Here is a 69,692-nt window from a genome sequence, read left to right as displayed (position 1 = left end):
GTAGAGAGGTCTCTTTGAATCTTTGAATGAGTACTGATCTGCACATGCACAGAATGAAACTCTGTAAGGTCAAGAAAGAACCACTGGAAAGTAGCAGACCAAAGGAGCCCACACAGAGAGGAGAAGAGTTCATGTTCTCATTACCCAGAGTGGTGACACCTCACAATACATGAGATATTGGATAGGGTCCTTGGAAGGGTCACATTTTTGTAGTGGCACTATTGGGCCAACCATAACAAAGCTTAAAATTAAGCCCTGAGGGGCGCCTGGGTGGCTCAGTCGGTTGAGTGTCCGACTTCCACTCAGGTCACGATCTCGCGGTCCGTGGGTTCGAGCCCCGCGTCGGGCTCTGGGCTGATGGCTCGGAGCCTGGAGCCTGCTTCCGATTCTGTGTCTCCCTCTCTCTCTGCCCCTCCCCCGTTCATGCTCTGTCTCTCTCTGTCTCAAAAATAAATAAATGTTAAAAATAAATAAATAAATAAATAAATAAATAAATTCCCTGAAAATCTATGGTTTAAAAAAAAAAAAAAAAACTAAGCCCTGAAAGGATCAGAAGGATCCCCAGTAACTTAACTGTGTGCCAGAACAAAATCCAATACTCTATAAAAGAATCCACCCAAATCCAGCATTCAACAACAGAAAACACATAATGTCCATGTGCCAGTTTATTGCTTCTTGGCTCTAAATGCACCCTTCTTTGCCCCACTTTGTGACACTGGAGCTGGGAATTGAATACTTGGTGCTATGTGAAACTTCGTCTTTAAAGGTGCTGAGGCAAGTGGGGAGGTTTCACTGCAAGATCATTGCTGCAGAAGAAGTTTCTCTTCCTGGCCCTGGTGTATTTTATCTCCACACATGTCAGTGTTGTTTAGGAGACCTAGTGGCACTCATTCTCCAAGTTGTCCAAACACCTAACAGATGACTTCCTGAACCAGCACTGGCCCACTGGCACCCTGGCATATTGGCTACCTGACAGGTAGACCCTACAGACCACCTAGGACCTATCTGCATCCTCTAATGGATGTCTCAGCCATCAGGTAAGTTGTTGCAATGGAAGTCTGTGGCCCAACCCTCTGGCAAGTTTCTTCTCCACTGGCAAGGCTGTGTGTTCATATGGCAGCCACACCCTCTCCAACAAGGTCTGCATTGAAGGGGGCAGGGGTGGAGTTGTCTCTTTCAAGCTCTTAATTCCTTCCTGTCTAATTTCCCTCAGCCCTAGAGGAAGAACGGCTTCCTGTATTTGTTATTCCTGTATTCCTTAGAGGTCTCCTGTAACCCTTATAGTAATTAACCACATCTGACTTGTTAATAATTACTTATATTCAATTGACCCTGTTCAAATTACTGATGAGATTTCTGTCTTTGCCTGGCCCTTGGCTGATATATCCAGCATCCAATCAAAAGTTACTCAGCATACAAAAAAAAAGCTAGCATTGAGTAAATAGGACTCATAACCAGGAGAAAAAGAAATTAGTTAATAAAAAGAGACCCAGCAGTGGCTGAGAGGATAGAATTAGACATCAAGGGTTTTAAAACATTTTAAATCTTATACAAATGTTCAAAGACGTAAAGGAAAACATGAATACAATGAGGATATAAAATAGAATTTATAAAATAAAAGGACCCAAGGGCCACATATAAAGATGAAAAATACAAATGTGAAATGCAAAAAATATGCTGGATGGGATTACCAATAGAGTAGATACTGCAGGAAACAAGATTAGATAGCTTGAGAATATAGCATTAGAAACTATCCAAAGAGAGGCACAGAGAGGAAAAAGGCTAGGGGAAAAAAATGAACAAATATCAGTCATCCATGGGGCAATGTCAGGGTGGCTTGCATATGTATTATCAGAGTCTCAGAAAGGAGAGGAAAGAAAAAAATTTTTTTGAAGAAACAAAAGGCTGAAACCTTTCCAGGTTTGATGAAGATTATATACCCACAAATCAAGAAGCTCCATGAACCCCAAGCAGAATAAAGAAAAACATACCAAAGCACATCATGATCAAAGTTGCTGAAAACCAGTGATAAAGAGAAAGTCTTAAAGGAAGCAGCCAGAGAAAAGAGATATTATGTGCAAAGGAGAAAAAAATTAAGAATTATGGAAGACTTCTCACAGAAACAATACAAAGCAGGAGACAATGAGTCAAACTCTTTGAGGGACGCCTGGGTGGCTCAGTCAGTTAAGCATTAGACTCTTGATTTCGGCTCAGGTCATGATGTCACAGTCTGTGATTGAGCCCTGCATCATGGAGCTGAGCGTGGAGCCCACTTAAGATTCTCTCCCCCTGCACTCTCTGCCCCTCCCCCATGCACACAGACGCTCTCTATCAAAATAAATAACTAAACATTTTTTCAAGATCTTGGAATTGGTGAAATGAAAACTACCCACTTGGAATTCTAAAGCCGATGCAAATTATCTTTCAAAAATGAAGGCAAAAATACTTTCAGACAAAATCTGGGAGAATTTCCCATTAGCCTCCAGTGCAAAGAAAAAAGAGTGTTAAATAAAAAGGTCTTCAGGCTGAAAGAAAATGATACCACGTGGAAATTTGGATTTGTACAAGGGGATGAAGAATGTTCAACAATGAAGAGAAGCAGACCACTGGTACATTCAACATGAATGACTCTCAAGTGTCACCTAAGTGAAAGAAGCCAGTCGCAAAAGGCTGCATACTGTATGATTCCATTTACATAAAATCCTAGAAAAGGTAAAAAAAAACTGTAATGACAGCAATCAGTTCAATGGTTACCAAGGGCTGGGAACAGAGGGAGTAAACTGGCTACAAGAGGGCACAAGGGAACTTTTGGGTCGATGGAGAAGTTTGGGATATTGTGATTGTGGTTGCCTAACTACACATTTGTCAAAACTTCTCAAGCGGTACTTAAAATGAGTGAAGTTTATTGTTGTAAATGATAACCTAATAAAGTGGATTATTTACATCAATACAGAAAACCGTATGTAATGCTTTCGTTTTAAAAAACGCATCACAGGGGCGCCTGGGTGGCTCAGTCGGTTGCGGCTCAGGTCATGATCTCGCGGTCCATGAGTTTGAGCCCCCCCATCGGGCTCTGTGCTGACGGCTCAGAGCCTGGAGCCTGCTTCGGATTCTGTATCTCCCTCTCTCTCTGACCCTCCCCCATTCATGCTCTGTCTCTCTCTGTCTCAAAAATAAATAAACGTTAAAAAAAAATTTTTTTTTAAAACATGCATCACAACAACCACAGAGAAGTTAAAAAGAGGGCCAATGGAATTAAAGCGTATTAAGGGATTAAGTGTGTTTTTCAAGAAAAGAGTAAAGATATTGATGAACTTCAGATTTGGATAAACTGAGAAAAAAATTTGTTATTTCTAAGTTACCACTGAAAGAATAGAAACAGATATGTATTTTTCTACTCAGAGGAGGGGAAGAGATAAAATAGATAAAAAAAAATATATATATATATATATACTGAATCAAAAGTAGGGGTAAAAAACCCCCACACATAATGGGTGAGACAAACAGGAAGCGTGAAATAAGCTGGTAGCTATAAATTCAAACATATCAGCAACTGCAAGACATGTATATGAGCCAAAAGTTGGAATCGTAGATTAAACAAATTCTAACCAAAGAAGTCATGCGTTGCTCTATTGACATCAGACAAAATGGACTTCAAAGCAAAAGCATTGCCTGGTAAACAGGAACACTTCATAATGATAAAAGGTTCAGATCACCAGAAATGCATAACAATTTGAGAATTGTAAACATCTAAAGATGCAATCTAAAAATCATAAAGAAAGAAAAATGACAGAACTTATGTGGAAATAGATAAACCCACAATCATAGGGTAAAATCATTAACCTTTCTCAGTAATCACTAGAATAAACAGATTTTTTTTTTTTTTTTTTAGTCGAGAAAGATATTTGGCCAATATGTTTAACTTGACTGGATGGACATATGTAATCCACATTGTCAATTACTGCAGAAGCCACGTTCTTTTTGATTATTGTGCTTAGGCTATAGCTGGGACACTGAGGCTCAGGGTAAATTTCTGATTTGTCCAGCAAGATGCAGTGCAACAAGATCTCAAGTTGAGTCTCCTGTCCCTGAATCCTTAATTTTCTGCTTTTCCTGGATGGTTCTAAATGTCTCCTGCTCACCCCCCCCCCCCGCCCCGCCCCCCATGCAAGGGCTTTGTCCGGCTTCCCAAAGCCAGCTCAAGGCCAGGGTGACATTGCTGAAGGCTGAGGTGTTACCAAGGAAGGAAGAAAGCAGGAAGCAATGCCTTAAGAAGGTATTGTTGCCTGCGGCTGTGATACTATCGTTTGCCAGAGGAGGAAGCCTTCAACAGCTGGGTGTGGTTGTCAGGCTGTTCCCAGACCCCCTCCAGGAAGCTTGAATATTCAGGTTTAAGAAAACGCTATATCCTTTATCACTGGCGACAGTGGGCTTCCCTGGGCCTTCCAGAGAAAGAAAATATTCTGGGTCCCCATGCTAATAATGGCCCTTTGTGAATGGAAAAAGAGCATGGATGCAGAGACCTTAAACGGGGCAGAAAGGCCAAGTCCATCTGACCTAGAGGTGGTGGCTGAGCAGCTGGCTTGGGGTCATCCCCAGGAAGCCATTTTCCCAGGAATTTAGATGATCTTGGGAATACAGCCCAAGATGGTGGGGCAACTCACCCAACTTCTCCTCCTGAGGGTCATTCCTCCAAGGGTGCCCAGAGTCTTCTGGTACCGCCCTGTGGGTAGGCCAGTTGTCCCTGTGCTTAGCAGCCATTCTGTGGGCATTTCTGGTTATCCCTCACTTCTTTCCCTGGCATCAGCCCTCAGTTCCAGGCCTTGGCTGGTAAGAGGACAGCTTTGGCTCCCAAGACATGTTATTAAAGTGTAACTTTGTGCATTGGTTGGTAGCAGTTCAAATTAAAAGATCTTACCAAAAAAATAAATTTGCCCAACAAGTGTTCAATGAGCAGCTATTGTATTCCAGGCACCTTGCTGGGAACTGTGGGCAAAATGGTAATGATCGTGATGATGATGATGGTGACGATCGTGAAGACTAGATGCCTTAACGGCCAGCATTTCTTGGGCACTCCCATTTCTTGGGCACTCCCTGTATATCAAAGCACGAGGCTGCAGTCTGCACTTGAATGCATTACCTTATGCAATCTCCCCAATAGTCCTGTGAGGCAGGTATTGCAATGATTATCTCTGTATAGATAAGGATGTGAGGCAGGTATTGCAATGATTATCTCTGTATAGATAAGGACACGGAGGCTCAGAAGGTTAAGCGATGTGCGTAAGGTCACACAGCACGTAGGGGCAAAGATGGGACTGGAACCTAGAACCACGCTTTTTATCACCATGGTCCCCAAGGTGAGTACCACCCAACAGCAAATACAAGTCACCAGCAGGTGGCAATTCCCGGATGCAAACAGTGACAGTAGAGGCGGAGACAGGCAGGTTGGCAGAACTGAAGTTTCGATGGAGCGTTTTGGGGCTCTGTGAAGCCTTGCTAGTTGTCTGCGTGTGCCCCGAGCAGGCAGACTGCAGGCCCCCACCCCAGCTGGGTCCTCAACTTGGGCATTAGTTCCCCAGTCTTACCTACACGTACACATGAAGCCCAGTCTGCCCCAGTGGCCGCTCAGCCCACAGCTTCAGCCAGACTCCCTGATGGGTCCCAACCTTGGCCACCTGCCCATGAGGCTTTGATTCCAACCTCTTTTCCAGCCCACAGGAAACAGAAATGTGTGTGCATTCCCAATATGTCTGTGAACGTGCTTCCTCCACATCTTTCCCTTCCCGACAAGGGAAGTCATTCAGCAGGGAGAAATTCTTCCCCAGGGAGGGGACGAGCCAGGAAGGGCAGGTTTCTCCTAGACAGTTCCCTCTGGGATGATAAGTGGAGCCCAGGGTGCTCCCAAGAGCACCTGCTGTTGGCGAGAAGAGAAACGAGTGAGCAGGTGGGAACACCCAAACAGAGGCGAGCCGTGATGAAAAGAATCAACGAGGCAAGTCCCCTAGAGCCACAGGGAAGTGGGGGCCCTGAGCATGGGGACGAGACCAGGAAGTAACTCCTTAGGACCAAAGCCATCAAAGCGCTACGCGCAGAAGAGGTGGGGCAGGGCCAGTCCTGCCTACGTGGTGCTCTGACCACCCTTTCCCGGGTAGGAAAGCGTGCCTCTGCGTCGGTAGGAAACAGCGCTGTAGAGATCAGTCTAGTAGGAAGGGAAGCACACTTTGTAAAGTGTAAACTTCTGTGCACGTGTTTGTTCACTGTTCTTCTCCTTAGGAGCCATTTACCTTGGAAATTGTAACAGGTGGCCAGGCAGGTGAGGCACCCCAACAAAGAAACAGGAAAGTCAATGTCCAGTTAGAAAGAATTGCTGACCAGGGTTGGGGCCCGGGGGGGGTGGTGGGGGGAGGGAGAAAGGTTGGACGTGGACTCCTGGAACAAAACTCGGCTCAACCTCCCCCCCGCAACCCCACCATAACTTCTCTCCACCTGCCACGCAGATCCCTCGGAGGCCCTGCTCAATGCTTCATGAAGAACCCGGGGCAAGCAAGTTAAGTGGGGAGCACCTGTCTCGTTCATTCTTTTATTCACTCAACCAGTGTTTATTCGACACCTGTTATGTGCCAGGTTGCGTCGTAAAAGGCGTGATTACAACTGTGGCAAACACCGCACAGGAGAAGCACAGAGCGCCGTGAGGGCTAGAATCAGGATAGACAAACATGAGATATATAGTCAGTTACATACCGGCCTCTACTCCAGACAGCAGAACTGATCCGGTCAAACCAAGCAAGGGCCGGTCACTAAGCTGAGATGCAAAGGATGGGTGGGCATTAATTAGGAAAACAGGGGACCAGGAGTGACCCAGGCGTAAGGAGAGGTCTGTGCAAACGTCACAGTGAGACAGAGATCAGCGTTCACTCTTATTGCATAGAGAGTCCCTCCAAAACTTAGTGGCTTAACAACGACCACTTTTTTTTTGCTTTTTAACCCACCGTCTTGTGGGTCAGAAATCCGGGCTGAGTTCAGCCAGATGGTTCCGATGATCCAGGTCATCGAGTGGCTGATCTTGGCGAAGACTGTCTCGTGCAGCTGAGTCAGCGGCCAAGCCGCTGAGGAACTGACAGGCCTTGCCCGGGAAGCTGTGGTTCTTCCCTCCGTGGTCTGCGCTCCCCAGCGAGCTATGCTGGGCCTTCCTTCGCGTGCAGCGAAAGGCTCCCACCGGGCAGCCAAAACGGACAGATACGTTCCATGTCTCTGTTCCCATCACGCTTGCTATCATTGTCTCATTGGCCAAAGCGAGGCACGTGGCTAAGCCCAGAGTCGGGTGTGAACAAATTAGGGGCTATAACCGCAACCATCTACCTCAGTGTGTTCAAGGAATTGAAAGAAAGAGGAAGAGCGGAGAGTGAAGGAGGGCATGGGCGGGGGGGGGGGGGGGGGGGGGGGGTGCGGAGGTGAAGCTGGGGTGGGGGAGCCAGGACCCGCAGAACCTCCCGGAGCCCTGGAGGAGTTTGGTCTTTTCCCTAAAAGCAGGCGAGCCCTCTGTTTCCTGATTCTCTGTCGTGTGTATTTGGTCATCATAAATAAATCCCCCGAAGCCTGAACTGCCCTGGGTGAACTAGTAAAATGGATTTTCCAAGCCTGAGAAGCTGAGGACAGGATGTGGAGCGCCGTCTACTCCCCCACATCTCCGCCCGCAGCCCACACTGCGGTAAATGCCTCATCCCATCTCACCTCTGGGCCTTTGCACCTGCTTCTCCCTCGGCTGGAAATGATCTTCTCACACCCCGAGTTGGGCCGGTGCCTGCCTCTCCAAGACTCGCTTCAGGTAACACCACCTCAAAGAAACCCTCCTTGACTTCCCTAAGTCCCCAAGACCCAATACACATCAAATGACACCCTAAGGCCTAGGGAATAAGCCTGTCACTTAGTACAGTGGCCTGGTGGTTTCTAGGACCAAGTGTGTATGGGGCCCAGGCCTGCCTGTGGGGCACACGCCTGGGGGCACAATGCTTTACCAATTCTGGAGCCATCTTTTTATGTGTGTGCCCCCCACTAGCCTGTCTTTCTTGAAGGAATACCCACAACCCCAGGGCCCGTACACAGAAGAGTCAGAAATACTCGAATGAATGAGTGATTCTGTCACCAAGCAGGACTTTCCTCTAAAGCCCCGGTCAGCATTATGAAAGTCTTGTCACAGCAGTTGAGGGGAAAGGTTCTCCAACGAGGCCAGCAGCTCTGGTGTCTTCCAGTTCCTCCAGGAAACCACCCTTCCAGAAGAGAGAAACCTCCCAGCTCTAGGACAATCCAAGGCAGGGCGGTGGGAAAGTAAAGGGAAGTGACCTCCTTGGGAGAAAAGTGCCACAGCACCATTTACTGTGAAGAACCGGCCGGCCATGGCCTCCATTGGAGCAGGCCTTCCCCGGGTGCTAGAACAGCTGGCCGGGGGCCCTGAGGGAGGTACTGATCACCAGAGCACTGATGCCCGGAAGCCAATTCATAGGTTGGCTCACTCACCACAGATTGGAGAAGCAGAGCCTGTGAACCAGGGGCTGAAAAGAGGGCCTCAAAAGCTCCAGGCCCCGCCCACCAGTGCTGACAGACTTTTCCAAACTAGCCTACTGTTCGTGGAGCCTGAGAGTGTAAATCACGCTGCCTCCCTTTTGCAGGGAGGAAACTTGAAGCCCAGGGAGATAAGCCTTTGACTCATCGGCCCCTTTCAGACGTCACAGCCGCCCAGAGAGCTGACTACCCTTCCCAGCCTCCCTCGTGGCTACAGGCGGCCATGCCGACCAAGCTCTAGCCAATGAGACGTGAGGCGAAGTGATGTCTATGACTTTGGGGGTTTGCTCCCAAATGGCAGAGCTGTGGCCTCCTTTCTTGTTCTTCTCCTTCCGAGGCCTAGCGAGCCATCTTGGACAACACAGCCGAGGGCAACACCTCGGAAAAATGGAGAAGCAACAACATGGAAAGAGCCTGGGCCCCTCATATCTGGGCGCACGGCCTGGGGCCACCCTATCAGCCCTGAGCGGCTTACACTGCACACACTGTTAATAACAAAACAGCCCGTCTCGCTGAGGCTACTATTACCTAAGCTATTTGCTACAGCCACTGAATCCATATCCTCCTGACCCACCACATAGCCCAGGAGTGAGTTTCCTCAGGAAGCCCAGGACCACTGGGACTGCCTAACCCCAGGGGCTCTCATTGTCCCAGGACAACAGAGCTGTGACCTCCACCCCAGGGCCCAGCTGTTTTCTTGAAGTAAGAGCTGGGGAAGTTGCTCGGAGGAAGCTGCTAGATTGCCAAGGATAGGAAGAAAAATAAACACAGCTGATATTCCACCAGCATAGACACCGGCGCACCTGCACGACTTGTTAAAACGCTGAAATTCTTCCAGGCCAGCTGATAAGCAGCCCCGGCCCTGAGCCACCCCACCCCTGGAAGGGTCCCCTTCCCCGGCTATTCCAGGCCCCAGACCCAGAAGCTAAAGGGGCAACGCCCGGCCCGGAAAGGGGTCGCCAGGACCTCATCCTGACCCCTGGACATCGATTCGGCAAGCCCTACTGCTTGTTAAATGGTTTGAACCTGACCCCTGGCCACCAGGTGCCTGGTCTGAACTGACTGAATGGAAATGAACCACTGAGGTCAGCACTGAGGGTGACGAGGGTGGCAGGAGATCTGAAAGGCGGACACTGGCCGCTGAGTCCCCTCCTCCACCTCCCTGTGTCCCTCTCTGCCTCTCCTCCCCCAAACCAGAAACACTTGGCCCACCAAGGCCTGCCCTTGCCGATTCAGAATGTGCCACAATCACACCCAGATATTATTGCACACTTTTATTTACAGAAAACACAGATAAAGCATTTCAATGTTCATTTAGCAAACTGATCCACTCTTTTTTTTTTTCTTTTTGGCACAAAGAAATATCACTGATGGACCCCAAGATCAATCCGAAACCCCTAAGATTTATCAGCCGTCACTGGTCCAGGGGCAGCCACGAGACTCAGACAGACAGACAGACAGCATCGCCACAGACTGGAAAATAATAAACAAGGTCCACATTCACCTCACAGTAAAAACCTGCTCACCGACAGGCAAGGGCGGGCAGGAGGGGGCAGTTTCTCTGCTCCAAGGGGGGCAGCGGGCATTGGGGGCAGGCAGCAGGGTGGGGAGGGATTAGACACCATTCATAAGTTAGAGAGAGGTGGCCTTTTTTGTTTTTAACCTCTTACCTTGTGGAAGTAAGACAGGTCAAAAACTACCATACCCTGACCACTCGTCCGTTGGAGAAGCTTCCGAAGTTCTGTGGTTTGGGGCACGTATCTCTCCTCGTGGGCGCCCGTGTGTGTGTGTGTGTGTGTGTGTGTGTGTGTGTGCGCGCGCGCACGCGCGCGCGCATGTGAATGTGTGAGTGTGGTGCTTGTAAACATTGTCACCATCCACGCAGAGACCCAGCATCCGTGTGTCTGAATGGGGCGGGGTGGGGGCTCACCCCACTTCACGTCCCCTCTGCCCCAGTGATTCCTGTCCAAGACATAGTGCAAATTTCAGAGACGAAAAGGGGGCAGAAGGAAGTGGAGGGTGGGCAGGGGACAGGAAGGACAGACACAAAGGCAGGGTGGGGGCAGGAGGGGGAAATAAGGCAACAGTTAGAAACGGTCCATTTTATCAAAACCGACACCACGTGCCCCTCACCCCCACCCACGGCGCCCTCGTCACGAGAAAGGGCGGAAGTCCCGCTCCTCCACCAGACTGACGGAGGGGTTCTTGAGCTCCTCCTCCGACGTGGCCATCTTGTAGCCCAGCTGCGCCAGCACCCGCTGGCAGGCGTTCTGGGCAAAGGCCACGATGTCGTAGGAGAGGCGGAAGCGCCACTTCTCGGCCGTGGCCGCCGAGTTTCGCACGGTGCCGTATTTGTGCTTGCCCAAGGTGGGGTCGCCCCGCGTGTTGTTCTGGATCCAGCGGGCCACGTGGCTGTCCAAGGGGATCCCCAGGAAGCCGTAGATCTCCTCGGTCTTCTTCATGGGGTTCCTGGCCAGGTCCTCGTAGCGCACCAACATGTACTTGCCCTTGAGCCACGCGGGCCGCGTGAGGCCGGTGGACACGGAGTTGGAGAAGTCCTCGCACACCGTGGTCAGCTGCGTCACGTCCAGGTTGTAGGGCTTCCTCCCGGTGCCGTACCAGAGGCGCCAGAGCCGGTACGTGTCGCGGAAGGTCTCGCTGCGGGAGGCCAGAATGCCACGCGGGTCCCGGACCAGCTGGATGACCTTGAGGTTCAACCGGGGGTCCTCAACCAGGGCCCGAAGGTCATTGACCTCGGGCACCCGCACGGTCTTGATGGCCACGTGGCTGCGCTCCCGACAGGCCTCGGCGGCCACCGTCAAGTTCAGCACGCCGCACTTGCGCACGCAGTCCCCCTCCTCCAGCACCAGGTCGGCGGAGCCCGGCGGGTCGCACACGGGGCGAGAGCACAGCACCCTGCTGGCCCCGCGGCGGAAGATCCTGTCGGTGGTGTGGTTGACGGGCGGCGGCTTGATGTAGTTCTCCAGGAAGTAGAGGTCACAGTCATAGAGGCTCCTCAGGAGGTCGCGGCTGGCGCCCAGCATGACCCGCCGGTCCGCGGGGCTCTTGCCCTGGGTAAAGCGGGGGATGAGCGTGTTCTGCACGTGGTAGAGGGGCTCGAACAGGTAGAAGACGTCCAGGTGCTGGTTGAAGAGCTGGCCCACGAAGGAGGAGCCGCTGCGCGTGGTGGCCAGAATGAGGATGTGGGTCTTGCGGGAGAGGTTGTAGGCAAAGGTGGGGCCCTCCTCGCACAGCCGCTCGGCCAGCCCTGCCTCTGCCAGCCCCGGGCAGGTGTGGAAGGACTTGGCGGTGAAGGTGCGGATGGCCGTGTACTGGATGGCGATTGAGGCCAGGGCAAGGAGGAGGACAGCCTTCCAGGAACATTGCATGGCTGGGCACCTTCATGGGGCTGCTTCTCCACCATGCGGGGTCTGCGGGCAAAGGTGGGCAGCCCTCAGGAAGCAGCCAGGCGTGGGTGCCTCGCTGGGCCCCGGCCGGCGCCCTTAGAAGGGCTGGCCTCCTGGGGGGGCCCTGGGACCTGCCTGATTCCCTCTGCCCCGTGCTCACACACACACCTAAGGGCTGAGCAGCTTCCAGGCTAGACTTTCCAAACTCTGGGGACTCCTGGGAGTTTCTGGGCACTGAACAAACGGACTCCCCACACCCCTGGGGTTTAACCTACAGAATGCTGCAGGGGACTCCCGCCGGGACCCTTGAGTTCCTTAGTGGGGCTCCGCGGTGCCAGAAGCTGACTTCCCCGGCTCACACACTCAGGAGCCCACCAGTCCCTGCCTCCAGCCATTCCCCTGCCACTGCCTGTCACCCCTGCCAGCATCTCCTGGGCCCGCCTGCATCTTCCACCCCCCGTGAGCAGGCACCTGGTCCCCCCACGTGGGCATCTTTCCTCCAGCCCCTGCCCACCCCTAGTATCCACTCACCTCTGCCCCCTGGGCCCAGGAAAGGGGGACAAATGTGTCAAGCCCACCTCCCCAACTTACAGATGTAGGTGACTGGTTTACTCTAGCTGAGGACTCCTGGGATCCCCCGGGTTAGGAGAGCCAACTGGCCCAGAACAGGACAGTTCCAGGGCTGCTGAATAGCATCCCTTACCCAGACCCCAGCACACTCCAGGTTTGTTTCTGGCCACAGGGGCAAGGGAGGGGTCCGGGCAGAGGGCAGATGACCCCCACTGACAGCAGAGTGAACCGGCTCTTCCGGGCCCCCCATCCCAGCCAATCCTCAAGGGCCTCCGCCATTAGGCTCTCAGCCCTTCTGTCCACAGGGGGAGCGCAGAGGCCCCACTGTGACCCAGCAATGGCCCCAGAGAACCAGGCAGGACAGAGAGGAGAGGAAGGGGTGGAACAGAAGGGACACCTGAAGGAATGAGAAAGTGGGTGGGGTGGGGACAGGAGAGCAGGGAAAATGAAGGGGGTGTCACAGGTCTGGAGTGAGGTGCCAGCCTGAGCATCTGGAAGTCCCCCCCAAGAGAGGCTGGCTCAGCTCCCAGGCCCTGGGGGAGGGCTGGGGCTGCTCCAAGAGCGAATGCAGGGAGGGCTCCACCACTCACCAAAGAGGGGCTGCTCCGAGCTAGGGAGTCCACAGCTGCCGGGGCTCCTGGCCTAGCCGGCGGTCCCAGCCTGTGCAGATGCCCTGTGGCCAGCAGACTGCAGAGAGAGAGAGGTAGGGGAGGGGTTCTGAGGGGGGAGGGGTTGATCTGTCAGCACCGCCCTTCCCACCCCTTCTGTCCTGTGTCCTGTGCCCCCACAGACTACCTTCCAAGGCCATGGGACAAGGGCCCTGGCTGCTCTCCCAGATCACTGACTCAGGCCTCCAAATATCCTAGAGCCATCTTTTATCTCCTAGATCTGGCCCTGAGTCCTGGGCCCTCCACCCACCTCCCCACCCCCTAGCCATCCTCTCCTAGCAAGTCACTGTCCTTCAAACCACGACCCGATGGGCAGGCCTCCATCACCAGCTGACCAAGAGCTGGTGCCCCACATGGGGAACCACCCCAGGGAGGACCCCCAAACTCATCACCCAAGGCAGCTGCAAAGAAATCCACTGGCCACAAATACCCCGAGGCCTAGCTAGCTCTGTTCAGCTCTGGTGGCCAGACTGACCCACCAGACAGATGCCCGGCACCCGAGAATGGAACGGCGACAGAGTCAAAGCTGTCCCAGAGAATTAGGCCGGAGCACAGCCCTGGCTGGTTCTGCATTTTATTTATTTATTTATTTTTTAATTTATTTTCTGAAGGAGAGAGAGAGAGAGAGAGAGAGAGCATGAGCGGGGGAGGAGCAGAGAGAGAGAGGGAGACACAGAATCTGAAGCAGGCTCCAGGCTCTGAGCTATCAGCACAGAGCCCGATGTGGGGCTCGAACTCACGAACCGTGAGATCACGACCTGAGCCGAAGTCGGACGCTTAACCGACAGAGCCAGCCAGGCGCCCCTGATTCTGCATTTTCAATCGACAGAACCACCTGACCCTTCAAAATCTGACTCGTTCAGTGACTCCCCAAGAGAGGTTTAGAGAAGTCAACAGGGCCGCCGGGGGGCTCACCTCAGACCTCCCGGTGGAAATGGCAGCTCTGTCTAGACAGCCCAGACGCCGAGGGCCGCACGGAAGGGACAGCCGGGGAGGGAGGTTCTTCTTCCAGCCACAGCAGAGAGGAGAGCGGCTACCTACAACTCAAAGCAGAAGTGGACCAGGGAGCATCCCTGACCTTGACGCTGCTCGCGGATTCTAAGTTAAAACATCAACACCGTGGCGAGCGTTGTTTCGGTTAGCATCTTCGGAGTACTTCCTAAGTGCCAAGCCTTTGACCTGCATCTGCGCGTTTATTCCTCACAGGAACTTCCCGTGGAAGCCAATTCTTAGCTCCGTTTCACACTGGAGAAGGCTGAGGCACAGAGAGGTGGAGTCACCCCCCCTGAGCTCGCGTGCCTGGCTCAACGCACATCTAGCAGGTTCCCAAAGCCCTCGCTCTTTCCCTCTGAGGAGATTTGACCTTGTTCCTCCAGCTTCCGCGCACTTGGCCTTCAAACATGCATTCGATTAACGTCCCCAGCCCACTTGTGAATCGGCAAGAGAGAGACGGGGCATAAGAAGGGTACAGACGATCCGTAAGACTTACGGCATGTTCCTTCCCTTCGCCGTCTGGTCTTGTTGATCTACTGGCTCGTGGCTGAGGGGGTGAACTTGTGCCTTGTGAATATTCTGCCCACATCCCACTATTTGGCATGACTCCTTTGGGGGAGGGGTTCGCGGATCCTCACGTCCCAAACCTGCCGTGCTGCCTGGCTCGGCCAACTCTGAACACCATGCGGTTCCTTACAGCCCCCTTTGGGAGGGCAGGGTCTTCACTCCCATTGTTTAGATGGAGAAACTCGGGCTCAAAGACTAAGCAAATGGGCATGGGCAAATAAGGAGTAGCAAAGACTCGAATCCCTCTGTGTCAGACTCTTAAGCCACTGCTTTGAACCCTTTACCATCAGCTTAGCGGAGTAGAAACAGACCTAAAGAGTCTGGGTGCCTCAGGGAGGGGCACAGAAGCTGGGCTGAGGTGACAGGGGGCCATCTGAGGCTCTGGGGGTACTTAGTACGTACAGGGAATAGTACCGCGTCACCAGGTGGCAGTAAATAGGAGAAGAATACAGTCTAGATTCTTGCGAACCCCCAATGTGATCAGAGAAAAACCACACCCCTGACCACACCCCATCCCCCCACCCCCCCGCCCGCCTCACTCCCCGGCAGCGGTAGAGAATGCTGACTCCATCAACAAGGTTGGGTGAGGTGCCCAGCAGAACTGCCTCTCTGCGTTAAATTAGATCCTCCTACAAAATGCAGGCCCACCCTGCCTGAGTGCCCCAAGACAAATGCCTTTAAAGAACAGGTAGGGAATATCATTAATAACAGTGCTCATAATATTTTTTTGACGTCTTTTTTAAACTTATTTTTGAGAAAGAGAGTGTGTGCAAGCAGGGGAGGGGCAGAGAGGGGGGGACAGGGAGAGAGGGGGACAGAGGGTCTGAAGTAGGCTCCGTGCTGACAGCAGCGAGCCCGATGCGGGCCCCGAACTCACACATGGTGAGATCGTGACCCGAGCCAAAGTCAGAGGCTTAACCGACTGAGCCGCCCAGGCGCCCCTGCTCGGTACGAGTTTTAAGTTATTTAAGGGTCTGCAGTTGCAATGCCATTGCATTAGGTGGCCCTCCCTTTGCTCTTAACCCGTGAAGATCTGCCGATATCCAGCATGGTCCGGGCTCTGTTCTAGGAATCACGGAGGGGAGAAAGCATGAAGGCAAGCACTTCCTGGGCATTCACGATGTTTATTCCAGGCAAATGCTCCTCACGCCTTCACACCAACCCTGTGTGGTCGACGTTGCCATATCCCCATTTTACAGATCAGGAAGCGGGGGCTCTGCAAGGTTAAGTAACTTTCCCAAGCTTACACTCCGAGTAAGGAGCAAAGCCAGGATTCTAGCCCAGGCACTACTCCCTGGAGCCCACGCTCGAATCCTCCTCCCTGACCCATGACATTAAACCCCTGGGGTCCCCACCGAGACAGGAAACAGACATCTTGAAGAGATTTCACTTAACTCTAAGATTCTGGCACCAGAAGGAGAGGTCACCCGTAGAGGGGACCATTTAGGTTTCTCCCCTCACAATTTCCCCCCCACTCCACCCCAGAGAAACTTAAGGCCAGGATTAGCAACTGCTACCTTGGCTAATAAATCAGAAGTAACTGAAACATCCCGACGCTACAAATCCCTAAGAAAGGGGGACTCAGTGTCGCAGGTATAGCACCAACAAGGGGAATGCGTTCAAAGTCCCAGCCCCAGGCCATTCCCCTGTCTCCCAGGAGGGCAAAGCTAGGGCATGGGAACAGGAAGATGAAGAAAGTCAGACCCTCCTAGAAAGGCCCCTGCTCTCCTGCCAGCCTGGCAGAACTGGGCTCAGGGCTGGCCAAGCTTCCTTGGTATGCTGGAGGCATCTGCCCTGGAAACCAGAGGCCCCAGGGCCAGGTCCCACTGTTCCCAGGGGAGCCCTGGCCACTGCAAGGAACTCTCCAACGCCCTTGTCTTCCAAGCCAGACTGTGAGCCCCACGGCCCCTCCCTGGGCTTTGAGCAGGGCTTTCCTCCACCCCTGGTTAGTCACAATCCAGACAAACCCTAGACACAGGAGCCCAGAATCTGTAACCTCTGTTGGAAGGCAGGGGAGTTGATGAACTCCCAGCAGGATTCAATGTCAGCCACCGTCAGATTAGGGCACAGATAAGGGCACACGGTGGAAGTGAAAAATGCGTCTACATCAGAGAACTGTAATCCAGAGCTCAGAGCTCAAGCCACGGAATCACACCCATCTGGATTATCACGTAGCAGGTGTGTGGACCGGGATTCACTAGCTTTTTCTGGGCCTCAGTGTCCCTACCCATAAAGTGGGTATAGCCATAGTAGTGACTGTAAGAATCCAAGCATTGAGTCAATGCCAGGCGTAGAATAACGACCTCATGCGTGGGACACGGGCTCTGGCATGAGCCCCATTGGCGGCCAGGTTTATTAATCTCTCTGGGCCTCTGTTTTCTCACCCAAAGAATGGGGACAATTGTAACAAGGCTGTTGTCAGGACTAATTGGTTAACACAGTGCCTGGCATAAAGTAAGCCCTCAATAAATAACGATACTCTTATCATGAAATGTCTTGTTTGCTTTTTGTCTCAGCTGAGCACCTCAGAACAGATCTCACTGACTCTGAGAGTGAGGTAGACACTCTCCCTGACTGCGGTGTCCGGACCTCTGCCAGGCAGGCCTCTGCCCACGTGGCCCCTTCTTCCCTCCTCTCCTCGCCCAGCCTGAGAACTTTCTGCGGCTCCGGAGCCGCCGCAGTGGCTTGCCTGCTGCCCTCTAGTGGCCACATCCTGTAGTGCAGCCTCTTAGCGCCGCGTCCTTGCTGTGTGTGTTCAGAACTCCGGGCCGGCTGATGCAGCTTTATGGGAGGATTCAGCCCGCGGGAGGTGATGTTGCAGGGTGCAGTGAGGTGCGATGAGGACACCCCCACCTGAGCTGTGGCCTCTGCTCTGTGCATCCTCTCTTCCTCACCCTCACCCTAAGAGACAAGCAGCAACAAGCGTCCTCACCTCATCCAGAGGGCCTCTCATGCCTCTCTGGCAGGGGAAGGAACGCTGAAGTTAATATCACAGGCGGGAACGGCCTCTGCTTTCCCTGGTTGGGAGACCTTGGACTTATCCCCTGGCCTCTCTGTGCCTCGATTCTTTCATAGATCCAGCGACTCTAAGGGCCTCCCAGCTCTGATCCTAGGAAGGCCTGGCGCTCCATTTTCAGAGTCAGGGCCACCCTGGCTGCAGGCAGAGGGATGCTCCTTTGGGAGCCGGAAAGCCCCAGTCATCTTCCAAGAGGATATCAGGGCTGGCAGCTGGGCCCCATCCCCCTCAACTTGGTCCACGGCAGCCCCAGCGGGGGGCTAAGAGCCAAGGGGCTCTGCCCTCTGGTGAGTTCGCCCCCGGCCTCCTGCTCTGTGAAAATCCCATGCAACCCAGAGCTGTGGCATTTGCCTCTTCTGGGCCACAGGCCCCTTGGAGAGACACAGTCCCTCTTTCCACAAAGATTCCTTCGTATCCACAATTTTACACACACAAGCAGAAGGCTCCAGGACCCCCTAAAGCCCACCCCTGGGCCCCTTAGAGGCTTCACCCCCTCTATGAGCAGCATTCTCCCCTGCCCCAGGATCTTCTTCCCAGCTGACCATACCAGAGAAGCCTCCACAGATATGTATATACTGATATGGGGCTATCACCCAAGATAAAGAAGCTAGAGCCAGAAAACACATGTGCAACAGTATATACTACGGCTTGTTTGTAAAAAGGGGATGGGGGGGGGAGGGTGTTTATACACATGCGTATACAACCACTGAAAGAATTCTCACTGAACTGGTAAACTGTAGATGCCCCTGCCGGAGGGACTAGGAGACCGGAGCGGAGTAGGGCGAAGCCACGCCAGGCAAGACCTGGAGGGGTGGGACACTGGTAACTCCCTGCACTCTCTGTTCTGCCCCCAGGGCACTGCCTGCCAGCTCCCCCCTCCCCCACTTCCAAGGCAGCGGGGCGGGGGGGGGGGGGGGGGGGGGGGGCGGTCAAAGTCACTACCTTTTGGCTCTGTCTGTTCAGGCAGGCCGCTAAGGGGAGCAGTCAGCTGGTGCTGCTGAGACAGGGCAGGCGCTGACAAAGAGGGAGACCTCCAGGGGGACCCAGGGCTGCGGGGAGCAACCGAAGCCTGAGTTGGGGAAAGGACTCCCCTCCCAGCTTTTTCTTCCCGAAAACAGTTTGCAAAGCTCCGAGGAGATCGGGAGAGCAAAGAAGAAAGATCCTGAACGTCGTATTTCTGACCAGCCCCGGGAGCCAGGATGGAGGGGCCCAAGGCTCTGAGGCCCCAGGAACTGGAGCAAGGGGCCGGGGGAACTGGACAGGGAGGGAGGAGTTGGCACACAGACCTCTGGGAGAGCCTGCAGAAAGGAAGTGCTTAATCCCTGGGTCTGCGGTAGCCAGCGCTGACCCACCATCGATGTTTGTTTAGTTAAGACGAAAACATATAAAAGAGCAAGGTTGGTTTTTTTTTTTCTTCCTTAAAAGAGTGAGGTGATGAAACGAGCAAGTGGAAAAACAAGGGTACAAACGAACGTCTGAAAGAACCAGAAGCCAGATTAGCATCCAAGAGCCAAGACACTTCTGGGCCGGCATGGGGATCAGGGCTACCCGGCAGCCAATGGGAAAAGGGAAATATTTCATTTCATGTTTCATAGGAGCCATGAGATGAAAATGAAAACATCTGCTCAAGAGATGCCTGACTACTCCTGACATTGACTCTCCTAGAGAACCCTGAGCATAGCCTGCCATTCTCAAGACCTCATACCTGCTAAGCCTGAGGACAAGTTTCTTGGGGCTGTGTTCTAGAACATCCTTCAAGGGGAGCAGCATGCCAACCCATAATTCAGCCAGGGCAGCCTCCCAGGGGGAGGAGATTTCTTGGGGTCCAGAATCAGCCCCCGTGGTCTGGGTCAGCCCAAGGGAGATCGGAGGCAACAGCTCTTCTCTCTGCGGTCAGGCCTCCTCGAGTTGAAACACTGGGAGGCAATGGACCTTCTCCCCAGAATCTGCACCAACACAGACAGGGTGTTTGTACACAGTCCTTAGAGTCCCTGGGCCCCGTAGCTATCCACAGACCCCACAGGTAGAACCAGTGCATTGTCAGGCACCTTGACAATGTCAAGTTCTTGCAGCCAAGGTTCCAGAGTGAGTGCCCACCAACTTTCACCCTCAGCAGAGACACTCAGCTGCCTTTTATGAGCTCTCGTATCTCCGGAGCAGGTCACTCCAATGTCCGTACATAATGACACGGGGGGACACCCATCAGTGTCTCAAGCCTCCTCGAAAAGTTACCCACAGGAGCGCCTGGGTGGCTCAATCGGTTAAGCGCCCGCCTCCTGATTTCGGCTCAGGTCATGAGCTCACGGTTTGAGATCAAGCCCCGTGTCGGGCTCTGTGCCGATAGCACAACCTGCTTGGGATTCTCTCTTTCTCCCTTTCTCTCTCTCTCTCTCCCGCCGCCCCCCCCCCCCCCCGCTCATGTTCTCTCTCTCTCTCTCATAATGAATAAACTTAAAAAGAAAAAATAGCTTTGAGAACCTGAGCAAGACACTTAACCTCTCTAGACCTCAGTTGTCCTCATCTACGAAATGGGAAAGACGGTCACAGAACCTTCCAAATAGTCAGGTTGTGAGACAGCAGGTTGAAAAATACCCAGAGCCTAGCACAGCCCGGGTACAGAGCAACTACTCACTCACTAAGTAAGAACCGTGAGTGTGATTTGCGGGGACGACTCAAACCTACAGGCCGGCTGTAATGGCCTGACAAATGTGGAAAGAAGTCCGAACAGATGCCACAGCCTCCCCCCCTGAAGCTCCCACGGCCTGTGTGGTTGAAGACACTTGCTGTGGGGGCTGCAGAGACTGCTTCCCGGTCCTTCTGTGAGCCCGGCGGGTTGGTGGGGTCCTGGCCCGTCCTGAGGAAAGTTTTCTCCGGCGGTGGGGAGAGTGACTGACCTCCTGGCACAAGGCTCCAGTGTGCCCAGCGCTTCACGGGGGAAGGATGAGTCAGAAGGGCCCGGTTCCCTCAGGCCGGTCCTACCACAGCCCGGCCTGTGGTAGGCGGACCCTTCTGCCCCGACATTGGGCGGAAAGGCCCCGGTTTCCTGTCCCCCCCCCCCACCCCTCCGCAACAGCCACAGGCAGAGAAGGAACAGTACCGAGGCCCCACCCCCTGGACACCGGGCTCTGGCCCATCCCCCCAGCTTCAAGGACGGGAAACGTCCAGCAGAGGCTAAAGCACCAGCAGCTGCCGCTGGAGGGGCTGGCAGGGGGCACCACCTGTCCCCAGATCGGGGAGTCTCCAGCCTGGACCCCGGCTGGCCCCTGAGGATGAGGGCTGGGCATGGGACAGGCTCCCCTGAGCCTCTGACACAGGATGGAGGGGCCGCAGGAGCAGACACCCAGAGGTGACCCCAGCCCTGGCTCACATCAAGTGGGTGCTACAAACCATCCTTCCCACGTGAGGAGCAGCGAGGCACAGGCAAGTGAGGGCATTCATCTAGGTGTGCGAAGCTGGTCTGTGCTGGGGTCAGGGTTCGAGCTCAGCTCTGAGGACCCTTACCACAAAACAGAAGGCCCCAGGCCTCGCCCGAGAGTAAGAGCATCACCCAGTACCTGGAGACTAGAGGGCAGGGGCAGGGAGTGCTGGGGCCAAGGTGGCCCCCAGGGACCCAGGCATTCACCCTGACCCAGACAGGGGCTCATCCAACACCTACTGACCATCTCTAAGGATCAGGTCCCTGGGGTGTCAGCTGGAGGGATGGGGCTGCCTATGGCCCTGCCTGCCTGATTCCCAAGCACAGCAAACAGGTCTGTGCCGTCTCGCCACTTCCTGGCGGGGGGGGGGGGGGGGGGGGGGGGGGCTCTCCCTCCCCAGACGAATAATGAAAGGATGATTATCAGGAAGACTGGAAGAGATGATGGGTGTGGACATGCCTGGTGCAGTGTGGCACCTGAGAGAGAGCAGGTGCCACAGACACTCTGGCTAGGCAAGGAGAGGGAGGTGTGAGTATGTCCTGGGCCCAAAAGCTCAGGACTGTCCAAATCCCGTGCAGCCAAGAGGACACCAAAGGCTGTCTTTATTACTACCTGGCCTGAGATGGTCTGGAATGGAACTTAGGGTTTGGGCTCCAGACCAGGATAAGGTCTCCCTGCTCCCTAATCCCAGAACTCACTACCAGCCCACAGTTGGTTACATGGACGCCCCTCCCCGGCCCCCACCAATGCCAGGATGCCGGTGTGGCTCGACCTGTCACCCTTCTGTCTCCTGGATGAGAAGTGTTAGAGAGAGCCACCCACTGGGAACGTGAAATCGGATGAGTGTCTCTGCCCCCACATCGACAGGGGCCTCGACAAGCCACAATGGCTGCTCGCTGAGGGTCTACCGTTATGTTATGAGCCTTTCATGCACCACTTTATTTGACCCTCTCCCCAAGCTTGGGAGTCAGGACTACAGCCGGATCCACATCACCGTGACAGACAGAGGCTCACAGAGGTTGAGTGACTTGCTCCTACAGCTCAGAAGCGGCAGGATGGGGAACTGGATTCAGCCTTCAGGGCGCATGGTGTGTGAGGTCCTCACCTCTCCCCGGTTCTCCCTGAAGGCTTCCCCTCCTGCCCTCTCTGACCTCCTAAAACCCTGTCTGAACCAACCCACTTAGCTCTCCTGACCCCAGACTCACGCCAACACGGCAGAAGGCGAAACCCAGACCTTGGGCCCTGGACAGGCTTACCGTCCCTGAGCCCCAGGTACCCGGGGAGGGGAGCCCACACCCACCTCCCAGGGCAGGTGAGGGGCTTAAATGAGATCTTGTATTGGGTCTGGTTCCAGGCAATCACTCGATTAAAACGATACCTTCAGAACGTTGGCTTCAGACTTGTCTGCCTCCCTCGCCTCCCTCCCTCCCTCCCTCCCTCGTCTGCCTGCAGAATCCCCGAGGGAGAGCCCCAGGCCCTCTGTCAATCCCCACCCTCGGTGCCCAGCCGGGGGCCCGCAGCACGTGGCAAGGACTTGATCGGGCACTAAACAAGCCGCTGGCCCCCCCGCAGAGACCCGGAGAAGGAGAGAGCTGTGCCCTGTTCCCCATCCCAGAGGAGGAGATGAGCTCTCCCTCCAATTCCCAGCTCACAGCCTTCCAGCTCTAATCAAGGAGCAAACACAAAGAGGGAATCTCTAAACATTTAGAAAACGCGGGAACTCTGTGCCCCACGTGGCACCATGGGGATTTATAAAGAACAAATCATGCCTGACAAACTTGATGGAATTACAAGACTGGTGGATGAAGGAAATGCAGGCAGGGTAATATATCTTGATTTTTAGCAAAGCATTTGATACAGTGCCGCGAGTAATCTTACAAAATTAATTCAAACAGACTTGGCCCTAAGCACTTGTCATGGGGCCGAAAGCAGGAGGGGGCAGGTCCCAAGGGTCCTGAGTGGAGGAGGCGACCCCAGGGGGAAGGGGCAGAGGGATGGGGTCTGGGAGTGGGGGCAGGGCTGCCCAGACCCAGCACTGGGTCAGATCTTATCTGACGTCTTCATTAATGATCCTGAGAGAGGGAGTAAACAGTCCGTTAATGAAATTTGCAGAGGATATTAAATTGGAAGGTGTTGTGAACACCAATGAGGACAGCAAAGTGGTCCAGAGAGACCTGGGTGGCGGGGGTGGGGGAGAACCTTGGCAGGAAACTGCGATTTTGGCGGGGGCTGGGGGCAGGGTGCTGGACCTGTGGGCTGGGCAGCATCTGGGGCTACCTGGAGAGCCAGGGAAGAGGGGAAGGCATCCCCGGGGCTGGTGTGGAGCTGGCAGTGATGAGATATGAGAGAGGGAGTGCCTTTAGGGAGCTTGGGGCTGAAGCCCACCTTACAGGAGGGAAGGAGGGGCTGTCTGCAGGCCAGGGAGAAGAGGGTGGCAACGGAGAGAAGGGCTGGCTGGTGAGGGAGACTCTGGCTGAGCCATCACCAGTGCCCAAAATGTCCCCGAGGCGCTGCTCTGACACTGCCGAGGCCGAGGCCGGTGCTGCAGGGTAAGGACAGGCCCCTCTCCCAGCCAGCTGGGCTCATCAGCTGGTGGCTCAGGCTGGAGCCCCTAGCTGTCCAGACTTGGAGGGTGTGCTGGGAGCACTTCACCAATAGAAGATCTAACCTGGGGGCAGGAGGAGGAGGGCAGGGTCCGTTCTCTTTCTGGAGAGTTCCCGATCCCTCTTTCGTCAGGAGGGAGAGGCCCCTCCAGGATCTGGAAAAGTTGCCCCACCCCGATCTCTTCTCACAGTCCTCGGAGCCTGGACCTGTCCTCGGAGCCTGGACCTGTCCTGTCCCTCTCCCTCTGGCCCAATCCCAAGGAGGCTGAGGCAGAAAGCTGCCCATCCATCTGGACTTGGGAGGATTTGTTCCCACAAGGCTCCTAGACAGGTGGGGTTTGAACAGGAGCCAGGGCTCCCTAGCACGGGGACGGGCCCTCAGCAATCTAAATAAATGCTTTGTGGGAGGAAGAAATGGATGGCTGGTTCCCAGCTGGGGCGGCTGGGGGAGGCTCTTCCAAAGCAAGAGGCCAGCCCTACCAGATGTCAAGATCACCTGCACAGAGGATAGACCCAGGTGACCACACAGGGGGTGCTCCTTCCGACCCCCAGAATTATTATTAATAGTTCCACTGGTCCCATTGCAAGTGCATTCCCTGTATTAACATATTTGACCTTCACGGCAACCCTGCTGATAGGTGCCCTTTTCTCCCCATTTCACAGAGGACGAAACAGAGGCACAGCGATGAGCCTTGGCACAGTCAGGAGGCCCAAGGGAGAAGGAGCAGTCGGCCAAGAGCCTCAAGGAAAGCTGAGCAGCTCCTGATGGGAGGACCGCAGGGGGTGGGGAGAGGCAGCCCCTCCTGTAGGGACCCTAGAGCCTCGCCCAGCCTCTCCCCACCCCCATCAAAGGGAGTTGGCCCAACTCCTGCCACACTTGTGGAGCCCGATTTTACTATATGTTTCCCTTCTCCCCCACCACCGCCGCGCTACACCGAGTCCTCAGAACAAGTCTGTTTCCATGGAAACCATACAGTGACTCAGGGCTTCGGGACCTTCTCTGAACCAGATTATGAATATCAAATGCTCCCTCCCCGCACCAATGCAGAGTGAGTTAGAAAAGTAAAGAGAGAGCCACGGTGGGCAAGGGAAGGAGACAGAGGCGTGGGCAAGGGGAACTCGGGGGGGGGGGGTACAAGTCTGTTCCCCCACCCCCCCCACCCCCCCCACCCCCGCCCATGAGAGCCTGGCTCCTGGGCCCCTCTGCAGACTCAGTGGAACACAGATGTGTACCTCTGTGCGTCTGCAGCCAGCACACATGCAGCCCCTACATCAGCAGCATGAGCACCACCCTTTCTCCGGAACTAGGATCCTGTGGGTGGGGGCAGGGAGGTAAGGGGGATCTGCATCGTTCCTACTTGGGCCCTGAATATGGCAGAGGGGGCTGAGAGGCCAGGAAGGAGGAAAGCTGTCTGCAAGAGGAGCTCGACTTCCAACGCCGAGGAGGAAACCTCTGGCCAAAAGCATTGTAATGTTTAGCAAAGAGGGAAATTTGGATTTTAGGGGGGGAAATGTGTTTCTGCTTTAAGATGAGGAGGCCGTGTTAAGTATATGTGCCCGGGGTGGCGGCGGCGGGGGGGGGGGGGGGGGGGGCGGCGCATGACTATTCTTTCAAAGGCCCCAGCAGGGTTGGGGTGATCATTAGCAGAAACTTCCTCTCAAAAGCCCCCCACCCTGGCCTGGCTTAGGGCAGCTCACCTGCCCTAATGGAGACAGTATCCGGGAAATCAAAGTTTACAGAGCAGGCTCCTGGCCTCCCACAGGGGGCTGAGGCCCAAAGGCAAATCCGCCCCCTCCTTTCCCCAGCAGCTCCCTGAAGACCCAGGAGGGAGGGGGAAGAGAACAGGTTGGAGGCTTGATACCTCCCTGGTGAATCCAATGTGTGAGTCATGACGGTGAGAACACTTGGAAAAAGAAACAGGGTCATGGTGATGCCTTTGAGCGTCCCCGCTTGCTGAGGACTGGAGCCTGGGAACCGCCTGCCCAGGTAAGGTCTCTGCCTAAGGCAGCTGGCCCCGTCAATCGAAAGGGGTTGAGAAAGCCCTGAAGGCGGATACCTGGGACCTTAGTCCCCACCTGCTTGCCTCTCAATACCTACACTTTCCTTTGGCTTGCCAAAGCAACTACTTTCCCAACCAGAGTGCCTACTCCCCTGCCCCTAATCCTAGGTCCCTTCTCTGCTCTCTGCCCTATGAGCCATCCAAAAGATGCCAGGCTCAAGTCTGTCCTGCTTAGGACCAGTGTTTAAGTCCATCGGTGGGAAACGTGCACCAGAGGTGAGGTACCTAATCCTGGGAAATGGCAGGTTTGGGATGGGGGGAGGGGGCACCCTGTGGCATGGCAAATCAGGCCAAGGTGCCACCCTAGGATGATCCTCAGGTCTTACATTTTAACCCCTAGCTTCCCAGCCAGGGCCACTCTGGGCTGTTAACTGTGAAAACAATCATTGGGTTCCTGGAGCCTGGGAGAGGCTGTGCCCGGGGTCCTACCCAGAGAAGAGCGAGAGGGTGGTTCTGCCTTCCCATGGGGGCGGCGGGGGGGGGGGGGGGGGGGGGAGGGCTCTGCACCATCCGGCGGCCGGGGCCCTACCGGGACCCGGCTCATCACAGGGTGATCGGTGCGGGTTCGGAGCCAAGCCGGGGAGGGGGGGGGGGGGGGGCTCAGGAAGCAGGGGGCAGCCCCCTGCCTCTGGATGCAGCTCTGGTTTGGAAAGTTGGTGCAGGCGTGGGACCTCGGGGTCTCGAGGCGTCTCAGCAGCCCGGAGCCGGGCAGGTTGTGGGACGGTAAACCCGGGGCAGCCCCCGAGTGCGCTCCGCAGCCGCGGGGAGCTGGGCGCCTCGGGGCCGCCGCGCGTCTCAAGTTTGCTGCCCTCCCCGAATGGGGGCGGGGAGGGCTGGGGTGGTCGCGGCGCTCGCCCGCCGGGAGCCCTTCCTGCGCCCAACGCGCTGCCGTCCTTCCCGCCGCTCCCCACCCCCCCCCCCCCCGCCCCGGCCCGCACCGCCGGTAGCGACGGTCCTCGAGCGGAGGGGCGTCTCCCACCGCGCCCGCGCCCCTCCCGCTGCTGCGGCGAGGGTCCGCTCCCGCCCGCCCGGGGCCCGCCGCGCCCGGCCGATACCTGGTGGGGGGGCGCACCGGGAGCCGCTGCAGCGCCCAGCGCCGGCTCCATCCTCGGGTCTGGAGTCAGGCTCGCCGGGGGCCGGCGGGCGGCGGCGGCGGCGGCATCGGCGGCGGCATCCTCCGCCTTCCGCGCCCTCCTCCTCGGCCTCCCTCCTCCCTCCTCTTCCACCGCCTCCGCGCGCCCCTCACGGGCCCCTCTGCATGGCCTGGGGGCGCGAGCCCGGGGCGGCCCGGCCAGCGCAGAGCGTTCTCCCGGGCAGGGGCGCGGGACCGGGGACGGGGTCGCGAGGGCCCGAGGGGCGCCGGGCCAGGGGCTGGGACCCGGCGCGCCGCAGCCCCGGGCGCCGGAGGAGAGCAGCAGCCGCAGGCGCCGGAGCCTCGCGGAGCGCCCGCCCGCCCGCCCGCCTCTCGAGCCGAGCCGGGAGCAGCGGCGGCGGCGGCGGCTATAGCGCCGAGCGAGCGGCGGGCGCTGCGGTCCGGGCTCCACCCCCCCGAAGCCGCCCGCCCCTCGGCGGCCGCCCGCCCCCTTCTCCTCCCCACCCCGCCAGCGCGCGCCCTCCCGCTCCCCGCGCCGCCCCGCGCTGCCCCAGCCTCCGGCGCCCCGGACGCCCCATCCGCCGGCCGGCTCGCGTGCCAGCCCCCACCCACTCCCCTGGAGGGAGCCACACCCACACCCCGGGGTTGAGGGGGTCAGCGAGGGCGCAGACTGCCCACTGGCACCTCTTCCCATACCCTCCCGGCCCTCCCACCGAGGGCGCGCTCATCGAGGGCCTTCATCCGGAGTGCCGCCCGCCCCCCCAAGAAGTCCGCCGGAGCCGCCTGGCCCCGAGCCCACATGTCCTCTACCCCTTCCCCGGCCAGCGCAAAGGAGGGACTCCAGAACCCAGAACGGGAGCCAACCACCTTTAGGGGCCAGTACCCCCAACACACCCCTAGCCCATTGCCCCCCATCTTTACTTCTCAGATGTGGAAACGAATCATTTGCCCTGTTCCAGTTGTGTCTCTTGGGCAGGGGGGAGGGCTCCCCTGGGTGGATTTGCTGGGGACCGTCTCCAGGCCAGTCCCACCCCCTTCCCACCAGCCTACCACTGGCACTCCTAGGTGGCAACGTGAAGCCACTGCCGCCCATCGGGAGGGGAGATCTGCCCTCACCGCCAGAGCCGCAGGCCAAGCACCTCAGTCGTTCTTTGCACAAATATTGACGGAGCATCTCCCGCAAGCCAGGCCTACGTGGGCACCAGGGACTCACTGGTGACAAGACAAACGGACCCCTGGCCTCTCTGAGTGGAATGGAGCAGCACCGTAAGCAGGCAGAGTACCACGTGATCAGCGGCCCCTGGGCGGAGGAGGACCGCAGAGAATCCCTGCTCCGCCGCCACGGCCACCGGGTCTGACGGTGCCAGGGCAGGTCACCACCGAGGCCTGTTTCCTTATCTGCAGAGGGTAGGTGGTTGCCGTGCCCGAACTCCTGCTGCTCCTCAGCTCTGACCAAACAATTATCTTCTCAGGCCAGGAAAAGCAGTCATCTTCCACCTGCACCCATATCTGAACCTCCGGTTTCCGGCCGTAGCCTCCCCATCACTCCTGACCCCAGAGCCCATGGAGGACTTGTAAGCTTCAGGTACCCTGAGAAAGGCTTTGGGCCTGTCTTCATCCCTAAGTCAGAGATACTGGTCCTCACTTCTCCGGGCTGCTGTGAAACACCAGATGGTAAAATGCATGTAAATGCACTCAGCACAGGGGCTGCTGGCACATCGTAAGTGCTTAATAATTGCACCGTGTTGTTACTGGTATTGGCAGGTTGGTGTTCGGGGTAGCCATTACTCCCTCATCCAGAGAATAATGTGGGTCCTGTACTTCTCCGGGGGACTCAGGACTCAGACCATCAAGAAACTCTCTCCACCCAGAACCAGATGGTAGGAGGGCCCCTCCCCCCCGCCCCACCCCGGGGCCCCACCAGACCAAATGGTCACTTATCTTGGTCACAACTGCAAATTCTTCATTGTAAACTCCCCTGCCCCGCCTCGAACCTGGCAGCGGATCCCCATCAAGCCAGGGTGGGACCCGGTGTGGTCCGAGATCACCTCTAAGTGGGTTTTCCCGCCCTGCCTCTGCCCTGCCTGCCCTCCACCCACGGCAGCCAGGGCAGCACCAATCCTCCCTCGTGATTGCAAGGTGACCAGATCCGTTTCCCAGCCTGCCCCCCACGGAGTGGCAGTGCTGGGGGATGCCTGACAAGAGTGCTGACCTTCTAGAAGCAAGGACTTCGTGTTTCAGAATCCCATTTGTCCCTCCGTAGAAAACCAACCTCTAACACCCCAGAGCTGAGCCATCAGAACCTTCCGTTTCACCCAGAGCTAATCCCTCCCCAAGACTTCGGCCTGACAAGAATAGTCAGGGTTTAGAGAACACCTTCCCTATCTCACACTTCCAGATCCAGTGCCTCATTTTTCAAATTCTGGTTTATTTTGGGTAGAAAGGAGGGAAATGTACATCTGGCCTACGTGAAAAGATCGGTGTGGTTGTAATGTAAAGATGGAGTGGAATTTGAATTTGGTTTTTTTTGAAGAATATTTAAGCTCTAAAAATAGACATAGGTCTTGGTCCCAGGACCACCAGGATTCTGTTTCCAGTTTCCCGAAATGTCCCAGCTGATAACAAGCATGAGCACTGTTTCATGAGCACCTACTGTGTGCCCTGTACTGTGGCGAGTGCAGTAGGGGGAAAAGAAGAGGGTGAAAACTAAAGCAGAGACCTTTGCTCAGGGAATTTGGATCCCACACAGTGAAGTGGGGAAAGAGCCATTGCCGCAAATGAGATCAAGTACAAAATGGGTAGCCTTGAAAGCCGGAGGAGGATGAAGCCTTGGAGAGTTGTTCAGGGAGGGCTTCCTGGAGGAGGTGGCAGTCAAACCGAGGCTTGAGGGATGGATAGGGTGTAAAAAGGCAAAGACCAGGGGAGCCTGTGAGAAGCAGCTGCCACCGCCAAATTGAGCTGATTTGTGTGATAATAGGAAGGTTAATATTAACGACTAATGTTTGAGGTCTTACCTCCGTGCCAGGCACTGTGCTGTTTGCTTTGTGTGGATTGTTTTGTCTCACCTGCAAAACAACCCTATGAAAGGGGTGTTCCCAGTCCCGTTTTACAGATAAGGAAACTGAGGGCCAAAGAGCTTAAGCAGCTCGCCCCGGGGCCGCAGAGCTGAACAGCAACGCAGCCAACACTTGAGCGAGCAGTTCTGGCTAGGCACACTAACCGCTCTGCTGTGCCACATTCCGTGAGTCTGGCTGGTGGGGGTGCCTGCAGGGAAGAGCAGGAGGTCTAGTGGGCCAGGGAGGAGGCCCTTCAGAAGCCCCCAGATGGGGGGGGGGGATGGTTCCTGAAATAGAGCCCCCAGACCCTCCTGGAAGACTCTAATAAGAAGCATGCCCTTTCCTCTCCCCAGCGTGCGGGCCCCTGGGGTGTTTGGAAATTGGTTAAGGGATTTGGGGGCTCAAGATTCCAGTTTTTTAATATCGCTTGCCTGTCCATCCAGTGGCAGTCTGGGCCACCCACCTTGTGATTTCAGTCTGTTCTGGGAGATTGATGGCCCGGGCTTTGATTTAAGACGTACTGCTGTGGTCCTCAATTTCCCCCGTCTCACCAGTGACTCTGACAAGGCAGCGAGCTCAGAGAGGATGGCTCCTGGCTCTTCCCCGGACAGCAGGCCTGGGAGCCCACAGCACCTGTAGAGAAAGTTCTGACGAGAAGATTAGGGCAGAGGTAGACGGGGCCCAGTGGACCCGTCCTCTGCAGCCTTGGTTTCCCCTACAGATCACGTGGAAACCCTCCTGCTGAGGAGGCCCATTCAAGAGAGAGGGGGAGGAGCCCTCCGAGGCAAGCGTACCCAACCCCCTCATTTCATAGATGAGCAAACTGAGACTCAGAGAAGTGGAGAGACTCCCCCAAAGCCACACAGGAAATGAGCTGCGCCTTCGGTTGGGTCTCCCCACTTTTCAAGAAAAAGGCCTCTTATCCCCCACTGTTGCCCTGTTCTGGATGAATCCCTCTTCTGGATAAATCAAGGGACCTGGACTTCTTTGTGGTTGAAATGAAACAAATATTTGAGGACCTTACCTCAGGCCAGATGCTGGACTGGTCCCTCAGCTACATATGACCCATTTCTTCCTCATAAGATCCCCGTGGGTCACTGAGCCCAGATGTTGCCAGGCCTTACCAGCTCCTGGATGCAAAAGAACACCTTATTGTGGCAAAACCTCAAAATTCCTGCTCTTGCCTTTTCCTGCCCAATCAAGTCCTTAGCCGAAGCCCCTAGGAAAAGCCACCACCCCCGCTGGCTTCCCCTCCCAGGGTTTCTGTAAATCCCTCAAAAGGATGTCGTGTTGCTCCCAGACCAGCCTACCTGCTGCAGTCACCACTGGCCTGTTTGTCTGCTCTCGCTCTAGAACTTGCCAGAGGCCAGAAAGAATGCCCCACCCCCTGCCATACCTCCCTGACGATAACCCTGGAGGGGAAGCTAATGTCCAGGCCAGCGGGTGACTCCTGATGCACCCCCAGCCCCAGACGTTGGGCTGTCAGAGGCTGGGAAAGCAGCGTCTTCCCAACACAGGGGCCCTCGGTCCCCAGGGCCCTGACGCATATCTGCTTGGGCCTCAGGACCTCCCAACAGAGACGCTGTCCTGCTGGTGTCCCACTCACCACTGGCCTTGAATGCAGGCCGAGGGGCCGGGGAAGAGGGCACCGTTCCCTCCTTACTCCTTCTCTTCTTGGAAATGCTCCCAGCAGACAGTCCCTTTCCTTCTCCAGTTACAGAACAAAATGCCCCAAGTAAATTAGAGGATGTCAACAAATCTTGGTGGAGGGGAGGAAACAGGGAAACGAAGTGATTTACTTCTGATAAGTAGCCAAAAGCCACAAAACACCTGCTGCCCAGACCACCCTCGCCTGCCCAGGGCTCCGGGCCTTCTGGGCCTGGCGGGTGGGAGGCAGGAGTGGTCTGTGTTGGTCCTCGGCCAGTTCCCCCAGGCTTCGTCGTCCTTCCTCTGGCTTCATGTGGTCCAGCCCAGGTCTTGCCAAGGCCAGTCTCATCCAAGTCTCCCAAAGTTTCCTGGAGGAAGGAGAGGTCAGAGAAGGCCAGATGTCCATTTCCTGCTGAGGGAGGAGCCTGTCCCAGCTGCCCTCTGAGGAAGAAGAGGTCCAGCATAGATGTTGACCTTTCCCTAAGCCACTCTGCTGGCCATTGCCACGCTCAACCCTGGAGGCCCAGGCTGGGGGAGACTCAGGTGGTGCTTTCGAGATCCCGCGCTTGCCCCGGTGCTTCCCAGAGCCTGCCTGCTGGGGGAGCAGAGACATGGCCACAGGGCCCGTGTTCATCTGCAAACTTCCACCTTAGGCTCCCCACCCAAGGGCACCCCACCCAAGACACTCGGCCACAGAACTACGAGGAGACGGACAGACAGACCAAAAGCAAACAAGGCCTAAGGAGGGCTACGGACCCTGTGTCTGATCTAAAAATAGGGCACAGGGAATATCTCACAGGCCCTGGGGCTAGGAAGGTGGTGGGAGTCGGGGGCGGGTTGAACAGGATCATGGGCTGCAATTAAAACTCCCATCCTGGGTAATTCCCAGGCCTCTCTTGGGCTGTTTCCATGGCAAGGGAGGCTGGCCCAGAAAAGACAGGATCTTGGCAGGGTTGGGCTCCCTCCTCTGCTCCTGCCCGCAGAAGCCTCAGCCTCTGGATCAGATGGTTCAGACGAGGGTGCGTGGTCCAGCTGAGACCTGGCAAGGCACAGGTAGAGGCCCAAGCCCTGTGAGGCAGGTGTCTGGGCCCAGGAAACAACTGATGGTATGTGCTGGGACTTTGGGAGACCACCAGGAACCTGGCCCAGACTCTAGGGACGAGGGCTGCCTAGAACATACCCAGGAACTCCAGTGTGGTCTCTTAACTGAGACAGGAAGAAATCAAGCCCCAAGGAAGCCTGGATCCTTGTCTGGTGAACCCTTGCCCCCACCCCGCTCCCTCACTTGCCTCCAGGCCAGCCCCTCCCTGTTCTGCCTTCTATCCTCATAACCCTCACCTGCCCTCTTCCTGCAGCCCCCATTACCTCTTCCTTATGGGGGTTCCCTTCATGTTGGCCCCCAAGGCAACCCCTTCCCCAACCCTAGCTGGTGCTGAGAAAGTAGGAAGCCCTTCTGGCACATTCCCTGCAGGCAGATGGTGATAAGCAGAGAGAGAGTGGGCCCTACGTTGGATCTCACAGGTGGGCATTAACAGGCATAAGGTCAAAAGATAGATGCCAAGACTGTCCCTAAGCCAAGACTGCCACCTCTGTGGAATCTAGGAGAAGCCCAGCAGGTAGGTGTACAGATTCATCTTTCACACCAGCACACAGAAGTCCTACACCGGGAAGTCTGGTTCAAAGGCAGCCACAAGTCCTGCCTCCTGGACCAGTTCTTGGGGTGTGAGCCACCTGGCAGGGGAGGCCTGCCTCTAGGTGGTTCCCTATGGGCCAGTTCATCCCCCAGACCCTCAGGATGCCCACATTCACGCTCACCAAGAAGGGAAAAAGGGCAAGTGAGCATTCAATGTCCACTTCCCTTTTCTCACCTTGTCCCCATCCCTCATCTGCCCCCACCTCATGGAGCCAAGGTGCCAGCTCAGAATGTACATCGGCAGGTGCCCCAGGCGCTGGCATTCCAGAGCCAGGAGGCCAAGCAGAGAATGGGAGGCATCCTCTAGGCTCCCCCTGACCGCGGTAGATCAAACTGAGGTTCTTTCCCTCCTCCCTCTGGCAAAGGAGGGGAAGTGGGTGTCCTGCCAGGTGTGGTCAGCCCTTGGTCAGGGGCCCATGGGCACCTCCCACTGGACAGCCCAGCCCTGGTCAGTGCCGTACCGGCTGGCTCTGGGAACTCAGACCTGGAACAATGGAGCCATTCACATAGCCTGGACTTTGCACAATGACCCTCTTGGTCTGTTTCTGTGGCTAGACGATGTGTGAGTGTGTGAGTGAGTGAGTGAGTGAGTGAGTGTGTGTGTGTGTGTGTGAGAGAGAGAGAGAATCCGAAGGTAACTGGAGAGCCCATGCAGAGATGACAGAAAGAATCCCTACCTGACATCCTTCCTTTGTTGGACAATTACCCTGTGCCAGGCAAGTTCCAACATCGAGCCCATTTTAAAGATAAGGAAACTGGGGTGAGTTGAGAAGTTAGAAGTCAGAATAATGGGGACTTCTTGGGGGGAGGTACTGACTGAGAAGGGGCCCAAGGGAACTGTCAGGACAACGGAAAGTACTCTGGGTGGTGATCACACGGGTGTAGACGTATGCAAACATGCGTTGTGCTGTGTCCGCTGAAGATTTGTGCAGTTTGCTGTATGTAAATTACATTTCATTTTTTTAAATGGAAGTACATCCATAGAATGGAATATTACCCACTGTAACTAAAGACTAAGGAAGCTCTTTGTATACCAATATAGATTGCCAAGATACGCCGTTGAATGAAAAATTGCAAAGGGCAAAACAATGTTTCCCAGATAGTACGCAAGCATGTTTTAAAACGCTCTCTATACATATCCATTTGTGTGTGTTTAGATCATCTCTGGAGACACACAGAAACCACGGCTGCCCCTGGGAAGAGGAGTCACACTGCTGGACACATAGGCTGGAGGAAGACCTTTCGCAATAAACCCTTTTCTTACCCCTCGGGAGTGCATTACTTACTCAGAAAGCGAGAGAAATTAAGTGGCATAAGAGCGCCAGAGTTGCTGATTACGTCCATTGCTTCGGTGCATTTAATTCCAAAGTCAAACGGCCCTGTCTCCGGCCTGTCTCCACTCCTCCAACTCTGCCAGACTGCAGCCGGCTGTGGCTGCCCAGCTGGGGAAAGTTCATGGCTGGGCTCCACCATGGACTGTGCAAAACCCGCTGTGGCCTGAGAGTCAGGAGGCTGGCCCCACTGGGCTGCAGAGTGGCAGCTGACATCACAGAGGCCAGCTCCCCGCTGGCCCCTGAACGAGGTTGGGTGCTGTAGGCCTGCCCTCCAGCTGAGGGCTCCTGTCCAGACCCCCACCCGGCCCTGTCTCCTCCCTCTGCTGTCGCTGCCTCGTATGCTCCACTCCACGGCGTCTCCAGGGAAACCCAGGAAGGCCCCTGCCCAAGGAGGCCCACAGGTGCACCCGGGTCATCTGCCCAACTTGGCCGCAGGAGGGCAGCGACAGGCAGCCCTCTGTGAAGTGCAAGGCTGTGGCTCACTGCCGCCGATCAGTGCCGGCTCCAAAAGTGCCTGGGTTCCAAACCCAGCTCTGCCGTTTCCTAGACGTGGGACCTCAGGCAAGTCATTTCATCGCTCTGTGTTTCAGTTTCCTCATCTTCGAAATGGAACACGATGAGGCGTCCTGGCCGTCAGGATGATTGTGGGGGGAATGAGGTGCGGAGGCGCTGAAGCCCTGAGCCTGGGGCAACAGGAGAACTGCTCACCACCACTGAGTGGCATCATCCAGGCATAGCCATATAAAAAGCTATCAAGTGCCTCCCAGAAGGGGGTGACCCAGAGGGAGGGTGTCGAGGGGCTTGGAAAACTGGTTTCCAGATCTCAGTGCCGAGAGGTAGGAAGGCTCATGGGGCGCTGGGGCCACCTTCAGGTCTCCAAGGGTCACCACAAGGAAGAAAAGGCAGGACAGGTGTCAGTGTGGTGTCTCAGCAGTGTCACCCACCTGATTTTCCCTGTTTTACCTGATCCTTTGCACTCCGGGTTTTCGGGCGCTGCTCACCCTCCCCACCCCCCCACCGCATTAAACCCCTGAGGCTGGGACGGACCTGGGCAGGTCTGGACCGAAAGCTCAGTGGCTTTGGGAAAGTCACTGGATCTCTGAACCCCATCTTTCCTATCTGTAAAGGATCACACAGGTGTCCCGCCTCCCTCGCTCCTGGATCTAATCCCTGTAAGAGGTGGAATTCATTGCCCACTGCAGCCTTCACTGGGCAGCATTAAGGACCGGTCACCTCCACGTCCCTTGTCCAGGGTGTATGCCAGGCGCAGGGGAGGCAGCCACAGGCAGGGGGCAGCCCTGCCCTGAACGAGCTCCCCTAAATGACGGGGACAAGCCAGAAAGTGACAGACCAGGCCACGTGGTGATCAAAAGTGGAACACGGAGGAAAGAGGTTCATTCTGCTAAGAAAAGGGGTCCCCAAGTTCCCTGGCGCAGGTCTGCTCTCAGTGTCAAATCGGTGGCTTATGTCATCTCCGGGAGCCACAAGAGGAGGCAGGATGGAGGGCCAAATAGTAACACCTCTGTTTTATAAGTAAGCACCCCACGACTCCAAGAGGGAGCTCATCACAGAGATGGGTGCCCAGAGCCCCCCCTCCCAGGACAGGCTGCTCCCCAACACTTGGTACATCCCCACCCCAGGATGCCACCCCCCCCCCCGCATCCCCCCCAACTGTCACTGGCCAGGCCCTGCCTCCTTTGTATGGGTAAGAACTTCCCACCACCTGAGGTCATTCCTTGGCAGGTGAGAGCTGTAGGCGGTCCCTTCGCAGGGGTGAGTCTCCCCAGGCCATAAAACAGCCCCACTTCTCATCTTTACCCACCCCCTGCTCAACTCCACTCTAGAAATGCTGTCTCCAAAAGACCCCTGTTATGATTATCATCAAGCTTCACTGAGTGCCTAGCCCCTGGGAGGCTCTCTCTCACTAGGTCTAAGCAGCCCCCTAGAGTCCGAGAGGCAGGGGGAGCGGCAAACACCCAGGGTTATTGCAGCCAGCCCACCTGGTTTTCTGGATATTCCAGAAAAAAATCTCCCCTGGAGGTGAGTTATCTCTGCCCCTCTCCGAAGTGGTTCAACTTTGCTCAACCAGTCTCTGAGCAAGCCCAGAACCCATCTGTCCCTAGAAGGGTCTCTTCACATTCATGATTGCCTCCTCACCCTCTCAAAGACAGACATCTTTTTAAAGGGCAAAACCTTCCAACCGCAGCCCGCGGGGCCCTGAGCCAGGCTGTAGAAACAGCAGAGAGGCACCCACTCTGGGGTACAGAGTGCCCCAGCAGCTCCCCGCCCCAGTCCTCGGGCCAGAGAGCAGGCACTGCTGGCCTCCTGGCCGGCCCGTGAGTGTGGAGGGGACGGGGCGCCCCAGGCCTGGGATCCAGCTCCCGCCGCAGAGGGAGGACATCGGGGCCAAGGGGCGACCCCAAGGAAGAGCGTTGAGATAGGGTCCCCGGGAAAGGTTTCTGAGGTACAGACCCCTGCTGCCACCCACTGAGCAGGTGGGGACCTAAGTCAAGAACCTGTTAACGGAAAAAAGTGCTGTCCCTCCTTCCAGTGGCCAACTCAGGCCCTGCTGGCACTCCGGGAACATACTGGGAGGCGGGAGAAGGGTGTCAGGCCACAAGAACAACCTTCTGACAGGGACCCAGAGCAAGACACCAAAAAGGAGTGAAGAAACCGCTTTTACACAAGACCCCTCGGCCTGGTCCAGAGCGCTCCCCAGCAGGTTTTCCCGAGGCAGTCCTGGCTGCAGGCAGAGGGAGGCCCTCGCGGGCCTTCAGAGAGCACTCCCCTGCGCGAGGAAGCAAGTAGACAGCTCGCTCTTCTCACCCCGTCTGGGCCCCCGTTTTAAATGGGGTGGTAATAGTATATACCTCCTTGGGTTGTTGAGAGGAGTAAAGGAAGTAAGTGTATTAAATAAAGCATTCAACAAACTAGCAAACACAGAACAGATACTCAAGAAATGCCAGTTATTATCATTATGAGCTTTATTATTTAGCTTCCGGACTGCCTGAGAAGCGTCTCTCCGCCACCTCCTTCCCCACTTCCTCCCAATTATGGACACCCCCCCCCCCCCCACCAGTGACATGTCTGCTCAACCTTGCAAACAAACAAATGAACAAACAAGAAATCCGGGCCTCTGGGATGGGGATTTCAGGCCTTGCGTGGAGATGAGCAAGGCCTTTGGAGCCAAAAGCGGAGAGTGGAGGAGAGGGGGTTGGGAAAGAGGGAGGCTGGGTCCCCAGGGACCGCTGCAGGCAGCAGATAAGGGCCAGCGTCCAGCATGGCAGGGGCTGGGTGAGCAGCGCGGGGGCTCAGACAGGTGTATGGGAGAGAGATGGCCACAAAATTCGAAGACCAGTCAAAGCCAGGTCCGAGGAGGCGCACACAAAGGCGGGCTCCAGCGCGGCCAGTGGAGGCCTTGGCTTCAAGTCTGTCCCGCGGGGAGGGGAAAGAAAAGAAGTGAGCCTCTGCAAGGGAGGAGCGTGTTATGGTCATGCAGAGAGAGTTGTGAGCACCTGCTGGGGACGGCCAGAGAACGAGGGGCCTGGTGACAGGGACCATCCTGGAGCCTCCCAGCCCAAGCCCAGCTCTCATCGCTCCAACAACGTCTGGAGGAGGCAGGGGGGAAACCCCTCAGGGCACACTCCTTAAGGCAGGATGAGCTGCCTCCCATCTGGTTTGCTCGCATTCTGGTGCTCTGGGACAGCACAGGGACCCCAGGGCCCATTGCTAGGCCACCGTCCCCCAGAAGGCCAAATCCTAAGTCCCATTTCACCTGCTAAGCAGCCCAGGGACCAGAATAAACGACAGGCAAGCCCTCAGGCTCCATCTGCCTTTTTAAAATACGAGCTTGAGCACTCTGGCTTTCAGTAGTGACCCTGGCACCTGTTCTGACCCCGGGCTAACCCTGACACAGCCCCCAGGGCTGTCCTTGGCTCAGGGCTGAGTCTGGGCTGGCCCACTGCTCTTCTACACCGCCTCCTGCTCCAGGCCACCCCTGCCTTGTGTCAACCCAGGCCCCGCAGCCTGGCCTGGTAACTTCCCCGCTGTGTCTACCTCTCCCTCATCCGTCTGGAGAGCAGCTACTCAGCTTTGATCTCTCACTTCGGGTCACCTCCCCTTCCAGGCTTTTGCCCCAGCTCCCTCCTGAGTAGCATTCATTGTACCTTGCACACCCCCCTCTGTTACCATTTTGCCCCTTTAGATGTCTGGGCACCTGCCTCTCCCACTAGACTAGAAGCATCTGGAGGTCAGGGCCCTGGGCTTATTTCTCATCTCTGGAAACCCCAGGCCCAGTTCAGGACGGGGCTCATGGTAGGCAGGCACTAACCCGCCAAGTGACCTGGAACCTGACCTCAGAATGAGAGGTCCACGTGACCTGGTAAGTGAGACTTTCCAACTGACCCCAAAGCAGAACACTGGGAACTCAAGCCCTGGTCCGAACCAGCACACCCTGCCGTCTGTCCATCCTTCGGGGCACTGAGAGTCCCAGCCTGACACTTGCTGGGGGAGAAACCCTCCTGTCCCAGGGACAGAACCCTGCACCCAGGACTGCAAACGAGCACGTCTGTTGTTCACCATGCCGACCACTGCCTCCTTCATTTCAGGGAGACAGAAAAGGTACAGACCCAAATGCCAGCGTCTGTGTTGCTGTCCTTCTGAGGCCCCAGCGACCCCCGCGCAGGCTCCAGTTCTCCAAACGGCACTCACTCACCCACACTGCCACCCTCCCTGCAGGGGCTGAGCCTGCCAGGCTGGCCTCTGACCCACCTGCGGAGCGGGAGGTGGGCTAGGGGCTGGGTGACTAGCTGCCCTGTGCCGACCTTGGGTCATACCCTTTGCCCAGAAACAGAAACCAGCAGGAGGAGGCAGGGAGGGAGAGGGGACAAGGCTCCTACAAGGCGGGGGTTTCCGAGGGCAAGATGGGGGAATAAGGCTGGGGTGAAACCCAAGAGAAAACACAAGCGTGGCCCCCAAGTTCACAGACTGCTTCCCTAAGAAGAGCCCCGGCTGGTGGTTCTGGGATTCCCAGGGCTGAAAAATTGAGAAGGACCCTGTGTTCGGGCAGGAAGTGGGCACTGTGTTTTCAGGATGAATCATTCACACATTCGACACAGAGGAAGTGCCCAAAGAGGGGTCACAGTCCCGGCCCTGGGTCATTGTCCAAGGGGACAGGCACAGTCTTAGAGGTGAGCAGCTTGTGCTTCCGGAGGGCAGCAGCTGGGACCTGAATCTCGCTATGCTTTTCGGCAAAGCATGCACAGACACTTGAGGCTGCCTCTGGTCAGAGGCGGAGACCAGGATTTTCCAGGGACTGATGTCAAGTAGGAGGAAGACTCTGAAAGAACAAAAGAAAGAAGTTCATTTTTACCGAACACCTGTAATGGCCAAGCGTCAACATTTCATCTGCACGGGAACCCTCTAAGGTGGCTTCCTCCATTCTCCGGCCAGGGGAATTGACAAGCTGCCTTTATTTTATTGAAGTTTAGAAAGTGCTGTTTGCACCCATCACTGCATTCACTCTCACTAGATCTCTGCGAGGAAGGCCCCAGTCTCCCTTATTTTTAAGATTAATAAACTAAGGCTCTGTGAGGCATAAAGTAGCTTCTCCAAGACCAAACTGTCTGGTGTCACATCCACGATTCTTTGCTGCCCTCTCATACGTCGCGATGGACGGCCAGGCTGAGGCAGTAGAGGAACCAGACAGGGAGGGGACAGTGGGCTGACCATCGTAAGTCACCAGGGTAAAGTGGGCTCCTGCCCTTGCTTTCAAAATGCCAACAGCAGGCACCCTGGGAAGGGCCAGGCAGACATTACCCTAAAGAAGCCTGGAGCCCAGGTTGGCTTTAAGTGCCGATCAGTCAATAAAGGGGGTCTAGCAGAGGTCTGCTTGGCCTTTATGCACTCAAAGAGACATATCAGGAAAGATGTGAGACCATCCACTCCTTCTTTATAGGGGCAGATCGCACAGCCGGTCCTGGGTTCACTTCCAGAGTCACAAAGTGAGCACGACCCCTATCATCCAACAGGTGCCTCGGTCAGGCACTCAAAGGACAGGACAGGGTGGGCGGGACCTTGTAGGGGAGGGATTGAACAGCGGGATCAAGGGCAAGGAGGTGGCAGGAAAGGCTGACTTCTCATAGCACCCCAGCCACAGGTCCAGGCAGGAGGTGAAAGAAAGAAATTCCAGCTATGACTGGAGTGATAAAGACAGGAGCAGAGGAGAGGATGACCCCTAAGACGTGTCTAACAGCTCCCAAGAGAATGACGGACGATGACCAAGCGTGCTCAGCACACGGGGCAGTGGCGGGGGGCGGGGGGGCAGATGGGGTGGGAGCAGGGGGTGGGAGCAGTGCATGAGATCAGGGGCCACAGCCAGACACTCGGGGCCAGCAAGCTGGACCCGGGCCTCCCCTCCACTGCCCCAGGATGGCTTGGTCTCACCTCCAGTGGCCTGCCGTCCATCTTCAGTCTCCTGACCTCTTCCAGGTCACTCTGTCCAGCCCCACGGTGAGCCCTCCCTGCTCTTGCCCCTTCTGAAGGAGCCAGAGAAAACAGCTACAGCCTCTGCCCTGAGGTCGTACGAGGGTGCCCAAGGGAGCAAGGGAGCGAAGCCCAGCAAGGGGAGTGGGCGTCGCTTAAACTCGAGAGGTGAAAAATCCAGAATAACACAGACAATAAACCAGACCAACATTCCTACTGTCTGTTCCACGCGACAGGTGTTACCAGAAATAAAGGATTCTATAGCCAAAGAAGTTTCAGAAAAGGCAGAATTAAGCAGGTTTCTATAGCAGGACTTCCCAGAGCTTTTCGTGCGCTCATATGCGTGGCAAGTCTCCAAGGGGAAGGGACCGTACGCAGCATTTCTCAAACTGGTTTGATCAAGGAACCTTTCATCACAGAGATTTCTCAGCACCAATGGTCTGCGGAACATGCTTTGGAAAACACCAAATAGAACTAAGCGATCCAGTCTCCCAGCTGAGCGTTTCATCTCACGAGGAATTCAGTGATCAGGTGAGAGAGACAGAGACTTCCCACCAAAAAGCAGACGAGAGGCAGAAGGTGTAGCTCTCTGGGGTCACTTCTCAGCCCTCCCTGCCATCACCGGGACTCTTCCGGAGGATCAAAGGAAATATGTAAAGCCCCTTTCAAACTACAGCGCTACAAACTTCGGGGCCTAAAGAGCAAACTCCCCTAGGGGCAGGGAAGGTGCACTTTATAACGTGATTTGATGTGGAAATCTCGCTTCACAGACAACGTTTAGAAGAACCTGTCTGTTGTAGAAAGCAAGATACACCTACATGAGATAAAGACGAGGCGAGGAAAGAAAAGCAAAGGTGGCGGGTACAGCCAAGGGCAGGAAAGAAGGCTGGCAGGGGCCAGGAGCCCTGGGTCTGGAGCCCGTCTGCCCCTCACCTGCCGTGGGGTCACAGTCAAGTCCCTCCTCTTCTTCTGTACACGAGGGTGGGGAGAGAGACAATCTCTGAGGCCCTCCCAGCCCTCAGGTCAGAACTGAAGTCCCCAACACTGCTTTGGGGGAGCCCAGCCCCAGGTGAGCCCCTGTAAGGCGTCGAGGGGAAGGACAAAACCGGGCCCGCGCAGAAGCCCCACGGGACTAGCCAGAGAAGCCAAATCTGTGCCCACATGTGAACCTGGCCGTGAAACTGGGAGGGAAGCTACAAATCAGCAACCAGGCAAATGCGGAGAGCGCCAGAGAAGCCCCTCCGCCCACGTCTGCGATTTCCAGCTCCACCTGTTCAAGCTTTCGCGTCTGGCTACAGGACGAAGGTCTGGCAAAGGTAAAGGGCCACGGAGGGGCCATGTCTCGGCCCGGTTTGCTGGGAGGAGCCCTTTGAGGGAAACAGGTCCCCGGGGTACGAGATGTGGCACTGGCGGGCTTGACGGATGAGGGAGCAAACGGCGGGCTCTCAGAGTCCGCGGAGCACGCGTGCTCGTGCGGAGGGCTCGGCCCCGCTCGTGCTGCTTTTTCCTATTCTTCACGAGAAGGTTCATTTTCCATTTGCTGCAGGTCCTACAATGAACCGCTCAGGAGGCGGAGGGACAGTCACGAAGAGCGCTCCATCTGTCTTTACACAGCGAAGCAGCAGTCTGGACTCGAGCCCTGTGCTGAAGCGTGTTTGTGTGTGGGCACGTGCACGTGCATGCACACCTGTGCACACGCATGCACGAGCGCGTGTGGTAGACGGACCGCTTTCGCAGCCCGAGGTTTATAGCAGGAGGGTGAGCGTGTAAAGAGGTCAGGAGACAGGCTGCGATGGTCTGGCGCCTGGTGACCGTGTCTGGGGACGTAGGGGGTGCTGCCAGGGTTTATTACTCTGAAAGCGTGCAGACTCTATCCGGCCACACGGGATGTGACAGGGTCTCCAGGGATGTGGGGACACGCTTCCCTGTACGGCGAGTATGAACGGGAGACTGGGAGAGTGTGCTTGTGGTCCAGGGGTGTATATATCTGTCCCCGCAGCTCCTCGAAGGGTGCCAGATTCGTGGTGTGTAAGAGCCTTCTGTGAATCCATGAGCCGTGAAGGGGGTGTGCGAAGGTACATACGCGCGCGCGCACACACGTGCATATTTGAGGGCGTGGGTGACAGGCAGCAGCCTAGGATTCTGCGTCCACCTCTATACCGACTCACCCCTGAATGGGAGGGGTGGACCAGACTGCTGGAGCCCTGCAGCCTGATCCCACGAAATGGGGGTGGAGGCGTGGGAATGCCCAGCCCCCATCATAACAGCCTCCCCTAGCAGCGAGAACCCCAGCCGTCCCAGGGAGGAGCAGAGCTCTGGGAGATTTCCTCAACTGCCCATGAAATGCTAGGCGCAAACACGGCCCGCATCTGCTCAGTCCCAGCAAAGGGGACTGGGAATGGGGGGTAAGGGGTTGACATTTCGGAGCCACAGTCCTGGCCCAAGACCTGGGATCGGCTCCCCCAGCACCACATCCAGCTCCTGGCGGTGTCTGATGGGCAAGTGGCCCAGTTCCAGGCCGGTTTCCTGGCTACAGGGCGTTAACCCCACGCCAGCCAGGAGAGCAGACCTGGCTCCCGGAGCTGAGTACCTGCACCTCCCACACGCTGGACCACCTGCCTCGGGAGCTGGAGAAGGTTCCAAGCTGTAAAAGAAGGCTCAACTACAAGCATCCTGAGCTCCCCTCCAACCGGCCCTCAGTTGAGGCCGTGACGGAGAGGGTGTTCTCCAATGGACACTTCTCTTCAACTACACTTCCTTCTCTCCCTCTCTCTCTCTCTCTCTCTCTCTCTGTCTCTCAGTCACAAAGACTTTAATTGAGTCTCCATAGGGAGATGCAGCTCCATCTAATTCAGCTCTTAATTAACCCAGCACACCCCAAAGAGGCTGCAGAACTACTCATAAATTAAATATGAAAAGCATTATTTATCTAGGAACAGCCTTCTAACGGCTCTGACTCTGACGTTTATGGTTACTAATGAAGATGTATTTGGAGGGAGAGAAGGTGGGGAGGAGGGACACGACTGCCCTGGGAGAAAGCGAAGCCCAGGGGCCCCGCGAGGGTCTTTCAGGGCATGGGGAGAGGAGCCAGCTCAGCCCAAGGGAATGTGCCCCACCCCCAGGCTCAGCTTCTCCAGATTTCGGGGGGGCGGGGGAGGATCAGGACAGGCTCAGGGGTCCTGTGGGGCTGCTGGGACCGAGCCCTCTTCCACTAGCTGCCAGACCACTCTTGCTGCCCCATTTTTCACTCCCAGCCTAATGACCTTGGCCTTGGCTCAACCTGAACCACCGCTGAGCCTCTCTACTCCTTGTTCCAACCCTGTCTCCATCCTATCCCTTCAGGCAGACCCCTGGGTGCTGGGCCCCTGGAATTGGCTGGCGGAGGCCACATCGCCGGTATGTGAGTCCCCCCCTCTCCTTCCACATGGCCACAGGTAACTATCCGGGGCCTCTCCCCTTGGCTTTCAAGGAGCAAAGTGATGCCTCTTTCTCTGTGTATTTGCGTAGAGCCCAAAGGAGGAGCCGAAAGTCATCCGGAGCTCAGAGGGTCTGGAACAGGGAGCTGTACTTTGGGTGCCGCCTCTCTGCCGTCGCCCCCAACCCCATAAATCACGGAAGAGTGAGCCTTGGGCATCACGCCTTGCTCATCTCTATGACCCAAGTCCCAATGCCTGGCATGTAAGTGCCACAAATGTTTTACGGCATTGTTGTTTCTCAAGAGCAGAGGAGGGGAAAGAAGAAAGAGCAACTGAAACCGAGACAAACAAGTGAGCAATATTGTAACGACCCTTGCTGTTGTGATCACATCAATTCTTCCAGGAAGGCAGCTCTGGGAATTCTCTTCCGTCTCAGGCACCGCCCCCCTTCTCCCAGAAGAGCCCCACCCCCCCCCCACAGTCTCCATGGTCCCAAGTCAGTCCAGAAGTAGAAATCCAACTTCTCACTCTTGGAAAACAGCCAGAAAGAGAGTTCCAGTTTGGGATTTGCTCCCTCTGGAGTGTTATCTTCATCCTCCTTACCGACGAGTCTGTCTTCCTTTCAGCCCCTGTGGCCTCCAGAGGAGGAGGAGGGACGGCAGTTGCTCAGCTCTGCCAGATTAACAGGTTAAGATCCCTTCAGTCCATACCCAGCTGCTAATTTAAAGGGCAACTGCTGTGCCAGCTGCAACAATAGACACCATGAGGAACACCACACGTAGCTTCTGTTCTCGAAGCTTCCAGATCAATCAAGGAGAACTTCTGGGAAAGAAGAAAAGCCCACCGACAGGTCCCACGGTTGTCCGTGATGCGGGTTCTATTTCCCTGCAACGAGTCAGGATACCCAACTTTGTATGCTGGGGACAGGGTATTAACTCAAATAGAGGTTCCCATGAGATTCAGCTGAAGCACTCACTGCCTTGGCCCAGGATCCCGGACTCCATAATAGGGCATACCGCTAGGACTCCTGGTCTCACCCCAGGTGAGGTCCCACTTAAGCAACCTCTGTGTGACCTGCACACCAGGAGGCCCGGGGTGCTGGGATTCTGAAATAGCTGGACAAAGACAGCCTTGGAGCCTTAAAAGACCTTATCAAGTACTGTTAACAACTAACACAGCAGGAAGATGCCAAGCTGTTGGTCACCGGCTTTGCGTTTCCCAACTACAAAGACAGACGTCACCAAACCACTGGGCAACTAATCTACTCCATCGGAAGACGTCCCATTGAGGGTTCTTATGAAACCTCAAGAAAAAGCTGCCTGCAGAAAAGGGAGAGCTTCTGCCTAGACGACAGATGGGCTGTGGACCAGAGAAGTGGTGAATTTCCACCTGAGACACCAAGAGAGATTAATCCTGATTCTTCAGCGCCATTTTTCTTTCCCTCTACCCCTAACCTCGTCTGGGACTATACTTTGACACTCTCTACTAACTAACTAACTAACTAACTAACTAACTAAAAGACATCTCAACAAGGCCTCCCTATCTAAATCCTCTTACTTTTGACCCCCTGAGGTCTTCTGCCCCTGAAGAAAAAAATAAAACTCTCTCGTGTGGTCCTCAGCCCGTAATTCCTGCTGATGATAGATAACAATTAATAACTGTTCCTTTAAATACTACAGAAGGTAGATTTTCTTCTACAAGTCCTTCCAATACTCATATAATTAATCCCAAACTTAGATTTTTTTTTTTTTTTAATCAGACCTTGACCCCGACCAGGAATACCCTTCTGTTTAGGTCATTACAACACCATCAGAAATGGAAACTAGTATCGGGCATGTTTTTGCTGCAACAGTTTGTTCTCTCCAGAGACACTCCATCCTGCTTTGCAAAAGCTGTTTAACTCCACTCAGGAAAGCTTCCCACCCTGAGGGCAAAAAAAAAAAATACGTGGCTGTCTCCTGTTGGGATAAAAGGCATTGCCAATATGGTCCGTGCCCCACTGGGACATTACTTTTTATGTGGACATCAGGTTTATACCACCTGCCACACACTAAGTTTTCTTGTTTCCAGACAAATTTTAGAGGCTTTCAGATGTTTAAAATCACCAGCCTCCCAGAGGATCATGTTCCCCGAAAAGAAATGTCCAGAAACTTCCAAAGACAGATGAACACAAACTACCTGGGAGAACTGCCGTAAGAGACAACAGACTCGCTCTCCTCGCGTACTGTGCGCACCCCACAGTAGGGATGGTTCAGCTGGAAAAGATGGTCTGAAACCTACCCTGACCCCACTGGGTGTCATCAGTTATACACCCGCTGCTCTGGAAACCAAAGCAACCATTTTAAACTTAAAGGTATTAGCCACAGTTGCCACGGTCATCACACAGCCCTCAATTTCTCCTTTGATAGCCCAGGGGAATCTACACTACAGCAAACCCTCTGGCTGCACCTATATAAACACTACAGGCTCAAGTAGAACACTCTAGAAGTAGGTTAAAAGAAAAAGTCACCCAGATACCTAGAAAAAAAAAAAAAAAACAGTTGGGTTTGGGACACATTTGCATTGCCTGGATTTGATAATCCAGGCCCCCTGTCCTCGGGGCCAATTACAAGAGCCAACAGCAAGTTTTGTTTCCAGTCGCTGCCTGTCGCACAGCTGCCCGGTGTATTCTGTGCAGTCTTCAAAGCTCCTATGCAGTCTTTGTCACATCAGAAGATTAAGAAGCTCTCCCTGCCACCAAGGAGTAGGAGAGACCAACTCTTGTCCAACCACAGAGTACATTCTCTAAACAGCCTCCTAATCAGCAAAATCTTGGCAATGGTGAAGACTTGAAGATCATAGATGAGTGTCTCACAAACTTCCTTTGCCCTTGGTCAAAAGAGAGGACTAAGGAAGGGCAGAGCAGCCCCTGACGGCTCCTGTCTTGGCAACATCACTCAGCCCTTTGTATTCTCCAAGCCACAGCAGTGACCAGACATCCTCCTGTGGCTGATACGAGTGAGTGCTGCGTCTACCCCAATTATGGTCCGAATCTCACTTCATTCCCCCTGCCTTCTAGATCAGGTTTAATAAGACACCAATCATAGAATTAACGTCTCTTCTGACAGCATCGAATGCAAAGCAAAGCGCCCCCCCACCCCGCTCCGTGAACCCTCCTCCCCACATCTCTTAAACAAGCCCAGATCCTATAATAAGTCCTTTCTAACATCTTCTTACTGAAACTGCCCTGATTCCCCATAAGGCGCATCTCTCCTTTGCGGCAGAGTGAGTCAATAAACCAAGTTGGTCCCACCAGAGGTGTGCTTCTGGTGACCTTTGGCTGGAGGACAGGGACACTGTCAGTGTATAAATAAGCAACTGACAAGAGACAGAAGCCGGTACAAGCTATAAGACACAGCTTCGCCCAAGGGGAAATGTTACTGATATAGAGAGGAGTCCTTAAGTACTGTGTATGAAAAAGGTATCTCGTAAGCATTTCTGGATACGATCACTCGTGCTGGGGCAGGAGGAAGTTGCGTTTTGTCTTGTTTTGTTTTGTTTTGTTTTGTTTTGTTTTGTTTTGTTTAGAAGTAGGAGACGAGACTGAGCTACCTGAGCACAATCCAGACAGCCAAGAAAACATGTCTTGATCAGCAAGATAATTAGGGAACTAGAAATGAGGAAGAGGAAGACATTGTCAGCGTTGACATTCTTGGCAGTGAGTGAGAGGGAGTGAGAGGGAGCCTAGGGCAGTGCTTGGAAGGAATCTGGACAGAGGGCAACGCCTGGGATGCCTTGGGGAAGGGCTGGAGCCCGAGGGCTCAGGGAGTTCAGGGCCAAGCAGGACTGCCTTCTGCTCTCCTCCTGGTCTGACCAGTCCCCTCGGACCCGCTAGCTCGTCTTGCAGATGAGCGTGGCAGCCCATCGGCCTCCTCGGCTGCCCCTCTGCCCCTGGCTGCTGCCAGAGAGGGGACACTCCACCGGCACAGGGACCGACAGGGAGTGAGGCTGCAGGGCTCCGCGCTTGAGAAGCAGGAGGTAACAAGGTTACCAGAAGCATGCAGGGGCACAGAGGAGAGAGCACGTTTGAAAAGAACGGAAAAAACCGTTATCACGATGACAGCACGTTGAACACATTTGGGGGGTGCGGCCGGGGGGGGGGGGCGGGAATAATGCCTCCCGCGGTGTCAAGAGAACAAGTCAAAATCAACCAAACAAAAAGTTCTCCTCTGCGGAAAGAGCCAAGACACCGCACAACTCACTGACCACCCAAGTGCCACCAGGCACTTGACCCAGCGAGACCCCCTTGCTGACCTGCCCACCTCATGTTTCATCCGGTTTTCATCTTCACCTTGACAAACACTAAAAATGCTGCAAATCCTACAGCATTCCTGCACGTGATCGTGGAATGACCTTGAAGCAGAAGGCGCTCTCGTTTTTTACAAGCGGTTGTCTCACAAATGGGGAAACTGAGGCCTAGCGACGCGAGCCCACGGGCGACATCTGGAATGTCCAGTCTGGGCTCTCTAACTCCAGATCCCCTGTTTGTGTGTCTGTTCCTATACCCCCAGCTCCACTACAGGTTCTAAAACCTGCAGGGCCTAGATGGGGACATGCTCCCCTTCTCTCTGCCATGTTATAACACAGTTGGAAACAACTGGCTTTAAAAAAAAAAAAACAAAAAAACACGGGTTAAAGCCTAGGTAAGCAGTCTACAGTGTGTCCAACGCCTTTGCTATTAAGAAACATGTCAGAGGCTGTGCCCAGCTTACACCGACCTAGACTATTATAGTCCAGGACCCCGGCCGCCTCTTTCCCTTCCTATAACATGCATTATGGATACGTAATTACGGTAATCAAGAAACTAAATCATTGGGTGGGCCAGAACCCTTCTCCAGGGATTCTGAGAGTTCTGTTCATTCACGCCTTACAGGCATTTAAAGCCTTCATTAAAGCCACACGCCAGCCCGGATTTTTCTCACACCGCAGCACTATTTCAGGTACCTTTGATAGCCAGTGACCACCTAGGTTCTAGAATGTCTTTTCCAACGCGCTCAGACTACGGCAGGGTGCTGAGGCATCCCTTTGAAATTCCCGACTCTTGTGGCGGTGGATGGTCGGGGAACCATTGTGTTTTTCGTCCCCAGATTGTCTTTCGGGAGGTATCTGACCGACCTCAGGTTGCATTTCTACATGGTTGTTTCAAAAGCTCAAACTTGTCCTTTTTATTGCTGTGCCTAGGGCCAGACAGAGCTCAAGGGCTGTGGGGACTTTCTGTTAAAGTCACCTTTTAAAGTTGAGTTTGGGCCTCACTCTTCGAAGAAGGAAGATAGGATGCTACCTTTATGGCATCACCAGGTGAGCAACTTCAGTGTTATCCAACCCCCAGCTTCCTGTGACCCTGCCTAACACGGACTCCTACCCACTTAATAGGATGAGGCCTGTCTCTTTTTCAAGAACCAGAGAGGAGGCGGCCCTCAGATGCAAAGTCACCAGTGGGTAGATTCAACCTCCGGATCTAGCCAGCGCACAGTTGTGGGCCCCGTGCGATGCCAGCAGCCATTTCTCTTCCTAACCTTGGCTGAAGCATGTCCTTTGACCGAACCTCCATTTTCCCCATCTGTGTAATGGGAAAGGAATTGGTCCACATGGTCCCCAGCTTCCCTTCTGTCTCTCTGACACTACGACTTGGATTAGGAGGTAGGACGAGAGGCTCCAAAGAGGAGGCAGCTCTGCAGAGCCTTTCTGTCAGACTGACTCCTGCCATCGGGCCCCTCCTGGCCCCTCCCTGCCCCCAGCTGAAGGTGGTTCAAACCCTCATCATGTCTGGCCTCGATGACTAGAGTGGGCCACTAAGAAGCCTGGACTGGATGAACTTCCAGAACCCCCACCCGACACCCAACTGAAGACGCCCCTTCACGAGCTCCCACTGCCTTCAGAACTTGAGCTCTGGGGAAGGAAGACGCACCCTTAAGAATGTGGTCCCTCCTCGCCTCTTTGGGTTCATTGTTTGCCACGGTCATTTAGAAGCCATGCTGCAGACATCTGCCATTCCTTTTTGATGCCCTCCCTCTCTCTCTCACCCCCTCCCCCCATGCCTCTGAATATTCCATTGGGCTACCAAGCCCCCGCCCCTTGCCTGCTGCCCCACCTGGGCAGTCCCCATGCATTTTTCCAGGTGAGCCCTGCTCCAACATCTCCCCTTCGAGACTTCCATCAACACCACCACACGCCTCAGCCTCCGCCACCCTTCCCGTCCCGCGCGCCCCCTTGCAGGGCACCGGTCAACACACTACTTTCTAATTCGCGGCGTGCCTGTCATCGTTTCGAGATGAGACCTACTCCTCGAGCACAAGGAGGCATTTTTCGCAGAGCACCCTGCCTGGCACCCAAAAAAGACTCCATACGTGTTTGTCAAGGCAACGAATAAGAAAATGAATCAATAGGTTTCCAACTTCCCCGGCAACCTCGAAGAGACAATTATAGATTACAGAGTAGAAAGGTGCCAAACCAGTGAGACAGACAGTAAGTGTTTCAGAAGTTCAGGGTCGGGCACCGTGAACCAGAACAGGTTATTTTTGTTTTGCTTTCGCAAGGAATCGAAAACGTTTTGGTGTGCGTGGGGGAGTGGGGGGAGGTTCATCATAAAAGCAGGGCTTTGAGAAGAACCTGGTAGTGGTGCACAGGATAGATTTGCAGAGTAAACTCAGAAGCAGTCGGAAGGTCCCTTATTGCACCAACACACGTCCCGGGTGAGAAAAAGCTTTTGAGGGTCTCGCGGGCACTGGGCTCCTGACCCCACCCTCACTCTACACCTTGACCTCCCTCCCATCTTCCCGTTATCCCCTCCGCATGCCTCCCCACCAGAGCCCCAAGGCACGAGCCTTACAGGGGTAGGGAGAGTGTGGCACAAGGCTAAAGCTGGAGGCCTTGGCTCAAGACTGGCATGTCAGAAGGAAAATCTCCAAGTCCTTTTTTTCCTTTTCTTTTTCCTCTTTAGGCCCCTGATCAGGAGGTGAGACTCCTGGGAGAAAGCATCTCACCTTTCCAACCAATCCGAGCCAGTCGCCGGAGCCCCTCACACGCGAGCTCCCAAAGCCTACCTCCAAGCTTGCGTGTGGGGCCTGTCTTCTTCGGGAAGGAGAAAGGGGGCCCGAGCTTCCCTCTTAGTACTACTTGTTTTGTTCAAATGTTTTCAGTGGAAGAAACGAAGCCCCATAGAGGTCAAACGACCTGCCCAAGGTCACACGGCTAGTTAGTAGCCAAGAGCAGTCTTCAAACCCAAATCACCTGTTAGGGCTCTTTGTCGGAACTCAACTCAGAACGGGAGGACGAGCTGACTTCTCTGGTTGCTGTGGGGTCCGCCCCAGGCCCAGGCTCCCCCCGCGCCCCGCCTGGCCCCAGCCACCCCTAACAAGTTCTCCTGCCCCTAGGGATGGTAGGAGCAGGGCGTTTGTTACCTCCTTGCTGCCCTAGTAAGGTACTGACTGAGTGACCAAGGCTCTTCTGGAAGGTGAGCAAGAGGCTCCAAATAGCCAAGAGGAAAACGTCACTGTCCCCTTCTCCACAGACATCTGCACAGCTGCCTGGGACCGCGGACAGGAGGGAGGAAGTGAGCAGCCCAACTCTTTACCACTGAGGCCCACTCTCCCTCGTTCATGCATATTCCACCTAGAGACTGTGGATTCCCAGGGCGTGAAGCATGAGGCATGAATTTTCTAGAGTTCCCAGTGAACCACTGAGGATGAATTGGGGCGAGAAGCAGTGGGGGAGGGGTGGATGTCTCAGGCAGAGAAGAAAGTTGCTTTTGATCTCAGAGTCACAAGCAGCGCAGGGTGGGGATGGGGGTGGGGGTGGGAGCAACACCTGTTCCAGGCCACCTGTTCTCGTCACCACCAATAAACAAGAGAGACCAAGATCTCTCTTCAGATTCTATTAAAAAGTCATTCAGCAAAGGCTGGGTGGCACTCGTCCTTTACCAGGTACTACCAGGCGGTTCAAAGAAGTCTAACATCGCTGGAATCCCTCCGCTATAGCCCAATGCCCCAGCGTGTGCGCGTCTACAATCGGTCCCTAAAGTAGCCATCACCCCCCTGGCCCGTCCTCCATGATAATTTAAAAAACGCTCACACTTGATCCATCTTACGCGCAAGACGAAGGTCTCGAAGCCCTTTTAATCCTATCTTTTCCCTACCGAAATCCCTTGAGAGATTTCTCAGGAGTGGGTTTGGAGTCTAGTAACTAGCTGTGTGACCTTGGGCAAGTCACTTGACCTCCATGGGACTTAGTCTGACCTCTCTGAGCCTCCCACAGAACAAAGCCTCAACTCCTCAGCCCCGCAGCCCGGGCTTCCCCGAGCAGGTCCCTCCCGTGCCTCCACGCTGCCCCCCCTCCCCAACACTCTGCCCTAAGCCCCGTCATTGTCGGTCCATCTCTGACAGCACTTACGCCATTCTAAGTCACACTCAAGTCACTTGGTCCTGGTCTGTCCTCACAGTGTATCTCCAAACTCCTTGGGGGCAGAGCAGGAAACCCAGGGTCAACAAACGTTGACCATGAGATGTTGAATAAACACGCATCATTCCTTCCAATCAGCTGCCTGCTGCCCTCCCCCAAAGAGTCTGTCTGACACTACAGATTCCAGAAGCAGGCTTCTCAAATGTGGTCCATGGACCACTGGCCGCAGAAATACCCAGCAAGCTCGTTAAAGATGCAGGTTTCCAGACTCCACCCCAGACCTGTGGAATCAGAACCCCTAGGCAGCTCTAATTCCAGGGGGCTCTCATGTTCTGGCCTCGAACTCCACAGACTCTGGAGCAGGGGCCCTTTGGCAACAAAGAGTATTGCGACGGCTCCCCTGAGCAGCCTGGGGTGAAGACGGGTGGGGGCGTGGGGAGCCATAACAATAACATGCTAACCATCCCTGCCAGTCCTTGGCAGTCATCTCCAACTTCCTGTGAGCACATCACGATGCCAGAGGAGCCACGGTCCATCCTGGCCACACCCCCACAACCTGCCACTTCCCTTTCGGCCTCTCCTCCTGCCTACCCGCATGCTAAGGTGCCTTATAAAACCGACGTGAGGAGCATTTTCAGTGGCCCACTTTACCTAATTGAACCTCTGCTTGTTACCCAGGCAGCCTCCTTCCAACCCGAGGCCTCCGACCCGCAGTGCCCCATGGCACCTCTGATGCCAAGGGTCTGCGGTTGTGGGGGGAGGGCACCATCAAGGGACTAAGAACCCAAAGGCCTAGAGCAGCAAAAGCCCCAGGGCTGACTGGGCATCTCTGGGGAAGTCATGTCCCCATCTTCTTCTCTGAAGACCACAGAATTTGGACAGATAACCTTAGGGAAACCTTTGGGTCTAAGAGTCTGGAATTAGGAGAACTTCACTCTCTGATGCAGCAGTTCAGGACAGAGGGCTGCAGGGTGAAAGGAGCTCCAACCCCAAGGGCAAGGGCAAGGAATCAGTCACCTTGAAGGTGGCTATTGGGTCTCAGTTTCACATAGAGCTGGAAAAACCTGAGGGTATTTCCACAAGAAGCAAGCACTCAGCCAGAGTAGGGAAGTCACAGCAAACGCTCACACATTTACTCCGGGGCAGGAAACACCGTTCCGAGCACCCTGCTCGCATTAGCTCGTTTAATCTCTGCGCGCATCCAATAGGTAGGTACTATTATCCCCATTTTACAGATGAGGAAACAGGTGCAGGGAGGCGAAATAATTTGCCCACAGAGCTGGCCGGGTGGCGGAGCCAGGACTCGAACTCAAGCCGAGTGCACGAAACCACGCTCTCGGCCGCAGTTGTCTCAACCCCGTCCCCTCGGAGAAGACACCCTCCCAGACCGTGCGGTTCACCCCACCCTGCCCTCCCACAGGGCAAGCAATACTACTTCTATGGAAGGCACATGGAGACTGTCATTTCTCCGAGGTCCAGAATCAAGTGGTGTGGGCTTTGTTCGATGAGACTGAACGTGGACTGGCACATGTTTCCGGGACAGATACCGTAGGGCCTCAGCCCTTGGCAACATCGTCACGTGCGGAAAAAGCTTTTTGGTGTTCTCCCCTTTCCTCCCTTCCTCTCTCTTCGTGGACCCTGCTCTCACCTCCTCTCTCCCACCCACCTGCCCTGGGTGTAAAGAGCACTGCGTTCAGAAAGTCACCTGCTGTGACCTTAATTCTCCTGGCTTCTCCGAGCGTGTTTTTCCCAACCGGATCGAGAGGCACTACCGTGGAATGACCTGCGTGTGGGCCTGAGAAGCCACCTGGGTCCACCTGTGAGACCGTGTCCCTCAAGCCCTGGCTTCCCCACGTGTGAAGCGGGGCTCGGGTGGGTCACCGGAAGGACTCAAGGTGACACCCAGAAAGCCCCCGGGGCTCCCCCACCCCCGCCAGAGCACCTTGGCTCGTGCCTTGGCCCATACCACCTGGAATGCCTGTTCTCATACCTCTTCAACTCAAACCCCTGCTCCTGCTTCAGGCCCTACTGTAATCCAGATGCTTTCTCAACAGAAGAAACTCCCCCCCTCCCCCATCAAGCTGGAAAGAACCACCCGCTCCCACGAACCCCCATGGTTATCTCATGGTTCTACCTGAGGAATCTGTGTGCCTCCCACTCCCCCATCCAACTGTCTGCTTCTTCAAGAGAAACCAGGTCATACACTTTTCCTAAACCTGCTCATAATCTAGCCCGGGGCCTGGATGCAGAGTAGTCACTCCATATATGTTTGATGAATGAATGGGAAAGAGCAAAAGAATAGCCCCAGAAATAGGAAAACAGCAACGTTTTATTTCCCTGATGAACCCGGACCCAGCGTTTCTCTGCACCAAGGACTCCCGACTCCCAGACCCTTCCACGGCACCCCGGGACAGGGCGGTGTCCTTCCTGCCCTTTAGATCTGGACCCCAAGCCTCTTGCTAACAATGTATATATCTCTCTCCCCAGTAGACAATAAGCCCCTCCCAGTTGACCTGTAACCCAGGGTCCGCTAGAGGCAACTGTGGGGCTTTGCTCCATCGGCAGCTCCTCAGGAGGACCGGGAAAGAGCCTCCCCCTGCAGCATGGGATGCGAGTGAAGACTGTGGCCTTTGCCTCACTGTGGTCCATCAGTTCAGCTACACAGAAGACTTTTGGGCCTGGTCAGGGCCTGAGGCAGATGGGTCATAGTTAATATAACCAACCCACCTTAAACAGAATGAGAGCCAAGAGAACCGACCTCAACCAAAAGTCAAAAAGCTTTTGATTTTGTTGGGTTGGGTTTTTTGGGGTGGGGGTGAGGGGTGGGGGGCCATAGTTGGTGCTCTAAGAACCCCCTCTCCAAAGGGTCTCCTTGGCTCCTTGCCGAAGGAAGGACAGGTCACAGGAAAGCACTGGATACTCTTGGCAGTCTTGTCCAGAGCTAGACTTGTAGGTGGCTGTCTAGATTAGCATTTACCCTCCGTTAGGTAGAAACACTTCCCAGGCAAAAATGAATGGAGGGAATAATTATCCAAAATACAGAGAGTCATGTACTATGAGGCTCATCACAGTGTAATTTACAGTGATGAAAAACTGTAAAAATGTACTAACTGCCTGCTGAAAGTTGGATGATCGAATAAACAGTGGCAACTCCTTAGGATAGGTTATTATTGATAATCTATTTGAGGAACCTTTAATGGCAGAGGGAAATGCACACGCTATTAAGAGAAAAGGCTTGATGCACTACCATATACACAGTATAGACAAGCTTCACGGTGTAAAACACCAGATCAGGGAAAGGAAACCAGATCAAAGTGCGGTGTTGTCCCTGCACAGGGAGCTTCTGCATTTGTTCTCTTAGGCATTTTTTTTGTGTGAGAGCTTTCCCAAGTTTCCTATAACCACTTTACATTCCTTTTATAACATGGAAACCATATAAAAAGGAAGCCAAGGAGAGAAGTAGGGAAGGGAGGGTCCTTGTTAGAGGGAAGAATGGGCAGAGGGAGGCCGAACGGAGTGCCGTGATGAGAAATAACCAGGGTGCCTTCATGACCCCACTCGGCTGGTGGAGGTGGAGGTGGAGGTGGAGGTGGGGGGGGGGGGGTGGGACTAGACTACCAAGCCGAGCATAAGGACGTGCTGAATCACAGGTGAGGGCGGGAAGATGGTAGCCAGGGCCTATTCCCAAGTCTAGAGGGAAGCTGAAGGGAGAGGGCAACAGGAGAAGATTCGGACCCCACTTCTGCAGCATTTGTGCCCCAGCATCTATTCCTCTTTGTGACATGCTAGGACAAGAATGCCATCCGTCACCAAGACCCAGTGCCCAGCTGCACAGAGCACATCCCTAAGGAGAAGCTCTTCACACACTCATACACACACACGTGCACACGCAGCCGTTTTACAGCCCGGTGGTCTCATCTCTAGACCCTCCTCCTCAGGTTGCAAAAGGGGGAATTGGCTGGGCAGTTAAGGGAGCTTGCTGTCTGGGAAGCAAGCAGCTTCCGGTCCAGAAAGCTGGCAACCTCGTCTCTCCCTCTCTCCTCCTCCGCCCGAGTCTCCACCCTCAGGTCCTTGGGTCTGGTTTCTTTTTTTTTCCTGCCCTGGGTCCAGTTCCCAGCGGACCATTCCTGGTCTAGTGGATCTGCTATCTCTCAGCACCACCTGCTGCCCATTCTGGCCTCCACCAGTGTCCCCTTTCAATTTCTAGAGTCTCCAGGGCCTGACTCCTTATCACGCTGTGTGCATCCAGTGCCTGTCTTTGGAAAGTAGGAACTGAAGAGACAGAGTGTATAGACTTTGCCCTTCTCTCTAGCCTTTTTCTAAAAACCCCAAAACGGTTACAGTCAGAAGAAACCCCAGTAGACATCTAGGCCAGCCCCCTTTGCCTGCCCCCCACCTCCAGCCCTTCTCCCCCCCCCAAGATCCTGGGGCAGAGATAGCAACCACAGCCCTCCTCCTGCCCCCGCAGGATCCAGCCTGCTCTTTCTACACAAGATCCAAGGTCCAGAGTGCTCCGGGAGGGCACACAGGACCATCCACTCTGCGCAGGTAAGTCACAAGGATGGCCACAGAGGGTTAAATAGTCCTAGAGCCCAGGATGAGACTCAAGTTGCCAACCTGACCCATAAGCCAGCCCCCTCTGGACATGCCTCCATCCCCAAGTCACCAGGGCCACCTGAAGCTCTCATCCTCTCCCATTACTTCCCTTTGAAGTCCATTACCCTTCCCAAAGGAATAAGAAAGCTTAACTCCAATTCTAAATTAACTCTCCTGGCTGGCACTAAAGGATAGTCGCACTACAAATGTTTGAGCGTCCTAGAAAATCCCCAAACTCCAAACAATCACAAATGGCATAAGTGTACCTACTCCAAGGCAGGGTTGCTGCTGCCTGGCCTTTGCATCCTCTTGCTCAGGAGACCACCTAGCATCCTGCAATAGGAGTAGGAGTCCCAAGGAAGGAGAGATGTTCCAGACAGTAGACGGTCTCAGGGGTCTTCCTATCAGCACCCATTCCATCCTTCCACCCCTCCACCCCCATGCGGACACTGGTTCCTCCCCACCTTTCCTCTGCTTTGTCCTCAGTTGGCCCCAGAGGAGCCACATCACTGATGGGACCTTAGTCCAAGTGGCGCAGTGAACCCAATGAGAAGACGAAGCTATGTTTCCTGGGCTCTCCGGCCTGGGTGTGGCTGCAGGAGTGACAGCCCTGGCATCACTGAGACAAGCTGTCACCATAGTTAAACCCAGGCCCTGCCATCCCTCACTGACAACCCAGCAGTTTAAGATTAATGACTGAGAAGAACAGGCCTACCAAACTCCAGTGGATCGCCTGGAATTTGAAATGCCTATCCTACTCTCAAGTCCCCCCAGGCCTGGTAAAAATTAGGAGGAGAGGATAAAGAGAAGGAAGATGGGCAAGATGGAAAATAGGGCCGTGGGTTCCCAGAGCAAGGTCGCCGTCCGTAATGTCACATCTGCTGGCAGTGTGCGTCCCGGGGCTCAGAGGGCAGCTTCTTCTCTCCCCACCCTCAGGGATGCAGCGGCGTGGAAAGCAGAAAGAGCTTTAGGTCTGGACATCCTGGACTCTCGTCCCGATTCCATTGCTGCCTAGCTGTGTGATCTTGAGCAAATTACTTAAATTCTCTAAGCCTCCATTTTGCCATCTGTAAACGGGAGGGATTGACACCTGAAAGCATTACGTGAAAGCTAAAAGAGAGAAGATGTAAGTCGAACCCTGAAACGCTTTCTGGCTTGTAGCCGATGTCTAGTACAAAGTAGTTAGTTCTGGGGCGCCTGGGTGGCTCAGTCAGTTAAGCATCCGACTTCAGCTCAGGTCATGATCTCACAGTCCGTGGGTTCAAGCCCCGCATCGGGCTCTGTGCTGGCAGCTCAGAGCCTGGAGCCTGCTTCGGATTCTGTGTCTCCCTCTCTCTCTGACCCTCCCCCACTCACGTTCTGTCAATCTCTGTCTCTCAAAAATATATCAACATTAAAAAAAAATCTTTATTTCAAAAAAAAAAGTAGTTAGGTCTCCTTAAATTGCATAAAAATACAGGATCTTCTCGGGCCACAGATCTTGGTTCCCTTTATTTCAAAAAATCATTCTTACAGACAAAGGGGTTACGAGGACAGTTCACTCAGTCAGTCCATTTATTCAACGATTATTCCTGAGTGCCCCCTACGTGTCATGACATGGAATAACGGTGAACAAAAGGAGGTAACTGCTTTCATTCTCACTGCAGAGGGGAGCAGAGGAGAGACAGCAAACAGGTGGAAACACTAAGCAGGGATAAGTGCTATTAAAATAATTAATAATAATAATAATAATAGAGGCGCCCGGGGGCCTCAGTTGGTTAAGCATCCTATTTCAGCTCAAGTCATGATCTCACGGTTCGTGAGTTCAAGCCCCGGGTCGGGCTCTGAGCTATCCGCACAGATAGCTGTGCTGATAGCTCAGAGCCTGGAGCCTGTTTCGGATTCTGTGCCTCCCTCTCTCTCTGCCCCTCCTCAACTTGTGCTCTGCCTCTCTCTCTCTCTCAGAAATAAACATTTAAAAAAATAATAAAATAAAATAAAATAAAGCACAGCGTGGAGAGAGAGAATGGCTGGTTTACGTAGAATGGTTAGGGAAGGCATCACACTCCACTGAGACATCTATAGGCATCTGAAGAAGTGAAGTGGCCAGTTGTGTGGCTACCTGGGAGAGAAGCACTCCATGGGGTGGTGGGGGCAGGGGGAACAGTGAGTACAAAGGCCCTGGGGCAGTAGCATATCCAGGTTAAGGGAAGCACACACCAACTCCTAATGGAATTAGTTCAGAAGAAAGAGCACCTCTATCTACCGGGCAAAACAATGAAAGGTTCCCGGAGACCAAGGCATGGAGATTGACCTTCAAGCATGGCTGGTATTTTGACAGCCACAGATGGGAGAAGGAGAGATTTCCAAGCAGAGAGCTTCCACCTTTCATGTTTTGGGAGTCTAGCTCCATCCCCTGCCCTGGTGTTCACAGGAAAGGAAACCGAAGCCCACAGAAGGGCTTGCTGAAGTGACACCACCGGTTAGTAGTGAAGTCAGAACAAGAACCTGTCCTCTTGACTCCTGGTCAAGGGCTTTATCACCAGACTTGGCCTTATTGTTCGGAATATGTACAAGCCAGCTCCCCCGGGGAGGCTCTCTGGGGCAGAAGTCCACTTCCTACCGGTCTTGGTACTGTCACGGCGCCTAGCCCGGGCGTAAGGGGACCGCTGGGGAATTTTGACTGACCCCTGCTCTGTCTTCATCGGTGTGTTTTGGGCATACCAGCCGCCAGGGCAGCCGGGCGCAGTATTGCAACTCTGCAGAAGTGCCACACACGGTGATTAATACCCTATCTCCTAGCAAGTAATTATAATTAATGCAGAATATCAAATCAGGAAATCAGGCATTATTAGGAGGAATTAGCTATTTATTTTCATTGTACGCTCTGCTCCCCCAGCCCACCTCCCACATCTCCTGCTCCCTCCCGGTGTCTCAGACCCAGGTGGAGAAGAGGAAGAATTCAGCTAAATAGGAGAACTCATTCCCTAAGTGCATTCTGGGCTCTGAGTTAGGTCGCAGGGAGACGAGCGTCACCACAGCTCCTGTGCTCAGGGAGCCTACAGTCTAGTGAAAGCCACAAAGCTCAGGCAGTTGCAGCAATGGGAGTAAATGTGAGCCACCAAGGCAGGGAGCCCAGGAGAAGGAGCGCGGAGCTCTGCCCGAGAGAGCCAACGAGGGCTTCCAGAGGAGGTAACATTTGAGCTGGGCCTGGAAGGAGCGGCAGCCATTTGCAAGGTGAGCAAGCAGGGGCAAAGGCATTCCAGAAGCAGCTCGAAGACACAAGAGAAAGTGGTCAGAGAGCAAACGGTGTGAAAGGGGGAACAGGCAATGAGATGATCATATTCCCAAGCAGCCCCAGGAGGTGAGCCCCAGGGGCAAATGTCTGGGGATCAGGAAAGATGAAGACAAGTCCAAGAGCATGAGTGGGGGGGCGGGGGGGGGGGCGACATGCCAAGACACTCGGGTCTGAAGTGGCCGCAGACATGGCAGTGGTTTTGCCTCCAATACTCCTGCCTCCAGAGGCTCAAGGGCACCCACGAGGCTCCTGACCACAGGAGCGACGGTTGGGGATATTGCCCCTGAGGGCAAGAAGAAAAGCGGAATCAGAAACAAGAGAAGGTCGTTAATTAGCCTGTAAGCTCCAGGAGACCAAAGCTGTCAGACTCAGTGTGCACTCGATGGTTCTTTGATGATGGATATTTGCTGGAATAAACAAATTCGGGCAGCAACGTGGAGAATGCATCGCAGCAGACGGACTGGTGGAAGGAGCGCGCCTGAGGAATATTTCCGCAGGCAGATGAGACAAAGGTAGGAGGAAGACCCAAGCAGAGACCCCTGACCCTGATTACAGAGAGGATGCCTGGGTCCTTCCTGGGGAGGAAAGGATTTGGGGAAGAATCTGGAAGAAGAATCAGCAGCAGAAAGCCCCAGGAAACAAATCAGAAAGCTCCCAAATGTCCAGAGTCCTCACCCCTGTTGCTTTGTCTCAGAAAAGTACCAACAGGAGAGTTGCTTCCCCAAGGGCCAGCACAATCGCCTTCCGGGGGAGAATGCAGTTTTTCGATTCCCTTAATCCCAGTCGTGGCGGAGTTAAGAAGCATAATCCAGCAAGCTGGCTTCGGGCACCTGGACTCGGGTGAAGGAGTGTCCTGAGAATGAGGAAGTGTGTGAGAAACCTGGAGGGTAGCATCAGGGCCTAATAAGGACTATGGGTTGATGGGGCAGATGCCCCAGAAGCCTGACGTCATAACATCGGCGTGGCCGCTACATCAGAAGATTCTGATGTCTTAGCAGCCAAAACTCTACGGGTCCAAACAGCTTCCTCCCAGCTTGGAGGCTCATTATATCCCCAGGGATTCAGGACAAAGGACTCAGAAATCTTCCTCGTGGCGGATGTCGACCCCTTAAGGTCGTATGCCAGACTTGATTATGAAGATTCCTGACACTAAGCCGCCATGGGATTGCCACCCCAGGATACCCAGCCTGAGATGCAGCCTTCAACACAGACCCTGGAGTCAGAGTTGGGGCGGTTCATAAACTGGTCTGCCTCCAGTCTCAACAGCAACTTAGGCCAGTCCATTTGAGTGCAGCTTAACTACTGTATCATTCCATTAGTGAGCATCTAAGACCTTATTTCACAGATACATAGCTCTAACCCTGAAAGAAAAGTATGATCCCCATTTTCCAAATGAAGAAGCAAGCTCAGAGAAGTGAAATGACTCTGTCCAGGGGTCACGTAGCAGCACAAAGGGCTCAAACCCCAATCTGACTGACTCCCCAAGTTCTGACACCGGATGCCTTTGTCCGGTCCTGTCTACCTTAGTCGGGATGTAAGGAGCAACGACAACACAAACTCTATTGTGAATGAAAAGTGCATGGTCGATTTTGGATTGGCTATGGTTTTGCCCCACCAAAAAGGATATTAGCTTTTCCTGAGTTACTCCCACATGCCAAAACATTGCCTTTCAGTATGCTTTGTTTTGTGTTAAGTCTCTGCATTCTGCATGCCTCTCAGCCTTTGGGTCCAGCCCATTTTGGACCCAAGTCCATCCTTCCCCCATCTTCCCCTCCAAGACTCATGAAAGTCTGTTTTTTTCTCAGATCCACTCTGTTCCTCCAACCAGACCGATCTGGAGCTGTCCCTGAGAACCACCTCCCCACCTGCCACTCCCAGCTGCACCTTCAGCTACAAAGAAAAGAATGACTCCATGTGCTCCTACAGCAGCCTCTGTTCCAGGCCCAAGATGAGCTATACAATGAGTCCCAGCAAGATACTGACCTCCTCTTACGCTGGTGCGCCCACAAGGGATCCTGGCTTGTTCTCCTGTCTACGACTTTCTCTTAAGAATTAACACTATTCATTACCCCGGCAATGGGGAGGAAGACCGTCACCCAGCCAGTGACACAAGACAGAATGAAATCACATATGTACAAACTCCACCCCCAACACACACACACACACACACACACACACAAAGAAAAGAAGCCAATAGAGGGAGTGTGACCAAGAGAGGGAAGGCCAAAGGGTTAACTGGTCTAGAAGTCCTCCCAAATAGTCAGGAACCCCCTCCCCAGGACCTGTTGAGTCAATTAAGTACAAAAGAACCTTTCCTGTAAAAAGCTGGCTCCCAACTGAAAACCCCAAGCCAGTCAGCCCCCTTGGGGAATGAATGACTTGGCTTAGCAACCAGAAAGAGACACTATACCCAAAATGCTGCTGTGTGTAAAATGGGGCAGCTCATTTAGGTCGACTGAGCCTTAAATTCCTCATCCCTACACTCAAAATAATAATCTCAGCCCTGCCTACCTTACAGGGTTATTTTGAGGATCCAGTGAGATCTTAAGATACAAAAATGCTTTGGATGTTGGGAGAGGAAGATGGGAAGGAGGAAAGCAGTAGGATATATAAATCAATAGAGGCCATATTTGAGCTCAGGCAAGACCATGTGGTGCCTCTCCAATCCTGCCGGGTGGTAGTCCTTCTGAAAATGGATAGGGTAGTGGCTGTGCCTTAGAGCAGAGAGCCAGCATGGGGAAGTGGTGTTCCAGACTGCATTCTTTGACACTGGTGGGGTTATATGCAAACAGGGCCAGCCCACCCCTCAATACTACCAGAAGAATAAGCGGTAGGACTTGAAAGAGCATAAGCTCTGAAGACAAAGACTTAAAGTCTTAGCTATGGCCCTTCCTTACCTTTTTGACTTCTCTGAGTCTCTGTCTCCTTGTATGTGAAATGGGGACAAGATACCTCACTCATAGGGTTATTCCCAATTTGTAAGGATTATGTTAAATAACTTATGTAAAGTGCTTGGCATAAATGGTAGTTAATAATAATTCCCCCTTTGCTGCTGCCTCATCCCTAAAGGTAAGGAGGAAGCACTGAATGGCTATTAATAAGAAATCCACAATCCACCTTACAATAGGCAACCAGTGGGCCCTCAACAAGCTCACTAAGCATGAAATTGAGCAAGAATATTTATGTGTCTACTTGAATGTTAATGAGGCTCTAACTAGGAAAGAAAGGATATCTGTGGGCTTCCCATGTTGATGGTGGGGATGGCAGTTCGGAAAAGCAGGTGGAGAGAGGAAGGGCAGCAGACAAGCTAATGCTCAGGCCCCAAAAGCCAATGGCTTCCGCCTGGCCATGTCCCTGCAGGCACATTCTGTAAGCCCATCAGGCACTCCTTTCCAGCCCAGGATGAAATGCTCAAGATACTCCGGCTTGGCCATTTCCAAAACCAGAAGCATTACAATCCCGGATTCTAGGTTTCAATGAATGGGAATAGTTGACTCCAGTAATCCTAAAAGATGGTCACCATGATCTGGAGTGTCCATCTCAGTGGGACAGCTAGGGAGTCGTAGTAATAAGGAGGGTCTCAAGGTGGAACTTGACAAGGAAGAAGGAAGGGAAGGGGGAAAGGTTGGCATCGATTGACAACAGTTTTAGCAGGTGGGGAAGCCTGAAGGAAAAAGGGACCGTAAGAGGAAAAATTCCAATGGGTATCAGAACTGAAAGGTAGCTGAGTTCCTGATTGCATGCATAAAGGCAGACAGGAAAAGACGGGCAACATTTCTTAAGCACCTGCTGTATGCTGGGTGCTAGGTGTGTTTTTTTTAATTTTTTTTTTAAAGTTCATTTATTTTTGAGAGAGAGAGAGAGAGAGAGAGCACGAATTGGGGAGGGGTAGAGAGAAACAGAGACACAGAACATGAAACAGGCTCCAGACTCTGAAATTGCAGCACAGAGCCTGATGCAGGGCTTGAACCCACAAACTGTGAGACCATGACCTGAGTTAAAGTTGGTGCTTAACCAACTGAGCCACCCAGGCGCCTCTGGGTGCTAGGTGTTTTACAGATATTATCTCATCTAATCTTCACATTGTCCTTGTCAGGGCGACAACTTTTGTCACCATCTCACCATTTCACAGATGAGACTCGGGAGATGTGAGCCATTGCGTAACTTACTCCATTAACCTTTTTTCTTTTTTCCGTTATCTTTTGAACAAGGCAACCACACCAGCTCTGACATTTAGATACTCTGACACCTGTAAGGAAAACCTCCACAGCTATGTGACCCAGTGTGGTGGCTCTTCCCCTTCTGTTCCAGATGTTGGTTCCTCTCTTCTTTAGCCCTTCTCATGTATCCAGGAATGTCCCACATCTTATTTGTTAAAAAGACGTGTTCTTATCAAAATACTTAAATGCAAGGGTAGACATCACATAACCCTTATTTTTAAAACTATATAAACACATGTTTTACGCATTTAAATGCCTAGGTTACAAAATTCAGTACCGTTCTCAAGAATCCTAAACTCTTCATCAGCTCACCCTGAATTTTTGTTTGGAGACAGAAGCTGATGATGCCATTGTCTTGATTCTGACCTTCATAAAGCCACCCACCCCACCCACCCCTGCTCCTCCTCCGGGCTGCTCCTCTCTCAGTGACCCCTCTCTGTCCCCAACTATTTAGTCCCCCATGCTGAGGCTGTCAGTTAGTCAATTAGAGGGAAAGTCTTAATGTGTCCTTAAACCTTCAGATTTCCAGAACTCCTGAATTCCTTCCCCTCGCAGAGCAGGAGACAGCAGGAGTGTGGAGCAGTCTGTACCTGACCCTCCAACCATGAAGTTTCATCTGTGAGGCTGTCTCTATTTAGCTGTTTGGAGATGATGTCTCTCCTGACTTAGTCTTGTCCTGTGCCAGGCAGGGCCTTCCCACTCCACAAATCTCCACACCCTGAAATGTCACCCCTAGTGCAAGACTGAGCTTAACTGAATGTCACCTTGTCCAAAATGTCTTCCTGGATCTTCCCACTGCCTCCACTCCAAGTCTGAAGAACCTCTCTTCCCTGAATTACTGTGGCATTAGCAGAGCCTGTTAGCACTTTTGCCTTGCAGTACAAGTAGCTATTGTCTGTCCTTCCTTCCAGACTACAGGTTCCTTAAGGGTAAGACCTAAGTCTACCCTGGAGGAAATTCAGATATGCTCTCCGGGCTCAATGTTAACAGTATCAGCCCTTTATCTTTTCCAGGTGTCCCATAATCAACATTGAGCATCCCCCAAAGAAGGATCTTCACTGGGAATGAACCTCATGAGGACAAGGACCCTTGCATCTTATTCACACACATCTCCAGCCACTAGCAGAGAGCCTCCTTCAGAGTGGGCTCTCAGTAACTCTGTGTTTCACAAATAAGGTCTCCAGATTGGGATTTCCTAAGATGATTCATCACCCTCAACCTCCATGTCAGTGCTTCTCCTCTAGGATCTCATATCCCCCTGTAATTGGGATCAGATTTCTGATAAGAAGCCTTCTTCATTGACTAATATAGCCAGCCCCTTTTTTATCTGCTATGCAATTTCTTTAGTTAGGACTAAAGAGGCAATGCTATCTGTGTGCAGTGCCGGTCCCCTTCTTTGGTGGCCTGTTACTACCAGCAATGCCATCAGACATAGGGGAGAGAAAGATTTTTTTGCAGAATTATTTTATTAACGGTTCTAGATCCCTTACGTGAGATAACATCGTGTGAAAACATTGCTTAAGATATAAAGGGTACTTGATAAATCCTTCCTCTTCTTCTTCTTACAGAACACACAAAACACAATTTAAATAAAGTTTTCTGTGGAGATTTAAGATCTTTGCCAAGTGCCAAGTGCAGGTATGTCTGTGCCAAGTGCAGGTATGTCTGGGGGCAGAGGGTCGCCTGGAAAGGTAAGGATACAAGTAAGGACACACTTGGGTAAAGTGACATGCATGAGTGAGGAAGACGCCATAGCTGATGGGAAAATTTAGGTTCTCCAAGTTAAGTCTGACCTGAAGTGAAACGGTTTGAATGGAGCCAGGAGCCACAAGTGGGGTAAATTGCCTAATAAACGTGCAGTCCCAGTCAGTTTCATTTATATGTTATTAGCACATTTTAAGCCCTATGATCTTTATAGCAACACTGAGGACATTGATTTGCATATCTTTCTGCACATTTTTCACCTCCTACCAAACCAGACCCAAAAACAAACTCTAAAGGATGCTTAATTTTTAGCTTTTCTGCCTCCTGAGACTGTTATGATATGGTTAACATGTAAAAATCGTTAAAGGCATTGGAGTAGGAAGTAAAACTCCTGGGAGGCTATTAACCACTTAGCAGGTTCAGCTCATGAGCGTGGGTCAATTCATAGCTGGCCTTTTTATTTAGTGAGGGTAAGTTCATTCCAGCCGGAAAGGAGAGATGGTGGTCACCTTGATTGAGACTTTGTTACTGAGAAAATGTAGATGTTTCATGACCATGGGTTGTGAAAGAAGACAATTGGACCTCTACAAAGGCACTGTTTGCAGAGGCATCGCCAATGCATTCAACATTCACTCATCCAACACTCAACAATTCAGCGAATTCATCCAGCTACTGACTGAGCAATTACCAGGTGCCAGATGCTGGGGATACAATGGAATATTTGAAAGACCATGTTCCTGCTTTCAGGTAACCTGCTTGTCAGTGGGGAACGCGGACAGTAATCAAGGAAGTAAGTAAGATAATTTCAGATAGTGATGTGTGCTATGAAAACAAGGTGGAGGGCCACGACCGAGAGTCCTGCAGCAGAGGCAGTATTAGGTACATGACACAGGGAAACTTCTCTGAAGAGGCAACATTGGAACGAAGACCTACCGAAGATCAGAGGAAAGAACGTTCCAGACAGAAGCAACAGTCGGGCAAAGATTCTGACAGACCAACGATACATTTGGAGTTTTTAGAGGCTAGAATGCAAGGAGCAGAGATAGAGGCAGATGGTGAGGCCCAAAAGGTAGGCTGGGGTGAGTGAACTCTGCATCTTGCAGGCAATGGCAAGGAGGTTGGATTTTATTCCAGGCGCAAAGGACAACCAGAGAAAGGTTTTAAGTAAGGCAGAAGTGATTTACGTTTGTAAACGATCACTCCGCTGTTGTACACAGAGTAGAACTAGGAGCAGAGCAAAAGCAGTTAGGAGGCTGTCCTGACCAATCATCTAGGCTGGCAATGATGGTGGCCTTGCCTGAGGGTGGTCACAGTGGAGCTAATGAAGAAGCAGGCAAGCTGGGAACATTATTTTAGAGGAAGCATTACCAGGACTTGATAATGACTTGGACGTGGAGGTATAAAGAAAGCAGACAAATCAAGCACAAACCCAGTCTTAGCCCTCTGAACAAACACAGGTCCCATTATTACTACAGAGGAGATGTAGTAAGAACAATTTGAGGGTGGGATTGGAAAAGAAAATCAAGGGTTTTTTTCAGACATGATGTGTATGAAACTCCTGCTAGATACCCAAACAGTTTAAAGTTCAATCTGGACCTCATGAGATATAAACTTGGGGAGTCATTGGCATATAATCCAAAATCACGAGTCTGGCTGAGATTAGAAGAGTATGGAAAGGAAAAAAAAAAAAAAAAGCAGAACACAGATCAACTGACAAAGAAAGTTAAAGCTAAACACAATAGTTGGAACCCTTCTGTTTCATGTGCAGATCAGCAGATCTTTAAACATAGGCTGCGACACAACCTAGGGGTTATTGAACTTGTATTCTATTCAACTTCTAAGAGGCTTCAAGTCTGGCACATAAGACTTGCAAGAGACAGACTGCCAGCTGCCCAATGGCATTTAGTGTCCCCGGCAAAACACTCTGAGTGTTGACAGAAGAGAAAGAAGAGGGTCATACCTGATATTTCCCTTTATCCCTTAACACAAGTGTGCAGGGTAAATCCTGTCAGACTGGTGGTAGTCTCAAAGGAGCAATCCTTGAGGCTCACTGGGATTGGATTCAGGCGGTCACTACTGAATTTTCTTCATAATAGTAACGGGGTGGGGTGGAATTTGTGCAGTAAGTTGTGGGCGTATTTCTAATATAGTTTAGAGATCATCACCCTTCGGCCAACCACCCCCTTTACCCTGCCTCTCCTGATCCTCTGCCCCTGAGCTCCTGCAGAAGCCCCACCAGTCATCGCAACACAAGGAACCCTCAAGGTCTAAAGAAATGACCCGATGTTGCACACTTAACACCGCCTCTGGCAAAGCAGCTTATGTGAAAAAGCTCGTGCGAGATTAGGTACACATGGAGGGCTAGGGCTTTCTGAGGTTCTCTGAATCTAAAAGTAGCATCTCACCATGGTGATGTAGTTATTTGATCAACAAAAAGCAAGGGGGGTGGAATCCTGATAAGTGGTGCTGTCCCTATTGTAGCCCTGTTGGATTTGTTAACCAGATAGACAAAGTAGTACTAAATCAAGAGCCGGGGAGAGGAGAAGGACTGAGGGAGCCTGTACAGGGAACAAGAGAGCAGAGAAGAAAAAGTAGGAGGGCATGAGGACCATATGTGGCATTAGGAGCGAACTCGTACCAGGATTTCTTTCAGATATTATTAATTTTGTGTTGTGGCTTTTTGTATTCCTGCCTCTCCCTCCAGTTTCAACCTGGTAACTTTCAGCTTTTAAATCCTTGCTGCAGGGACGTTGTCGTGGCAGAAAGCTGAAGCAAACGTAAATGAACTCTTTGGTTTTGGTGAAAGCCCCCATCCACTCAGTCAATTGTAATGGAAGGAGGGGGGATGCCTGTGAGAAGCAAGAAAGTGACAAAGGAC

At 53.8% G+C, this 69,692-nt stretch overlaps 1 protein-coding gene and 3 long non-coding RNA genes across 10 annotated transcripts; 1 reads left to right on the top strand and 3 right to left on the bottom strand.

The window, feature by feature from the left end:
• Window positions 1-9,818: 9,818 nt before the first annotated feature.
• CHST1 (carbohydrate sulfotransferase 1) lies at window positions 9,819-27,416 on the bottom strand. Of its 5 annotated transcripts, none has more exons than XM_078433402.2 (4): window positions 26,915-27,416; window positions 14,120-14,459; window positions 13,127-13,253; window positions 9,819-11,990 (listed from the first exon to the last, which is right to left on the bottom strand). In XM_078433402.2, exon 4 carries the CDS (start codon window positions 11,946-11,948, stop codon window positions 10,713-10,715), a length of 1,236 nt encoding a protein of 411 aa, XP_078289528.1. In that variant the 5' UTR covers window positions 11,949-11,990; window positions 13,127-13,253; window positions 14,120-14,459; window positions 26,915-27,416; the 3' UTR covers window positions 9,819-10,712. The 5 variants fall into 5 exon arrangements, with proteins under 5 accessions (XP_078289528.1, XP_078289531.1, XP_078289530.1 ...); XM_078433405.2 differs by having other exon boundaries at window positions 14,120-14,247; XM_078433404.2 differs by having other exon boundaries at window positions 14,120-14,241.
• LOC144612959 (uncharacterized) lies at window positions 25,690-34,626 on the top strand. Its single transcript, XR_013550202.2, has 3 exons — window positions 25,690-25,786; window positions 25,968-26,075; window positions 34,506-34,626. It is a non-coding gene; the product is annotated as an uncharacterized LOC144612959 (long non-coding RNA).
• Window positions 30,410-36,296, bottom strand: LOC132661688 (uncharacterized). Of its 3 annotated transcripts, none has more exons than XR_009602365.3 (5): window positions 34,635-36,296; window positions 32,453-32,694; window positions 31,615-32,023; window positions 31,033-31,138; window positions 30,410-30,655 (listed from the first exon to the last, which is right to left on the bottom strand). It is a non-coding gene; the product is annotated as an uncharacterized LOC132661688 (long non-coding RNA). The 3 variants fall into 3 exon arrangements; XR_009602364.3 differs by having other exon boundaries at window positions 30,410-30,641; XR_009602366.3 differs by lacking the exon at window positions 32,453-32,694 and having other exon boundaries at window positions 30,410-30,641.
• A 1,349-nt stretch (window positions 36,297-37,645) lies between these two features.
• Window positions 37,646-51,938, bottom strand: LOC132661689 (uncharacterized). The gene is made up of 2 exons (XR_009602367.3): window positions 41,127-51,938; window positions 37,646-40,020 (listed from the first exon to the last, which is right to left on the bottom strand). It is a non-coding gene; the product is annotated as an uncharacterized LOC132661689 (long non-coding RNA).
• Between the last annotated feature and the right edge of the window lie 17,754 nt (window positions 51,939-69,692).

The sequence above is a fragment of the Panthera onca genome, chromosome D1, assembly GCF_046562875.1.
Source record: "Panthera onca isolate mPanOnc1 chromosome D1, mPanOnc1 haplotype 2, whole genome shotgun sequence".
Classification (NCBI taxonomy): domain Eukaryota; kingdom Metazoa; phylum Chordata; class Mammalia; order Carnivora; family Felidae; genus Panthera; species Panthera onca.
This window is presented reverse-complemented; position numbering and strand designations above follow the sequence as displayed.

Coding starts and splice junctions, on each gene's coding strand:
- CHST1 (XM_078433402.2), bottom strand. CDS start 11,948: ATGCAATGTTCCTGGAAGGCTGTCCTCCTCCTTGCCCTGGCCTCAATC.